General features: G+C 25.7%; 3 protein-coding genes and 1 long non-coding RNA gene across 5 annotated transcripts; 2 read left to right on the top strand and 2 right to left on the bottom strand.

Annotated features, from left to right (window-relative positions):
• Nucleotides 1–12,988: 12,988 nt before the first annotated feature.
• LOC145838438 (uncharacterized) lies at nt 12,989–34,510 on the top strand. Of its 2 annotated transcripts, XM_082946028.1 has the most exons (14): nt 12,989–13,082; nt 14,335–14,401; nt 16,257–16,330; nt 16,581–16,678; nt 16,936–17,047; nt 18,962–19,114; nt 19,768–19,919; nt 20,509–20,642; nt 23,557–23,678; nt 28,623–28,735; nt 31,371–31,525; nt 32,733–32,864; nt 33,130–33,543; nt 34,092–34,510. In XM_082946028.1, exons 1-14 carry the CDS (start codon nt 12,999–13,001, stop codon nt 34,226–34,228), a joined length of 1,947 nt encoding a protein of 648 aa, XP_082802154.1. In that variant the 5' UTR covers nt 12,989–12,998; the 3' UTR covers nt 34,229–34,510. The 2 variants fall into 2 exon arrangements, with proteins under 2 accessions (XP_082802154.1, XP_082802156.1); XM_082946030.1 differs by lacking the exon at nt 14,335–14,401 and having other exon boundaries at nt 13,000–13,082.
• A 2,673-nt stretch (nt 34,511–37,183) lies between these two features.
• Nucleotides 37,184–47,657, bottom strand: LOC145838755 (uncharacterized). The gene is made up of 5 exons (XM_082946377.1): nt 47,408–47,657; nt 46,723–46,897; nt 46,219–46,435; nt 43,730–44,326; nt 37,184–37,315 (listed from the first exon to the last, which is right to left on the bottom strand). The coding sequence occupies exons 1-5, from the start codon at nt 47,655–47,657 to the stop codon at nt 37,184–37,186; spliced, it is 1,371 nt and encodes a 456-aa protein (XP_082802503.1).
• Nucleotides 47,658–49,287: 1,630 nt separating this feature from the next.
• Nucleotides 49,288–52,442, top strand: LOC145838572 (uncharacterized). The gene is made up of 3 exons (XR_014370040.1): nt 49,288–49,472; nt 49,634–49,782; nt 52,352–52,442. It is a non-coding gene; the product is annotated as an uncharacterized LOC145838572 (long non-coding RNA).
• Nucleotides 52,443–64,293: 11,851 nt separating this feature from the next.
• LOC145838753 (tRNA (adenine(37)-N6)-methyltransferase-like) lies at nt 64,294–66,212 on the bottom strand. The gene is made up of 2 exons (XM_082946376.1): nt 65,969–66,212; nt 64,294–65,022 (listed from the first exon to the last, which is right to left on the bottom strand). Exons 1-2 carry the CDS (start codon nt 66,210–66,212, stop codon nt 64,463–64,465), a joined length of 804 nt encoding a protein of 267 aa, XP_082802502.1. The 3' UTR covers nt 64,294–64,462.
• Nucleotides 66,213–72,089: the final 5,877 nt, after the last annotated feature.

Here is a 72,089-nt window from a genome sequence, read left to right as displayed (position 1 = left end):
ATGGAAGATTAATACAACAATCGAAACAAATTTTATCTTTTATTTACATGAACTAAAAAAAGCTAAAGATACTTTATAACTACATCACCTTATACTAAAGCTACAGTTAAATGATCATGAAATGCTAATAAGTATCTTAGAACTTAAGCAGAAAACATTAGTTCTTAAATGTAAGTGTTTAAAGCACATTATTTCAGAACACCAATTATACTGCCGAATGCCCTGCTAAATTTTCATAACTTTCAAAATGTTGTTTATTTTTATATCAAAAGCAAAGAAAACTTTTTTTCTCACGTATTCATTAAAGATAAATTAACTCCTTCAAATAAAAAATGTTGTTTTGGGAAATTGAGAAAATTGTTTTAAGAAGGCTTATCATTGATTTTATTTTTACAAAATATTTAATATTTGTTCACACGCTTTAAAATTAAAACATAAAATGGTGATTTCGTTACAGCTTGATTTTTTTTTCAGCAAGACATTTGTTTTTTTGTTTGCTTTTGAAATAAGTTTTTCATAAATATTTGTTAATAAGTTAGAAATTTTGTTCAAACTTAATTTAATAAATAAATAATATTATAATAAGTACTTATTATTTATAAAACTATATTGTATTTACATTACAAGCAGCTTAAATCTTTAGGATTCCAATTATTAAAATATTCAGATTCGGCCGAGTCCAAATTTCAAAATTTAGATCCTGATCCGGATTCGGCCGAATCCTAATTTGAAAATAAGACTCGGATTCGGGCTCGGTCGAATCCAAAAATTTTGGACTTGGTAGATCACTACTTATAACCTATTAGAATAGTAGTATAAGTTCAGTTTACACTTTATAAACCTACTTTATTAATCAACGAGATTGATCTAAAAAGTAGCGCAGAGCTACATGAGAATACCATTATAGTAGCGCGTTATAGTCAGTAATCGCCAGGCCCGCGTTTTATAACCAAGCATAACCCTCGATTAGTTTAATTGTGTTTTTAGCTATTTAAATATATTATTAAATACATATACTTTTTATTACTTATTTAATTATTATTTAATATAATTTATTATTTATTAAAGTGCATTATGTAAAACTAAAATAAAATACTATATCTTGTATTAACAAAAAACTTTAAAAAATAGATCTAGTTACAATCAAAAACAATTTTACAAAGTATAACAATTTTTCATAGATTTGTCCTGTTATATATATTGAAATTTAAGATAAATAATTATGATGTTACAATAATATTTTACTGGTTTCATTTCAATGAATTGTAGTTTTAACCTATCTACTTTTGAAGACAATTAAATTGTTTTGTTATAACGAAAACTAGAAGTAGTATACAGTTTTATTACTTTTATTTTAGTAAAAATCAATTTAAATAAAACAGTTTAAGTTAATCAAACTTTTTATAATATTACCGATTCACTAAAACGTAACGTAAGTTTCATTTAAAAAGCAAATAGTCAATACTTTAGCTACATCACATGACAGATAGTCAAGATGTTAAAGTTTAGTTTTGAAAATAAAAGTAGCGGAAAACTTACAACTCTAATTTTTTTGTTGTACTTAATTTTACTTAATTACATCTGAAAAACTAAAACAAATTAGCTGTTCATAGAAATCTTACCTCAACATGACATGGATCTTGAGAAATCTTTTGAAGTTTTCTTTGTTAAATTTTGCTAAAAAGTGTAAACTTTTAAAACTAACATTACTTTAAGTAGTAATTAATCTTTAGTATTAAGTATAAGGTGAAAAAACTCACTCTAGTCAGAACATGCGCGACAAAAAAATAACACAAAAAGATTTTTTAAAATAATGCTTTATAAAAGTAATGCAGCATAATTAAATTTATATTTTGACTAACTAGGACTAGGTTTGATATTTGAAAAACTGATAATAACTTTGTATTAGTTATCAATGACTATGGTAGTAAAGAAAATACTTTAAAAGTAAAGCTGTATTTATAAAACTATAACTTTACTGTAATTAGTCTTAATAAGAAAAAAATCTAAGTTTACCTTTCGCATTTTCAGCCGCTCTTAATGCATCAGAAATCATAACTTCTGTAAAAAAAAAGTTTCATAAAATTTTACATTTAATTAAAACATACAATAAATGAATTGTAATCTTATAGATTAAAAAAAAAGTAACACAGTTTTTTATTCAACTTTATACTGTACATTACAGTGTACTGTACAAGTTTTTTGAACTGCTTTTTATTTAAAACATTAAGCAACTTTTTTACATTTGTACTTATTAACTTTTAAATTCTAATTTGTTTCAGTTGAAAGTAGGCCGTAAAACAATTATATAACATGAAGATAAGCTGTAATAAAAATATACAGCTCTCAAATACACAACTTGAAAGTTTAGAACCTAGGCCCGGCCGACATATGGTGACCGCAAGCCAAATTAAAGAATAATCACGGCTGCAGTTGTGGTTTCTTCTATAAGTTTAAAAATTTTACTTAAGACTTTTTCACTTATCACTTCAAACTCTAGAATAGAATGGTTTTTTAAAAGTTATTAAGGGTGAAAAATTTTTCAAAATGTTAAAACTAAAGCTTTAACTTATATTTTTAATAAACATGAAACATAAATTTTGCAAATTTTTATATTCGGTTTTTGACATACTATTTTTGATATATAATCCTGTTTATGGTTGAGTTTTAATCCTTTCAACTAAACTTGTTTTTTCTAATTATTCATTTTATTTAGTATTTTGGTTAGTTACTTATGATAACTTTTGTTTATATTCAACATCCTTTAAAATTTTGTCTTAAGCTTTTAAAATATGTAATCTGTTTAGTCTTAAAAACTAACTAATTTCAAAATCGAAACAGTTTGTTTGTACAAAACTATGATGCTATTTACGCTTAGAAAATGATATAAAATCACTTAATAAACATGCTTTAGTATACTAGAAATTTAAGAACTATGCTGGTTTGAAAATAAAGATTAAAACTATAAACAAAAGTTAAAATCTTTCAATAATTTATCGTTTACATACTAAGATATATTTATAAAAAATATTATATATTTACTATGATTCAAAAAAAAACGATTTATATATTTAAGTTTGAGATAATCTTCTATAATCAAAACAAAAATAGTAAACATACTTCGTACTTGTGATGTATTCTTTCCAAATTAAAGTTGTTATTCAGAATTAAAAATTTTTTGCTATAAATTAAAACAAACTTACTTTAAAATTAAGCCATTTACAATCTTACGTCATAATAAATAACATTTTAAAATATGAAATCTAAAGCTAATATAGGACTAAAAATAATAATCATGGCTTATTTTATCAGTTTATATGTAATTTATATAACACATAAAAAAAAAAAAATTTGAAACAAATATTAACTAAATACTGGACTGTAAACTGACTTGTTAGCAAGTACAAACTTTTTCACTAAAAGTAGTTGCTTTTTTTTAACATATTAAATTAACAGTTTATTATGAACAAAACATAGTTTCAATATAAGAGATTATCAGTTGTTACAAATAAATCTTATCAAATAGAATTTTGATTAGAGTATTATAACTGACGATCCCAATAGGAATCAACAAATATTGTATTGTAGGAAACTTCTGATTGATCGAATTTTCATTTCTCTCATTGACAAAAAATCATATTGTGAAATCCATTTTGACTTTTCAAGTATACAAAAAATCTATTTAAAAAAAGTAGTTATAGTTTCATTTTTAGCTTACAAACAAATTTATGAAATCAATTATAGCATAAATAACATAGTTGTTAAGTTTAATTTACTTATAATTTAAAATATATCAAACTTTTTTCTCCGTATTATAAGTACAATACTAAGATTAAACCTTGAAACAAATAAACATAAAATCATTGTATGTTACAAACGACCTAATAAAAACATAAATGAAAAATAAAGTTATAAAATTAGCCTGAGATTTATAAAATAAATTAAAAATATTAAGAGTTGACCTGAGTTATTCAAAAATTTAAAACTTGATCATAGTATCGAAAATAACTACAAAAATTAAGTAAGAAACATAAGAATTGCTTTGTATTTTGCCTTTATAAATTTAATATTTTCTATTCAAAAACCTTATTGGTAATAAACGAGTAAGCATAAGTTTTGCAGGTATTCAAAATCAGCTATTTGAGGTTTTGAACACTTATTCGCTTTAAACACGTTTTCGTACAAATTTAATGAATTAAATAATTCGTTTTTGAATTTAGACAAAAACATCATAAACGATTTCTTTTGCTTTGTTGATACGACATTTTAATTAAGACTAAACAAAAACATCAATTTTTTTGACCTAAAATTCATACTTTTTTTTTATATTTCTTTATAAAATTCTATATAAAACAAATAAGTTTTATAAAAATTTAATGAAGTTCACATTAAAGTTCTTATTCAACTTATAAAAAAATTGTTTCAATTAATTTATCTTGCTATAGGTAAATAAATTTTTTCCCTTACATTAAACAAAAACATAAAACTAATGTTTTTGCAAAATCTTTGAAAATATAGTTTTTATAAAAATACTCGATCATCTTTTTTTTAAATAACCTTATTTGACCTAAACAACTTGGTTTTCTCCCTTATCGAACATCCTGTTTTCAATTATTAGGTTGCTTACTTTCATGGTTGGTGTCATTTTTAAGCAATAAGTATACTAAAATAGTTTATAGGATATCCAAAAAGCTTTTGACTATATCTCTCATTCTAAACTATTTTAAACATTATCGCAATAGTAAACTCATAACAATCTAATTAGTTGGTTCAAAGAGTTTCTAAACGATAGAACTCAAAAAGTAGTAATTAATAATACATTTTCAGAATCTTTACCTACTTTTAGTTGAGTTCCTCAAGGAGGGGTTGTTGGCCTTTTATTATTTATTATTTACATGATATAGCTTCAGAAGTTGATGCAGTCAGCAAGATCAACCTAATCGCAGATGACACAAAAAATTCTAGCCATTTTAACACAACTTTACAGAATTCCTTTGGGTAATAAATACAATTGGTTAGTAGAAAGAAAATTAAGCTTAAACCCTAGTGAACTTTAAAGTATAAATGTTCAAAAAGAAGCTACTGACTCTATTTTTGACTTAAAAAAAAACAATATAACTTAGATTCAACTAAAGTGTTTATAGGTCTTGGAGTTTTTATTGCTGAAAGTTTAAAATAGAACCACCATATTAATGACCTTTACCGAATCACATCAACTACATATTTTCAAGTTTTAAAGAGCTTTGAATCTACGGATATAAATATCCTTTAAAAAATATTTCTCGTATACATTCGTCCTAAGTTGGAATACCACACACCAACCTGGTAACCATACTTTAAAAAAAATCAACCATATAAGTTCTATTGAAAGAAAATATACCAGATTAATCTCCAACCACTACAATATTTCTTATACGTCCTCAATAGACTAACAAAACTTAATCTTAATTTTTGAGAATACAGAAGACTTGAATTTGACCTCATTACTTTTTAAAACTAGCTAACGGTGAAACTACAGTTAATATACTATCAATTTTTCAATCTTATAAAAATATTTACTTACTGAGAGGAAAAAGTTAACATGCAAACATCATTTCAATAAATATGCTTGGTAAAATTCTTTTTTATCGGTCAATTGTAATATGGAACAAACTTTTAAATGAATTAGTTTCTTGCAAAAAAATTGAAGAATTTCGATTGAAGTTAAAAGTTTTTTACTTGAATAAAATTTTTGCTAGTAAAATTAATAACTAATATTTATCAACCGTTGATTTATCTTAATATTTAGTTTGATCCATAATTTGATTCTGTTAGCAGCGCCTTTGCTATGTTAATAATAAGCCATTATTCAATGTGTTCGATGTAAATTTATCTGGTTAGTTTATTGTTAATGTGCTTGGGGCTTTGGTTATTAAAGTTTTGTTGTTAGTCAATGCACTTAAATATTTGATGTTTTTTTTTACAATTTTTTGTACCTTAATTCTGAATTTGTACGTTTTCAATTGTATTGATTATGCCTTGGCATAGTAGTATAAATACCTGATGCCTGAGCTCGATATTGCACAATAAACAGTATGTTAATAAAACTGCACATACAATTTCACCTTTATCAAATGTAGATAGAAATACTTCAACAAATTTAACAAAGCCAAGGCGGTAGAATGGCCTTCTGTAAAACCGCATGGGGAGTTGTTAATTTTGTACTAGTAAAAAATGGTTTTCTATTACTTTTTCTATATATTTTTTTGAATTTGATAAACATGAGTTTTTTCTACTACTTCCTAGTAATGTTTTTCATCCTGATTTATTGGTATTACTTTTGATAGTATTAAGCTATTTTGATAATTACTTTAAATAATTCCTGATAACTAGTTTAATATTCACTGACCTTGTTTGGTCTAAAAGTGTTGTAACATTAAACATTTCAGTTTCTGTCACATCTAACAAGAAGAAACTGTTGCTGTTTTTTTACATTAATAGATATTTTTAGATTGCTTCATTATTTCTACATTTCCACATTTTAATATAGCGAAATGCATTTAAAGTTTATTTACTACACCAGTTGGGTTTGAAAAAGATTTCCAGTTTATTTGGGAACTAAAATACTTTCTTTTGATTGCTTATGTTTTCTTTATTTACTGACTAGAGTTTGTATGTGTTTTTATTAGAGTTTTAAAGCTTTTTTATTATAGTATGATTTTTTAGATGAGGTTCCAAGTTTGTTAGTTTGTTCCTTAATTAGACTTAAAAAAATGTTTTTAGAAATATTTTTGTAAAACTTACTTTTTAGTTTTATGTATGTTTTGTGCCTTTAGTTAGTTACCAAAGGTTTAAACTTAAGTTTAGTGTAATTTAAGAAAGTTTTTAATTAGGTACATTTCTGTCTGTTATATCTTTAATTTTTTTATTGTATAGTCAAACTTAGAATCTATACCATCATAAGATTTAATTAATTTTTCAGTTTTCGTTTTATTGAGAAACTGTTATCCATCAGTAATAAACTTTTTGGTATTAAGTTTTTTAATTTTTTTAGTTAAAAACTTATTTGCTTCGTTTTGAAATGTAAAACTTATATCTAAAGTGGAAAATGGTCTGATATATTATATAAGAAATTCAAGTACCAAAAACTTTTTATAGATTGAGTCTTAGAAGTGATTAATCAATGTTTCATCTATCAATTTTTTATCCCTGTTTGGAACATTAATTGTATCCGTGAGATATAGCCTATAATTTAAATAAGTAGTTCACAACATAAAAATTCCTTCTATTTAGATAGTTTGTACTAATAACACCAAGTAATAAAATATCCTTATAGTTATTTATATTTTGTAAGAAATTATCTGAACACTTTTTACTTGATTCAAGGATGCAGGCTTTAGGTCGGCGATAGATTAATCTCAACAGAATATTTCACTGTTTTTACTAGTGATGTACCGGACCCGGACTTTTTTTTCAAATTAGAATCCGGCCGGAACCGGATCCGGACTTTTTTTTCAAATTAGAATGCGGCCGGATCCGGATATCAGACAAAAATGGCAATATCCGGCCGGACCTGGACCCGGGTAGTGAGTCCGGTACATCACTAGTATAAACTAGCCTGAGTCAGAATGAGGTTTTTAAAAACTGGAAAAAAAATAACTTTAATCTAATAATAAGTAGAACAGCTAGCCACAAGGTTTACAAATTTAGGTGTTATTTACAATTAAAAATCTGAAATCAAGTTCTTGAACAAAATACACTAGAAAATTACAAAATATTGAAAACTGGATCAGCTCAAACTTATTCAAAATCTAAAAGAAAACTAGCCTGAGTTTTTATATAAAACTAAACTAGCCTGAGGCAGTCCAAGATTTTCTAAAATTGGTAAAAATTTTCAAACTAGCAGGGTTGCCACTGTTTAAGTCAATAAAACTAGCTAGAGTGAGTATAAACAAGTATAAACAAGCCTGAGTAAGAATGAGGTTTTAAAAAACTGAAAAAATTACTTTAATCTAATAATCAGTAGAACAGCTAGCAAAGGTTGACAATTTAGTAGTAAAATTGTGGACTGATTGTGGTACACTTAACTTATTAGTACTACTCATCATAATTAAATCCTACCTTATTTAATTAATATCTAACAAATACTAAATTCTAACTGAGACTACTTTCTATAACCAGATACGACTGTTTTTAGTGATGAATCTTTTATATAAAACACAACAAGAAATACTAGCATATACAAAATTATTAATTACTTTGGTAACACTTTAAAAACTGGAAGCTATTTAAATCTATATCAAAAGACTTAAAACAATAAACTAAAAATTAAATAAAACTTTTAGTAACCAAGAAACTGTAAAATTTTTAATAAACTATTTAACTATAAACCTGGCTTAAATATTTAAACAATTAAAAACCAGTTGATATATTCACTTTTAACACAAAACACTACTTACAATAAGCATTCACAAAAAAGTTCAAGATATTTTGTTGCTTCAAGCTGCACACCAAACTAACTAACTGCTTACATATAAACTGCCTGTCATGTTCTGATGTTTTGTTGCATCAGTATTTAGTTTGAATCATTTCGTCAAATGATTCTCATTGGCTCGTACATTCAACCGTATAAACTTTTAATATTCTCTGAGCTCAACTTTAAACAATAAATAAAGCAAGTATTCATTCCAAAGTTTTTAATTTTATAACATATGTAAAGAGTTGCATTTCATGAAATGTTTATTTTATAGTTTAAATGTAAACAAATGTAATTTAGTCACGTGTACAAAATGAGCCAATCACGGTAGGTGTTTAATTTTAACTAAAGAAAATGACTCTTATTAATTTACACAGGGTTTGTTTTTGAAAAATACTTTTTAGTATGCTCTTTTTTACTAACTAGATGCGGGTCCGACCGGATCCTAACAGAGATCCGGCCGGACCCGGATCCGGACTTTTTTTTAATTAGAATCCGGCCGGAACCAAATCCTGACTTTTTTTTCAAATATGAATCCGGCCGGATCCGGATATCAGACAAAAATGGCAATATCCGGCCGGACCCGGACCCGGATAGTGAGTCCGGTACATCACTACTCATGGCAGAAAAATCACGCTCAATCCTGGCGTTGCTAAAAGGAACTGTTTTCATCTTTAGCATCAACTCACAAAATTATTTGTACTTTTTTAAATCTCCTCTCCAAAATTTTACGGTTGTAAAACTTTCTATTAAAATATAGTATTTATTTTTGACAATTTGTTTTTAAATAATTAGTTTTAGTTATATCAAATAATCAAACTAGTTATAAAAAGTTTAAATATTAATATTTCGTTCACAACAAATTTTAAGTGTTAGGTTTACTTTAATTTTTATGCATTCTTTACCTAATCAAAATAAGTATTATAGAGTTTTATGAAACTTATATTTGAAAGTTCTATCAAAAAATTATATTTATTTAAATAGTATATAATTTATTAAAAGAAAAATTCATTTAAAATTGCTTTTAATCATGGAAAAATCACTTTAAAAAAAAAATTAGGTCATAAGCTTTAAAAAATGACTGAAGATAGGTTTGTAGTGATATCTTTATTCGACTTTTTAGTTTCTGTGGTATGATTAGAGATTATAAGATAAGTTTCAATAGCTCTCTTTAAGTTTAAGAGTCAATATCTCTATAACTTTGACAGATCTATTTCAGTGAACAAAACCTTTATCTAACATCAATAGAATATGTTTAACTCCTCTTTTTTAATGTTTTTGAATATTAATCTAACTACACTTTTGTTTAGTTTAGATATGTGGCAATTTCGAAACTATATGAAAAGGTATAACTTTATAAGTTATCTAACAAACTACTTGAATCATATTATATTCATTGAAAATGGATTAAAACCCTAACCCTTCCTTTAAATTGAATTACAAAAATACCAATTACCTAATTTAGTTAACCATAAATTAATAAAATATTAAAAAAAACTATTTGGTGTTATAAATATATTTAAAAATAGTTATAAACTAAGAGTAAAAAAATAAAAAAATAATTTAAAGAACTACAAAAATACTTTTGTTTTTAATAGCAATTATATATAATTATTTGTCTTAACTAAAAAAGATTGCTCAATTACTGAATTCTAAAGAGCAATAACATTTCTAGAAAATAAACATGATATTATGCAAAATACAATCAAATTTTCAAATTTTTAATTTGGACAGTAAACAAAACTGTAAATCAAAAGTTAAAACAGCAAACAAATTCTTAACATAATATAATTGCTAAAATAAAACCATCACTTTCCATTAAACTTAAACTACACCACATTATTTAGTTAAAATATTTTTTTTAATTTAAATGTCTTGTTCAATTCTTTAGTAAAGATAACTTTATTATTATTTTTTATTTAAAAACCTCATTTATGAAATACTTACATGGTTGTTTTGATTTATTATCTCCTTTCTATTTTATTGATTGCTTGATTTTGTATCCAAATAAATGTCATTTATAATATATTTAAAAGTAGGGTATTCCCCTACGAAAGATATTCATTAAGTGTAAAATAATATTCCTAAAAGAATCATTTGGCAAGTATTAAAACACCGCGTGCCACTAAGGTTTTTTTTAATTTGTTTAAAGTATATGTCATTTTTTTCGGTTGTCAAAAACTTAACTGTTTATGGGTCAAGTAAAGTTTTTAACACATTGTATAACACACTCGCTTTCCACAGAAAACGTTTATTGTTGCAAAAGGTAGCGTTTAAGACTTTAAGATTGATGTTTTTTTTTTACTTTAAAGTCTCAATTTTCAAGCAAAACCGCTAATGATTAAGTTTCAATAGCTCTAGCGGTTTTTTAGGTTGTACTATCAAAACTTTAAATTTTTTAAACCAATTTTTTTTTTACTAAAGTATATAAAGCGTTGACATCCCCTAGGCCTACGTAATATTCAAACTATGGAAATTTTTGCTCGACTCGGATACTGATAACAAATGTTTTTTTGATTAAAAAGTGCATGCTCATCAGGAAGTACGTTATTAAGCAAAATATGTCTGTATATTTTAATAATTGATTATTTTTCTCAATAGTTTCACTGACTTATTTAAAAACTTTGTTTTTGATATTCTCTTTAAACATTTACATTTTGGTAAACAGCATAACCATAAACATATTAGAAAAAAGTCCCTTAATCAAGTATACTTATTGTAAAAAAATTAAGTATTTTAAAAACAATGTTTTTAATTTAAACAAATAAGGAAAATTAAAGGATCTTAATTAAATAGATGGACCTTTCTATCTTGAGCTACACACTTCTCATCATTATAAAAATTTGAACTAGGATGTAAACAAATGTAACAATAAAAAAACGGTGATCACATGATTGGATTGTTGGTGTGATTTTTTTTGTTGTAGCACTAGTGAACACTTACTAGGGATTTGAGCTCATGATTTTCCCACACTTTTGTTGAGATATTAACGTTGTGAGTGTTCTCCATGTGCCGTTTCACCAAGTGTTTTTTTTTATTTGTTTAAAAGATAGTTTTTTTGTTTATTTTATTTTCAAATAGTTTAAGTTAAATATTAAAGGGGCAGGTGAAATTACATATCATGTAATACACTCATTTTTTCCCTGATAACGTTTATTGTTGCTGCTGAGACAGATGTTTTTTATGATTTTTACCATAAAAAAAACATTAAGTTTGCAACTTATAGAAAATTACTTAGTTTTTTACAAAACAAACAAAATACTACACGAAAACCAATAATATTTCAGGCTAATTTAGGCTAGTCACTCTCTGAATTAAATTTATTGCTCTTAAGAAAAAAATAAGACTAATGTTTTTCTATCAAAAAAAAAAATTCAAGGTCAAAAAACCAGTGGTCTACTCATATTCAAAAAAAAAAGTTTGAACTCTGGTTAGTTTGTATTTTTACCCAAGTTTAAACTTAAAACTGTAAGTTATTTTTGTTTTCTATAAATATGTTTATAAGTCCATATGTAATTATTTTAGTTGAATAAACTTAAAAGTGTTTATTTAGTTTTTGGCCGCTTATAACATTTGAATTTTCAAATTTCTCATCAACTCAGGCAAACTCAAGATAGCTGATCTAAGTCAGACTAGTTTTTGTACATTCTGTCTTGCTTGTTTGATCCAAAGTGTCAATCCATTTTAATTTGTTTCGAATGATTTTAGGCTTCATTTCAAGTAATTGCTACCTATTATTATGTTAAAAATATTAATCCTCAAACAAAAATTGCTTTTTTTTAATGGTAGGTTTTATTAGCTTATTCTTTCATGATCAACAAGTTAAAACATTAATGATTTAAATATATGAAAAGATTTATGTTTCTTCTAATAAAGAATAGAAATACTGCAACCCTCAAGCCAAAATATAAACCTCATTTAAAGTAGTATATTAGTTTTAGGCTTAAAAGTTTTAATCTGTTCTTAAAAAGCTTATATAATCATTTAATTGTTTTTGAAATAAAAAATTATAAAGAAAAAAATAGAAAATATTTTTTGAGTTTATTAAAACTCTTTCTTTTTAAACTTACCAAACTCTAGATAGTCTAGTATATTAATTGTAACACTAATCCTTGGTGTCCTTTTGATGTACATGTTTTATTAAAATTTTCTGAGCTTATTAGTAAAGTAACTAATAATTCTTATTAAGTAAAGCTTAGTATTGATGAAGTTGAGTGAGTTCTTTACACTTTTATGATAAAATTTGTAGAAAATATAGTTGGCTTTCTTGTTTAATATTTAACTCAAACTAACCAATATATTATATTAATAACTTTTAAAATTCTCAATTTATTTCACAATAGATCTGCATTCTAGTTGCTCTTATAACACATATTTAATTTTTAAAATATTATGTTAAATGTATAAAGTTAAAAAAACAAATGTGTTATCTCAACAACATTAGTTAGCATTTATTAATTGAAAACTTTTTAAAGCATTACAATGTGATAAATTTTTAAAGTTTTAATAAAATAACACGTTTTTTAGAATAAATATACTTGAAATGGATACTGAAAAGATTTATCCTGACCAATATTTGAACAAGTCATCTGTATTAGGAAGTAGGAGAAAACAAAAGTATTACTCAGTAAGTTTAAAAGCTTGAATCACTGATTTTATCTTCAAATCTTTCTTTGTTTATTACTAAAACTAATTAAAGTTTTAATTTTTATTAAGCTTTAATGCACTAGGTTTATAAAATTTTAGAAAAAAAAAATTATTTATTTATCATTAATGATCTATGGGATTGCAGGATCTGCATTAAAACTAGGATTTTATAAATAATGAGTTATAGGAATATAAATAATTTTGTTTAAAAAAACTTAACTATTCATTTATTTTTTTTTTCAAAAACAACTAGCTTCTAAACTTTTTGTTGTATCATCACAACACTTCATCACTAGATCATATTGTTTACAAACTAAACCTTTTGTTTGAAATAATGATCCAGTAGATTGATAATTTAAAATGTTTTTTTTTGTTATAATTAAATATATCTTTATAAATCTAATATATATAAGTAGTTTATATAGTTTTAGTCTACTTTTCTAAATCTAGTTTTTTATTTAAAATAGATTATATTTTTCAAGTTTATCTATGAGCATGTTTTCTGTAAGCTAAATTTTTAAAACTTTTAACTTAAAGCAGGGTTGCCACACATTCAGGATAATCTAGATAATTCAGAACATTTAAAAATTTGTGAAATTCTCAGGATGACTCAGAATAACTCAGGAAATTGTGTTTTTTGTAAACTCAGGATAACTTAGGATAGTATTAAGATTTTTTTCAAACCTCAGGAAATATTTTTTTCTAGATCTTGAATGAAATTTAATTGATTCAGTTTCAATTTTTTTAATTTTTTAAAACTATTTTTATTCACGAATTAAATTTTATTGGTTTTGAGACACTTATTTAAAAAGTTTTAAGCCTTGTGGTTAGCTCAACTACACTTAAAATACCATTACAGTTTTTAATTTTAACTTATTTTTTATTTTTAAGGATTTAAATTTATTGTTAATGTGATTTAGTTGAGATATATAACTTTTATATTTTTAATTTTTTAAAAAGTTAAGTAAAATAATATTTTTTTATGCATCCTTATACATAGATGGAGTTTTTTGTTATAACTTATAACTACTTGTTTATAGTAAACTAAACTAAAAATAACTAGATTAGCGTTTTTTAAGGAACAAAAAGAAGCTTGGGGTGACTCAGGAAATTTAAGGTTACTCTGGTCAGTTTTTGTTCACTCAAAAGTATTTTTTGACTCAAAGAGTGGAAACCCTGTCAAAGATAATATAATAAAAGGTACTGACTTAAATTTTCCAAAATGTTTTTAGCTTTTGCATAAAAGTAGTGGAATAAAATGTGAAACTGATGGGTCCAATCAAAAACAACTATCGTCAGGTAGAAAAAATTTGAAATTTTTTGATTTAGTTTTTAGCTGTAATAAAAATGTTATCTGAACTATATGTAAGTTTCTTATCATAAAACAAAACCGTTTTTAAAATTGACTTTTTGAAATTTTATTAGTTATTTGGATTTCTAAAAAATCTAAATACACTTTTTTTACAACTGTTTAAGAGCAAACTCTTTATTATTGGATTATTGGAATAAATTATTAGGTCTACTTCAGTATAAATACATTGATTAAAAAAATACATTGATTAAGGGTGTAGTCCAACATTTTTTACATAGTATAACATTATACTTTATATGATTGGTATAACTATATACTATAAGATACATTTTACAGAATAAAACAAATACTAATAGACTTTTGAGATATTGCCAGATGTATGAATGTATTCTAAACAAATTTTGAAAAATATACTAAAAATCTATTTTCTCCTTAATTTTTTAGTCAATCAGCACCAAACTTTTAGGAATTGTTCCTTGCATTGTTAGCAAAATCCTTTTGTAACAATTTAGAAAAAGTTAAATTTTAGTATTTAAATGACAAAATTTTATAATTTTTAAAAAAATTTATAATAACAATATTTTTTAATACTTTAAATTTCTAAAAATATAAAAAGTCCTACAATAAAAGTGTTTGCTATTTAGTTAAGATTAAACTGAAAAAGTTATAGAACAATTGCTTAAAAACTGTTGGAGAAGATAGATTTTTAATGAAATAGTTTTTTTTTGCAGTTTTTTTGGTCCTTTAAGGAACCTATCAAGCTTCCAGACTTTGCACCCTTATATCTAAAAACAAATTTAAGTTGTACAAAGCGGTAAAAGCAACTCTTACTTAAGTTTAAAATCTTTCAGATAAGATCAACACGAGAAATAAGTGCCTAATTCCCTGTAATAAAACTAATTTAAATTATCTTTGAATAAGAAAATAAGTTTTTTTACTTTTAATATTTTCATATTGTAAACCTGTTTTGACATTTTGTATAATTGATGATTTCTAGCCGGTTAAAATATATAAATTACTCAGTTTTCGTTGTTAAAGGCACTTATTAAAAATATTAGTTAGATTATTTATGAAAAACTAATTTAGATACAATATAAAAACTACTTATGTCTGATAACATTTTCGTTAATTAATTCTAACCTAATTTAAAGCTGATGTCCATGATGACTAAACAGTTTCACTAAATATCAATATAAATGGCGATACATTAAAATAGTTTTTTCAAAACTGTGTCTTAAATGTGTCTTGTATATGTTATATATAAATTTATTGTATGTTAATAACTCAATTTTTATTTTTATTTTTAAATGAATAAATACTAGTTTTTTATAACAAAATAGTACTTACAAAAATTACAGGTATTTACTACAAAATATTTTAAATCGTGAAGTATATTATTATCATTTAAACTGCCTTAATTTTGTGTTTACACTGGAATGGAAAAGAAAAAAAATCAGTTTAAAAATTCTTAGTTTAATTAAGATTTCCTTGATGTTTGAAATTGTGTTTGTATAATAATTTTTTATTTAAAAATTAAAAAAAAACATTTGTTGTAATAAATCTGTAAAAATAATGCACACAAATGATTTACTTTTTTTAACCTTATTATACTTTGAATAAAACAGTTTTTTCTTAAAAAATATCTGGTAGAAACATTTTATATAAATGTTTAAAAATTTTTTTCTTATTTAAATTATTTCTACTAATTAACAAAAAACTAAAAGTTATGTATTTATTAGTGGTTTTAAAGGATTTTTTTTTGTTTTACTAAAGTATTTTTCAGCAAAAATGTTTTCGAAAACAACAATATTTAAATTTTGATATACTACTTAAATTCTATAGATTCATCTAACCAGACTAACAATGTAAGCTCTATGTATAACATTGTTTCTATTGGTGAGCATTTTGAAGCATTAGTAAGTTTGAATTTATTTGAAGTTTTTTATATGTAAAATTTTTTGAAATTTTTTACTATCAGTCACAGTCATTATAGTTCAAAACATATTTTAAAATTACACAGCTGTATATAAAAAAAGATTGAGAAAGTATTGATAATTTTCATTAGATAATTTTTTTTTGAAAAAATTCATAGTTATTTCTTTTACAATAATCAAATACTATTTTTTACTGATTTTTTTAAATAGTTCAGTATTTTAAATATCACAGAAGCCAGAGATAACAAGTAATAGGCAAAACGAAGTCATGAATTCACCTGAAATATACATTGTGAAGCCAATAGAAACTGACTTAAATATTTCAAACATGTCAGTATTCAAAATACTTTAAAAATGACAATAAAAAAGACTAACTGTAATTAAATAGTTTATTGTTTAAGTTGTGTAGTATTTACAATTCTATATAATTTAAATGTTTAATAAAGTTTTGTAGAAATTGTCATACATAAGCTGTATTAAAAAAAAATAGTTTTGTAGTAACTTGCAAACTCAAAAACAGAATTGTTCTGTTTTTATTAAAATTCTTTTGTTTAAGATTTTTTAGTAGATATATTTTTTATTTTTAGGACTATGGAGCTTGTTAGCAACAAAAGCAAACTACCAGCGAATAATGTTCAAATGAATATTAGACCAACTCCTAAACAAACTATCATCATTGAAAGTGGAAAGTCAAGAGTTGTAAGTTTTTAGTTAATTCCAAAGTAATTTTTAAGAAAAATATATTATAAGTAGTTTATAGCTTAAACATAAAAATCTAAATTAAAAGTCAGTTTAGATTAGATAGTTATAAGTAAATATATTTTTGGTAATTGTTATCAGTACTATTTTTTGTAATATTGTTACCAAAGGTTTACAAAATAGTCTTACTTGTAGGTTTTGCTTTATCTCTAATTTGTTTTAATAATTTTTTTTTTTTCAAAATGATATAGTATAATTCTAAAAATAATTTAGAAAAAATCGTTTTTAGCTGTTTCAGAAAAAAGCTTGTATTTATAAAATCATTATTTTTTTCGAATAATCGAACATTTACGTTGTTCTATGTAATTTTTTTTCAATATATATGGTGCTAAAGATTTTCGAAAATACTTTTTTTCATAAAAATATTTAAATACTAGTAATTGACTTTCTGGAAAAATTTTAAGAAGAGAAGATAGACTTTTAGTGAAATAGTCTTTTTTATGAGTTTTTGTTTGCTCCTTCTATAAAAAAAAACCTATCAAGCTCGACGATTTTGATTGCTTATATCTTTAAAGTTACTGTAAATTTTGTTAAGCGGTTAAAATTGTCTGATAGCTCAATTAAAACTACAAAATAAGATAAACATGTAAAAATCAAGGTGGAGCCGCTATGGCCCTGATAAGACCTACAAGAGCTTTTTTATTTTATTCAAATATGTATTACTTTTTGAGTTTTGACCCGTTAAAATTTTTTTCAAGAACTTGAATTGTCTGAATTAAAAAAGTCAGTATCAATAGGTTCTAGGAAAAACTTTTTTTTTGATACTGCTGTAATTAGTTAGTAATTTAAATGAGTAGTTCAAATTTTAAATTGAAAGCCGTAGTTAAAAGTCATTCTCTACCTATTCATACTTTTTTGTAATGAATTATTTTTAAAAATTATTTACTAATTTTCTCTAAAAGTTGTACTGCATTTTTAATACCAAGAAAGAGAATATACGTATACAATACTGTTACTTCTTTACTCTTACCATTGCACCGTAAAACCATTTTTTATTCCTCAACATATTTTAAATATATCAATCACAACTCTAAATTGAATTTTTTTTCATTGTTTATAAATACGTGTTATAGCTATACAATAACATATAAAAAGAAAGATACAGTTTATGAAACTTTTTGATTTATACATGCTATAAAGTACTTTCAAATTTAAACGGTATCATTTTAACTTAGAAATACTAAGACAAATATGCTAAAACAAGTATATAAAGCAATATAAAAAAGATTCTTATTTATTAAAAATTTTTTCAATATTGTTAAAATATTCATCAATTAAGTTATTTTTATTCGATGTTATAATAGTTGTCAATAAACAACAAATTATGCTTTTAACAGATGATGAACACTAAAATATAGTGACAGAACTAAACTGATACAGTCTTTAAATTAAAAAAAAGAGTTTGAAGCCAGGGGTCCGTAGACTGTGGCCCACAAAGCAAAAATTGTGGTCTGCGATGTATTTTCTAGATATAAACATACTTTTTCAAATAAGAAAAAAAAACTACAAAGAAATTAATTTTTTACTCTTATTTTTGTAGTTAGTGTTGACTAGTGCTTTTTTACTGCATATTTTATCACATTTTTGATATTATTGTTTTTTTTATGAATCAATAAAATTTTAGACAACTGTGGTCTGCGAACAACTTTTTGTTAAAACTGCTTCCACCCCTGTTGTAACAATTTTTTTAATATAATTTAAAGAATTATTGTAAATTTTGACAATGAAAACCAACGAAGCATAATTTTCCGAAAGATAATTAAAAAAAAAACTTTTAACCAATGAGCTACTTTCACAGTTCACTTCAACAACTAATAATTTATATCTCAAGCGTAATTAATAAAAACAATGCAGAAGAAGACGAACGCGCACCCGGTGACAGGCCAGTGGGTGACGCTGCGCAAACAGAAGGAGGAGCTTTTGAGGGAGGGGCACACGTGGAAGAAGGGAAGTTGGAGCAAGGAGGAGATGTTGCTGTTGAGGAAGAATGTGGAAACGTACTGCAAGGTATTGGATTTTTAATTATTTAGAATGTTTTGCTAGTGCGTAGCTCTTTTCACACGATCAGCATTAACTGCATTATTTTTTAAACCTATAAGTATTTAAGTTTATATAAGTTGTGTTTAAATTTTGAGCAAAATAAATTTATGTGAATTTATCTAAATCAGGGTTTCTGGGGCCATGGCAGATACTCAGGGGGCCACGAGCAGCAAAGGGGTAAGAGGGAGGCCCATGAGCAGTAAAGGAGCCACAGGGGGGCCATGAGGTCATAAATTGGAACTTACACTAGATATTCTTGAGTTGCAGATGAAGAGCAAAAAAAAAAAATGTATTTGGTGTTATTTTTATCGTAGTTTATGAGTAATCTTGTTGAAGGGGTCCATTTGCAAAAAAAAGTTTGGGAAACCCTGATGTAAATATTAGTATTAATGTTTTTAGAGTGATTAAATACTATAATACTGAAGCATAAATTACTGTTAACATTGGTTTATATAAATGATATAGAAAATTTTAATGATAAAAAAAGTTTTAACATTTTATACATAAGAACAAACTGTAGTCGATAAGTTTAAACATGTAGTTTCGTATAATACTAAATTTTGTTTGAGTGTTTCTGTTAATCAGATTTTTTTTGTTTACTTATATGAATAATTTTCAAGGACAACCTCATATCTGACCCAGAGAAAATAATATTTCAAAACGATCGAAAAAAAGACTTTTATCCGACAATTTCCCAAGGTCTTGATAGGCAGCTTTTTCAAGTTTACCGCAAAGTTAAGCGAATGTACAACAAGAAAAACTACAAGGGAAAGTTAGTTTTGTTGTTATTATTAAAATTATTGGGTTTTAAAGTATAATTGATATATGTTTTCAAAATAAAAATAAAATCTTATATCGAATTTTTGATTGTAGCTGTTTGTAGGAACTTTTTTAATAACAAAACATATCAAAAAAATTTGAACCAATAATAAATTAGGTATATGTTTACGATTTAAAGTTAAATGGTTGGTTTTTCCTGAATTATACAGTTTGTACAACTGTTTTAAAGTTTATGAATGATAATATTAAAAGTAAAAAAAAAACGAATAGCAGTTAAGAAAAAATATTTCTAAACCTAAAAACTACTAAAAAAGCTCACATTTTTGTTTTTTTAAGTCTAAGTTTTTTTAGGATACTTAAAATTTCAAATTAGAAAACATCTAAAATAGGATGTTTTTAAGGATATGCCTATAATAACGAGTAATTGCTTAGTAAAAAAAGTTGTAAAAAATGGTTTTGATAAACGATCAAACTTCTGTATTGTGTGGTGTAATTTTAGAGAAATGTCTTCGTGCTTAAGTTAACATTGACTTTATACCAAAAGTTTGACAACATTTTCGCTAATTTGTGACGTTTTAAAGGTACAGCAGTGACGAGCTCGAGAAGTTGAGCGAACTCCACAAGAAGCACGGTAAGGAATGGACCACGATCGCGGACATGATGGGCAGAAGCGCCGACTCCGTCAAAGACCGCTGCAGGCTCATGAAAAATCAAAGTTGGTTGAATTGTACACTGTGAAGTGTGTTAGTTGTACAGGTTTAAGGTTTTTTTTATAACCTAAACATTTTTGGTTTTAAATTGTTTATTTTGTTCTAACTAATGTATGTTTTTAATTTAGAAAAGGTTTTAGCTATAAACAAGACCTTTATTAATCTAAAGTGTTGCAATACTTATTTCAAAATAAAACCAAAAATGTACGATTAATGTTTTAGCTATTAGTTGAAGATAAATTACTTAAGTACAACTTCTTAGCATTAAAACCTTTAAAGGATAATTGCTCGCCATTTTATTTTAAATTATTATAAAATTAAGTCGAATTTCTTAACTCTTTTTATGAGAGAAACATTTTTTTAGATTTTTTTGTTTTAAAATATAAGTGATTATTTTCCAGTAAAATAAATTTTTATATGTTTCTAACTTATTGAATACCTTGAAATTAAATTTTTTTCTATTTTAAACTTCTTAATTAAATGAAATTAGTGTTTACTTATATTTAATAACATATACATGAATACTAGTATAAATATATATTCTAAGTAAAAAAGTTACTAAAACCTTTAATATAATAGAGTTATTGATACAATTTTATTTTGAAAGACAACTGCAAAAATGTAATTAATTTTTACCTTGTTATTGAGCTATATATCGTAGACACCACTCTAGGCGACTTGAAAAAATGAGCTAAATATTGCAATTGAAATAGTAAAACCAGGATAAGTTTAGAAAAAAAACGATAAGTTTAACGTTTAAAATAAACAATAGTTATACTTACTCAATTGCGTATGTAAATAAAAATCGTTTTAAATACTTTTGGTCGTCCGAAACGTCAACAAAATATTTTCTTATATTATTAATGGCAAGTTGCTTTTTTTTAATTTAATTTTAGCCTAACTTTTAAGCTACTAATTTGTAACAGTAATAGTAGTGATAATAAAAATTACAATTATAAAGCCACAGTAATGAGTTGATAAATCATCAATAATAATTTTATTGAATGATATCAGGGTAAGAGAGAAAGTATATATTAGATTTGGTTAAGGAAAATACTTTTAACATTTATAAACTTGTTTATATTCTACTTTTGTTTTAATATTATTTTTTTAGTTACAGTTTTAATGTTTTTATTTACTGTAAACAAATGTACACTGCCTCAATTTAAAGTATACCTTGATATTTTACCAAGTTCATAATGAAAACTTTATACTAAAAAAACCTTAACAGCATAAAACAGCTTTAAAAAACTTGAAATACTTAATATAAAAAAGTATTTAAAGTATTTTCAAAACAACTTTTAAAAGTATGTAAAAAAAGTATAGAAAGAATTAAAAGATACATTGTTACAAAGTACTTTAAAAAACATTCTTTATGGTTAAAGTTTATTTTTATTTCAAATTATTATTTTTTATACTTTTGAAAAATAATATATATTTTAATGATTTTTATTTTGGACATTTTGAGTTTTTAAATGAAAAAAATATACACATTTAACTAACATTGCTTTTATTTTGTTTTTTATCAACATATTATTTTTGCTTGATCTTTTTTATTAGCTACTGATAGTTCTAAATCAAATAAAAATTGACTTAATGTTTACTAAAACATTTTTTTACAGATAAAATTATTTTTTTTGATAGTTTCCTTATTATTAGACACCTTGGTTTATACTAGAGTTCATTTTCATAATTGCTTACTTGGCAGAAGTTAAAATTTCTCATAAATTAGATATCGCCATTGTACTAGTAAATTACCAATTTATACTTTTACCTTTAACAAGGTAATGCCCCTCATAACAAAAACTGATTCATTTTGGGGAGGCTTATATGTTAGCCTAGTTAGAAGCTGCTTCATAAACAAAGTTTATTACCTTATACACTTGAGTGAGTTTATTTACTTATTTTTATTATCCAAACGTTTTATACCCTATATTTTAACCCTTACCAGAACGTGGTAACTCTTACCCTAAATCTGCATGTATATTAAGCAGTCTAATGTTTTGCCGCTAGTAGTGCTACACACGTAGCTACAACCTGTTTTCGTAAGCCCTGGTTTACACTAATCTCTTTATGTTAGTTTGAAAATTTTTTTAAAGTTTAGTTTCTTTATAATTAGCGTCAATTAATTTTTAAAGAAAATATAATATAAAACATTGTTTAGTATTACGTATACACAGATTTGTGTTTTCGATATAAGTCTAATTATTTTATGATGTTTTTAGAGTATTTCTATATTTTTTAGCAAGCTTTTTGTATTTAAGATAAAACAAAGACATGTTTATAAATTATAAAATTATTGATTATATTTTTTATGAAATTTAATACAATTTTGTTTACTTGGAATGATAGTGAGTTTTTTCTTAAGGCTATAAATACAGCAATCTGTGTTTATAGAGTAAAATAAAATTTAATATAGTGTGAAGTTTTGATTAGTTTAATGTTAAAAGTTACTGTAACACTTGAGATAACATGTAAAAATTTATTAGTCTATGTTGTTTGATTAAAATAAACATAATATTTAATTTTATTTGATGAAAAGTAAATGTTTTTTTCAAATGTTACAAAAATGTCTTAACTGTTTAGTAGTTTCAAAAATTGTCAATCTACTTTTTTTTAAATACAATGAATATTTCAAGTAATGTTTTTAAAAAAAAAATAAACAATAAACCTTTTTGGTCATTTATTTTTTGTTTAAATTAATTAAGAATTGTATTTCTATATTACCTATAACTCACTGTGAAGAGAGTACAATTTGTCTCATAACTATTAAGTTCGCATTTCACATAACATAAAATTCGCACTTTTGCCTTGGTTCAAAGTGCGAACTTCATTGATGTCCACACTGTAGATTTTTTACTGTGAGTTTAGATTTTACATTTACAAAAACTAATTTTCATAAAAGTAAAAAAATTGTAGCAAGAGGAAAATGGACAATGTTAGAGGAAGAAATGCTGACCAAAGCAGTTTGCAATACAACCAAAACTGAAAAAGGTCAAAATGTTTATGAGGGCATCCCGTGGGCAGAAATAGCCTCTCAAGTTTGTTTGTTTGAAAGTATTTTAAATAATTTAATTTAATCGTTAGCCAGTATGTGTATGTTTTCACTAAATGTAAACTTAGCATATTTATGAAAATGTGTGGAACAAAAATCTTTGTTTTTAAAGAAAATGAAAATATATTTTAATGTCTTCTAACAAATATCATATTCATATAGTTTCAAGCTGTAATACTTCAGAATACTAAAGTATGATATTTTACATAAAATCTAGATTTTAAAAGAACAATTCATTAGATTTTTTAGAGCTAGTCTAATATCTTCTTAAATCTAACAAATATCTTATAATTATGTTTATAAGTTGTCTTTTTATTTTTACAAAAGTTTTTCAAAGTTCAAGTTCAAAGAATTTTTCGTGATTTTATTATTTTTTTTACTTGACTTTGCTCTTTTTTTTGCTAATTTTGGTTAGTAACTGTTGTTTTTATTATGTTAATTATCATCAGTTGGTGATATTTAGACAATTATAGCACCTAATATAATAAAATGTACATATACTTATAGGATATACAATACGGTATAGTTAGGCCATTACTTTTATATACCACAAGTACAATCTAAATTTAAAAGTATTTGAAATATTGATCACAGGTTTTTTTGTTTACTGAAAATCTTGTCATTTTTTAAGTAACTTGTTGTAAATATACCAAATAAACTGAATCATAAGAACAACCAAGAGGATAAGACGTGCAACAGCCTCGACAAAGACTCCTGCCCCTTAAGTGGCAAATGTTTGCAGGGGAATGTTGTTTATAAGGCGACGATCAGTCAGATCGAAACAAAGGAATACATAGGATCCACGGGAGGCCAGTTAAAAAAGAGATGGTATGCACACATTAGTGACATTAAGAATGAAAATAACAAGGGAACAGAGCTTTCCAAGTACATTTGGAGATTAAAAAACAATAACACTTGCTACGATTTAAGGTGGAGCATAATGCATAAGATTAAAGAAATAAAGAATATTGAAATCTGTAGGACTTGCAATTTGGAAAAAATAGAAATAGCACTTGCTAATAAGAAACGAATTTTAAACAAAAGACAAGAGCTCTTCTACACCTGCCCGAACTTTAGGAAATTTTATTTTAAAACTTAGCGTATTTAATTCTTTTACACTTATTTCTATTTTTGTTATTACTTGTACCCTTATTTGTTAAGCGCCATTTTGTTTTGTGTTGTTATAAGCTAAATCCAAATCTGTATAGAACAAATCAGCTATTGTAAGTATAAATCATATTTAAAATTTAAAAAGTCTTTTTCATTATTATAGATTTGTAATTTTGTTAATTAATTATCTAGTAATAACACTATACATTTTTTAATTTTCTAATTTAATTTGAATTTAATTATAATTTCTTGCATTATTGTATGTTTTTAGTGGTTTACTATCATTTCTAACTCGCTATCATTTCTAACCTGATCATTTCTAACCCGATCACTTCTAACCCGATCATTTCTAACCCGATCACTTCTAACCCGATCACTTCTAACCCGATCACTTCTAACCCGATCATTTCTAACCCGATCACTTGTAACCCGATCACTTGTGACCCGATCACTTATAACCCGATCACTTCTAACCCGATCATTTCTAACCCGATCACTTTTAACCCGATCATTTATAACCCGATCATTTCTAACCTGATCATTTCTAACCCGATCACTTCTAACCCGATCACTTCTAACCCGATCAATTCTAACCCGATCATTTCTAACCCGATCATTTCTAACCCGATCATTTTTAACCCGATCACTTCTAACCCGATCATTTCTAACAAGATCATTTCTAACCCGATCACTTCTAACCCGATCATTTCTAACCCGATCATTTCTAACCCGATCATTTCTAACCCGATCGTTTCTAACCCGATCATATCTAACCCGATCATATCTAACCCGATCGTTTCTAACCCGATCATATCTAACCCGAAATTTATTTGTCCGATCTGTATTAATATATTAATTTATTATTTTTTAAAGATAAGGATTTGTTTTTAAAAATAATAATCTCAACAAAATTGTTTTTTTTTGAAGTATAATTTTTTTTGTTTAAAATAAAACCAAATGTTCAGATAGCTTTTGTTAAAAATTAACTGTTGATATTAATTGGTTCATTTATTGTTTTGACAATAAGGTTTAAAATTGGATTATTGATTAAGTGTAGTTAATTAGTTTTAAAAAGCTTTAGGAAAAGTATAAGTATTTTGTATTCTAAAGATTAAATATTAAGTTTTGATAGTCGTCAATGTAAGAAATATAATGAGTAACGCAGCGGTTAAAGTCTATTCTGTACTTTCTTTTGAAATGATTCTATATGGTTAATATATTTTTTAAGTGTAGAAACCAGATTACCAATTTGCCTCAAAATTCAGGGAGAATTTACATGAAATACAACTTTTTAAAATATTAATATCAGCGTTTATGGTACTTTAATTAATATAGTTAATAAAATTTAGTAATTTAAAACTAATATCATTAAATTCTAAGTTCTTTACACGAAAGTGTATACTGTTTAATACAAAGCCAAAAGTAGAGGTAGAAGGTTTTTAAATATTCAGAACTAGTTATTTACTCGAACTTAAATTTAATTTTTATTCTTAAATCAACTGGTAAACTGTATATAAAGATTAACTGTAATTAAGTTATATTTAGTTATAATAAACTTAACTATTGAAGTTTAGTGTCGAAAAATTATTATTACGCATTTTAACTTTTTCTTTTGAAATAAAATTTATGAAACAAAATAAATTTACATTTTTCATAAAAATTTAAAAGTTTTCAAAATTTAAACTTGCAAAAACACGATTATTCTCACGACTACTATTAGATTTTTCTAATATAATTTTCTTGATATCTTTTGAAAGTTATTGTTTTACATGTTTTCAAAAACACAAAAACTTTAGAATATTAAGCGATCATTATACTTGAAATGTAAGTATTAATTACTAGATTAAACTATATAACTTAAAAACTTATAACAAAATAATAAAACCAGTTTGTATTGTTAAACCTACTATATAGGTTTAAATTTTTAATTAAGAAAAAACTCATCATATTTATAGAAATTTAGAGGTGCAAAAAACCACCGAGAATAAAGTCAATAGACTGCAAGCTGGCTTTACTGTAATGAATAAAAAATAAATATATTTTGTGTAATAATCGTCTAGAATATTTGATTAAAACAGACAAAGAACTTAATGGAGTTTTTATAAAATTCTGCTTATAATTATACTTAATCCAACTATAATTAACTTATTATTCTATTTCAAAATGTTTTATTTTTAATACTTATATTGTTTTTACTTACGTTATTTCAACTGCTCATAATAAAGTAATTTTAAAGAAGTGTTTGTCAATTAAAGTACTAATTTAAGTCGCAATTAAAACATAAAAGAGATTTAATTACCCTCGAACTTGTTATACAAATAAACTTGTCTGTTTAACTGTTAGTGTTAAACTTTTTTTTTGCTCTAAAACTAAGTAGGAATTTATTAATGATGTGAAATCCAGACGGCAATCGACATAACAACTTTTGCGGTTTAGTTATATGACATAACTGTTTTAATAGCTAGTTTATATTAAAAACCATACTTTTCCACTTAATATAATAAAAGTATTTTTAGCTTCTCCGAATGTTTGTTTGAATTCCATTATCTTAATAGGCCTATGCAAGTTGCATAACAATTTGTATAAGTTATTAAGATGAAACTTAAAACTACCCTACTATAAAAGTTTAATACACTAGTAAGCAATAACAAAACATTTACGTAAGACTTTCAATGCAGTTTTTAAACCGTAATATAAAAGTTTTTGTATCTGAATATTACAATTGTAAGAGTTGACTTTTTAAAATTTGTATATATTAAAACTATTTTAGTCACGTTAATTACAATAAGATCCAACTAAGATATAACTATCACTGCTTATTTTAAAATCCTACAAAGAAGAGTTCAAAATACTTTAAGGTAAACAAAATTGTATATGATTAACGAAAAACGTCTCTTAAAATGTATCGAAAAAACAAAAAAAAAATAATTGAAAAAAACTAAAAATATGTGCATGATAATGAGGTAATAAAAATATATTAAGATTATGTTAAGTTAATACTAAAATTAAAACTTATTCTAAAAATATTTTTACGTAAAACAATAAAATCATTATGTTTAAAGTAATTATAAGTTTAATTCTTTTTTTATTATTTTAATAACTTCATTAAGACTAGTTTGTTTTTGCATGAAATTTAGATTAAAAAATAATTAAGTTAAATGGGTTAAAAACGATCGGGTTAGAAATGATCGGGTTAGAAGTGATCGGGTTAGAAATGATCGGGTTAGAAATGATCGGGTTTAATTGGGTTAGAAGTGATTGGGTTAGAAATGATCTTGTTAGAAAAGATCGGGTTAGAAGTGATCGGGTTAGAAATGATCGGGTTAGAAATGATCGGGTTAGAAGTGATCGGGTTAGAAGTGATCGGGTTAGAAGTGATCGGGTTAGAAGTGATCGGGTTAGAAATGATCGGGTTAGAAGTGATCGGGTTAGAAATGATCGGGTTAGAAGTGATCGGGTTAGAAATGATCGGGTTAGAAATGATCGGGTTAGAAGTGATTGGGTTAGAAGTGATCGGGTTAGAAATGATCGGGTTAGAAGTGATCGGGTCAGAAGTGATCGGGTTAGAAGTGATCGGGTTAGAAGTGATCGGGTTAGAAATGATCGGGTTAGAAGTGATCGGGTTAGAAGTGATCGGGGTAGAAGTGATCGGGTTAGAAATGATAGCGGGTTAGAAATGATCGGCTCCCGTTTTTAGTTATCCATCGTCTTATGTTTTTTTTATTTTGCAGGCCTGAAGATCCCTTAGGGGTGAAACATTGTTGCCTTTGTGAATAAATAAACTAAAAAATTAACTTTGTAAACAGTAAAAACTGTTCAGGTAAAAACGAGAAATGAAAAGCAATGCCGTGCAAAATGGCTCAATTGCCTCAATTGGAAAAACTCGAACGGATCTAAATGGACAAAAGCTGACGACAAGCAACTTGTGTCTAAGTTAGTACTTTTAACTGTTGCATCAAGTTTTATAAGTATAAATGATATTTATACTTACTAAATTTACAGTTGCAAAATAAAATTTTTAGCAGACTTAGTTAGGTTTGGTTTTAATATTTCCCATATATATATATATATATATTTATATAGTATTGAAAATGTTTTAAGTAAAACAAACGCTTAGGTAATTTGTTAAATTAATTTATTATGTAGATAAAAATTTATATTCAAAACTATATTTTATTTTATTATTGATATAAATTTGAACTCACAACTTAAAGTTTTATTAATAAAAGTATCATTTTTATACCCACCTATAAAACTTATATTAAACATATTTTAAAGGAACACAAATATAATTGAGAAATTATAAAATTGGTACAAAAAAGTTGTATAACTTTTTGATCTAAACACTGTTAACACTGTCTCTTCCACAATTTCTTTCCAGATGATTGCCATTTAATGGCGTACTTCACTACTCAATGAAGCAGTAAAAAGTTTATCAGTCAAATCATCATTGTGCTAGTTAATTTCATTTGTCAGTTTGGATAACGTGATGCAGCGTCCGCAGTTAAATTTGTTTTATCAGGTATATAGTGTACTTTAAAGTGCCATGGCAGTGTGCGCTGTTTCAGTCTAAATAAGCGTGTGTTTTGAATATAATTTAAGCCTGATCACCAAAATGTTTTACTAGTTGCCTATGATCCGTAACAACCACAAGATCTTAACAGTACTTGGTAGAATACTTTTTTCTGCCCTAACAATCAAGCAATGGCAAGCGGCTCTCCTTCAATAGCAGCATAATATTTTCTGCTCCATTTGAAATCTTGAGCCTGCAAGTGTCACCTTCCAACCAGTGGTGCAGCAGTCAGGTGACCGTCTATTGCAGTCGAGTGTTGCTTGCTTGGTTTGTCTGGGACTTTGCTCCTTGTTGGGCAGTTGCAGGTTACATCATGTGAGTTCAGCTTACTTTGATTTTTTCATTCAAATTTGCAACAAATTTAGAATGCTGATGAGGCAGATGAGAACCAGTAGTGGGAAAATCTCTTTTAATAATTAGGAGAAAAACATTGTTCATACGAAAGAAAAAAAAACAGTTACTGAGTCACTGACATAGATAAAACTAATTCAGCTGACTACATCATTCTTTGGATACGTTCCATTAAAAGTGGCTTTTAAATCTTCTAAGATGCTAACTGAAATTTTATTAGCAGCACGGATTGTGATTGATACAGGAAGAAAATCTTTCTTACCAAAACCAGCATCTTGGAAGTTCTTCCATCCCCAAAGTTTTGACTGTGCACCAGTATCAGCTAAGGCACTTACCTTAATAAGCTTATTTGTGCCGTATTTAGTAATTTTTTTTGATGCAAAGGGATGGTCTAAGGATTTAGATTTATGCAATTTTTTCTTGTTAAATATAACACTGATGGACATAATTCGCTCATTAGCTTGTAATGACATAATTTGGGTTTTAACATAATTCTTTTGCATGAAACAGGAACACTCATTTTGGGTTTGAACAGCATTAACCTTCTTTGACTGGTTGTGCCGACAAGATATACAATATTTATAAGGTTTTACATTATGAGTTTCTTTTTCTTTAAATTGATAAAATATCTTATTACAACGCTGGCAAGGGACATACTTGGACTTTTTTCCTACATTGAATCTTTGCTTTTTCTTACGTTTAAGGGAAATTGCCGCTGATCTGTATATGAGTTCTCCGTTGCATGCCTACCCATTTCCTTGCTTTCAATAAAGAAAATTATGTCAAATTATGACTTAAAAAAATATTTCCAGTGCTAAGAACTTCTCTTCTAATATCATCGTCACCTACACCTGCAAGCATCACATATTTTATTGCCTTATCCGTATATCTTGTGGCATTTTTTCCACACTCACTGACTGTTGTGAAACCACAATTTTCTGCTTTGCTACGAACACAGGTTGTAAATGTTTCATCGTGGTATTGATGCAAGCTCATAAGTTCTGCTCTTTTTATCCCAATTACAACTGCAATGACCGCAATTTAATCCATCAGTTTAGCAACGTATTCTTCTGACTCAGCCATTAGCCTAAGGTCATTTGCCAAAATAAGATCGCCAAGTTTCTCATGCGCGCATTAAAAAAACTGTGCGCTTGCATTTTGGCTACATATGTTTGACCCAGTCAAGAATGCCTCCCACCTGCGAATAAAGGCTAGCCATATTTGTTGGCTGATACCCCGGTCAACTCTTGGTTGAATCAGTGAGGTGCATTTGGCATTACAACAGCATTTGGTGACCCATAATTTTTTTCATCTTACTTTTTGTGCGGGTTAAGAAGTCTGCAAACTACATCACATGGTTGATCTGGCGTCTCGTAGTCGCATCCATGAGTTGGGTATTTTATTACAACCATTATAAGTTGAAAACATTTTCATGAAAAAAAACTCCTTGTGTTTAAATAAGTAACAATGGAAAATCTGAAACGATAAATAGTTTAAATATAAACACACATATATTATTCTAACACTGATATGTAGTAAGATGAGCTACAGTCCAGTTGTGCTACAACTTAGCACATTTTTTCTCAATAGAAAACTCCTGCTTCTCAAGAAAACTGTTATTTCAATTTTTTTCTATTTTTGCAGAGTGCACAAGTCCAAGGTGTCGAGCGAAAACGAAATAAATTGGTCCGTCATGTCCGAGAACTGGACGAGCGCCCGGTCGCCCCAGTGGTTGCACTTCAAGTGGTCGAGCATGAGGAAAGTCATCGAAACACACTGGAATGAGTGCACGTTTCAGGGTATGAACAGTTGTTCGACAAATGATAGTTGATGAATTTTGTATAAATTTTTAGATTATTTTTTTTTTTTTGCAAAAAGCAGTTTTTATGATTAAATGAAATTTAATATGATATTGTTTAATACAGTGTAACCTCTCGCTTATTTACGCGCATTGTGTCCACAGAAAAAATGCGTAAAGATACGAGAGGTACCAATTATACTTACTATAATGACTCTTTTTTGATATTCCTATTAGTTAAAAGCAGACTGAACTTTCCCACTTTTAACAATTTGTTTACTTTATTTATAAAAATGAAAACAAAAGATAAAACTATATATAAATTAAAAAAAAGGATTTATATTTATATAAAATAATAACACTTGTAGAAAAATTTTACTAATTTAAATAATAAGTAGATTTTATCTTTATCTATATGTGACTTATTTGACATTAACATTTATATTCTATTCCACTTAGCAAATTAAATTTATAATTGAACATTTCTTAACAATTAAAAAATGGTGTGGTGTCTATATTAAAGTTTGTTTCTATAGCCTTTTACAAAAATATGTATTTGGTGCTGTAATAGATTTCTTCTCTTGAACAAAAATATACAAAATATGAGAAAAATGTTATTTAAAATTGATTATGTTGCTACAATTTTTTTAATTTGACCTTTGCCAACATAAGGATAAACTTGTCTTGCATTGTATTAAAGATATATTAATGAACTTTTTAAGTAGGAATTAAGCTTCATGCCATAAGAATTTGAGGAATTGAAATTTTATATTTGTTTAAAGGTATAAAACGAGGAGTTTTAAGACACCTTAGCTATAAAGGTCAAAGCCAAGGAGTTAGCATTTAGAAAAATATTTTAAATTAAAAATATACAATAAACCTAATTTTTGCAATTTTAGAAAAATATTAAAAATTTTATTTTTGAACTTTTTAGAACTCTAAAATGCGTAACTAAGCCAGAGTGCGTAACGTCACGAGTGCGTAAAGATGCGAGAGGTTACTGTAATGTGTTTTGGAAGTACTTAAAATGTACGTTGGAAATGCATTTTTGAAAATTAATATAGCAGAGTTTGACTGTAGATAGTTATATTTAATACAAATGCTGCATTTGATGTCAATAATAGCCAGTATAACACCTCGATAAATTATTAAAAACTGTGGTAAATGTTCATAATTAGAATAATTGTAATTATATTTTTTAAATTAAGAATCTGTGGATATCTTGCACAAGCTGTATGACAGTGGTCTGATGAAGGAGTTTGATCAATTGAAACAATTTTTCAGATCTTTCTCGCAGAGATACAAAAGTTACAGAGAACAAACTACATTAAACCCTTCAGGTTTAATATTATAAACTATCTCAAAGTATTTACAGTTTATGAAAATTTAACGCTCTATTATTTTTACAATTTATAAGCTATATTTTCTTTTTAATTAAAGTTAAAACAAATTTGCAACACGACTGCCTTTTCAAATATTTTTCTTAATTTTCTTAACTTTTTTAATTCTTACCACTTTATTTTTATACTATTAAATCATATACAGCTATATCAATTTTGACCATTTATATTTTAATTCAACCACCTAACAAAGATTTTTTTACAGAAAGGTTTCAGATGGCGGCAAACATGGAGCTTGCCCACAACAACGACTACGACCAATCAGAAGTGGCCATTCCGTCGTCGTTGCCATCGCAACAATCCCACAACGACCACTCGTACATCTTCGACTCGGCGGCTCCACCTTGTGACCACAACCTAAACGAAATTTCCACTTCATCGCCTAATCATCATCACCATGACAACCTGGATGACAACCCGTTCGCTTCCGTGGTAGAACCGGACGATTATTACGTCACTGACTCAGAGTTTTACCGCGGGGAACACCATGGTAATCACCTTCTATCCCCGACAATGTTGGTCCAAACTTCTTCGAATTCAATTCCCATATCTTCTGTTTCCAGGGTTGTGCGGGTTTCGAACGGGGTCCAAGATGAAGGGGAAATCACCTTAAACCAAGGTGGGTTACTAAGCATTTTGTAAAAGTATTGCTTATTATTAATAAGAAAAACAAACTAATAGACAACTAATCATCAGTTTATGTATATAAAGTCGTGGAAGCAATTCATTAGCTGAAATAATTAGTTTAGTACGAACCTTAAATCTTAAAATTGAGTTCTTAGGACTGTAAAGTTTAATGTATTTACATAACCTTATTTTTAGATACTTACAATAATTTGTATAAATTTTAAGATTTTAATTTGGAGAGTTGTAAGAAGTCTAAATTTTAATTTTTAAGTCAATTAAAAAACTTGAACATGAAAACATAAATGCCCACACAAAATTGTAATAAACATGAATGTTTTCCTTATATATTTTATGTGTTCTTCTTACTTTATAAATAAAAGTACAAATTATTTTTTTTTATACGTTTTAATCAGTTTTATTTTAAGTTTGTTCTAATTGAAATAAACATTTATACTGTTATTTTAGTTGTTTTGAGGAACCACTGCTTCTTATTCACACAGTTAATTATGTCTGTAAATAAATATTCTAACAACTTTGCAGTTTATTTGCCGCAAGCCAACGATGAAAGTTTGAACGATAATTCAGTATTTCAGTCAGCTCCCAGTAGAGTCATTGAAGTCGTAAAAACTTCCCAAAACAATTCTGATGAGTCGTTAATTGATATGACGCTCTCTTAAATTTGCTCTTTTTTACTTAACAAATATTTTGTACTGAAACGATGATTTGATAATTTACTCAATTTTACTTTCTTCGAGTAATATTTCACATAAAAGCAAATACTTTTTTTTATTTTTCAGATAGTTCAGTGTGTGTTAAAGTTTAGCAAGTAATATGTTTTGTAAATACTCAAAAAACGTTAAAATAAGAATTTATTCCAGTAACTCTATAAAAAATACTTAAAGTTTTACAAGTTTAGTTATTATGTATCTTTGTTAAAACTGATCTATATTTTACATTATTCAAAGTATCCATCTAAGTTACTTTGAATAATATCTGACTTTTAAGATTTTAAAAACAATCAAGTTGTAAAGTTTTTTATACGCAGTTCAATTAACTATAAATGAAATTTTGCATGTTTATCATTTTGTTCTATACACTTTTGTTATATAACTACCTATTCAAATTTTCTGCACATTTACTTGTATACTGAATTCAGTAACATATAAATTGTTTAAATGCTACAGTACTTTGTACCTCACGTTTTGCAATCAAAGTATAAACGTTATATGTATATAATGGGAACGGGTCAAAATTGCGCGGAAGACAAAACTGCACGAAGACAGTTTTGAACCGAGGGTCAAATTTTTACAAATTACAACTTTGCACAGAGGGTCATTTTTGCAAGAGAGTAAAAAAAGAAAAAAAGTTACTGACCGAGGGTAAGGGTTGGGGGTAATAGCGATGGTAAAAATAAAAAATAACTAATAAAAATTGTTATATTAAAGAAAATGAATAAAGAAAAATTAACTGTTCAAAATATACATTTAATCGTTTGCTATTAAAAGATTTCAGTGAAACAAGTTCACTGGAATGTAAATAAAAACTAATTATACAGTAATCTTCCTTTATTGTACAGTTAAAACACAGAAACATATGTTGGTACAATTAAGGAAGATTACTGTATAATTTTTTTTATAAATAAAAATTAACTAGTTAAAAAAAAGCTACCGACCGAGAGTAAGGGTTAAGGGTAACAGTAATAGTAAAAAAAAAACTAAATAAAAAAGAAATAATAAATAAATTAAAATCAATTCAACCGTGCAAAATTGTCTGCTCGTGCAAAAGTATCTTCGTGCAATTTTGTACGCTCGTGCGAATTTGACAGCTACCCGTGTATAATATATGTTTTTTTATTTGAATAAACCTAAAAACTAGTTTATTAAGTCTTCGAAGCCTAGGTACGAAATACTATTTCAAATCTATATATAGATTTTTTTGTAAAAATAGAATTAGCATTTATATGAAATGAGCTTGGTCTAATTGTATTTTTATACACGCAATTTGTTTTAATCCTATTTTTCCTAATTGCTCTTGCCTATTTTAGTTCAATTTAGTAATAAGTAATACATATTTATTATTGATCGATAATCGGTTATTGTTTGATTCATATTTGGTATATCCGAATTCTCTTGTTGTACAAAATTTTAAATGGTCTAAGACAAGGTTTGCTAAACTTTTTTTTCAACAGGCGCCTCCAATAAGATTTTTCAAAAAACTTTAATTAAAAACGCTTAAGATCTTTTTTTTTTTGCTCTTCATCATCTACTCCAGAATATCTAGTGTAAGTTACAAATTATGCCCCCCATTGCTGCTCACGGCCTACTTTGAGAAACCCTGGCCTAAGACAGCTTTTGAAGTAGGTACAATCAGGTTTTTAGTATTTATTGTATAGTTATAATTCAATAACTGATGTAAAACAGACAAGTTGTTATAAATTTTTCGGTAACTTTACTCGTTTTTTGTTTTTCCATAGATGAAAAAATTTCCTGTATCTTTTAGTTTTAATAAGAAAAATTAAATATTTATAATTATCAAAATATATGTTTATAACAATGAAGCTTATAGATATAATATTAAAATCAAAAAATAAATGAAGTGTCAACATATTTCAAAGTTAAGTTTTTATCTTGTTCGTTCTGTATCACTTGGTGTAAACCCAGTTTTTTTTTGTTTTATTATGGATAAAGTTAAGTTAATACACCTTGTAGAAAACATTAATGTTTATCTCTTAAAAATTATCTAAAATTTTCGTACATGTTAAGTAGTGCTAAATATAAAGTTTTAGTAATGACAGAGCTATTTCTACTGATAATACTAAAAAATAGAACAAATAGATTTTATTAAACAAAGCTTTGAAATACCATTTTTCTATATATAAATAGAGCAATAAAATACATTTTATTTAATAATTTTTTGTTTAACTGTTGATTTTCGGTTTCTATAGATATCAAAGTTTGAATTACAGAAAAAAACCTTTTTAATTACCTTAAAACTATATTTTTTTCTCTTAGAAAACAGGTAAATAAATTATTTAATACAGAAAGTTATTTTAAAATACAGAAAAAAACCTTTAAAGTATTTAATTTTTCTTTTGTATTAAACAAGGGTACTTAAACACGATAAAATTTATTCAAAAAAAAAGTAAGATAAATAAATAAACACTTTATGAAAATGTGTTTCAATAGTTTATGTTAAATTTTTAGCTAGACACTTATCGTAATAATTTTTAGTTCTTCAAGTACTAACAAACAAAGTATTACAAAATGTGAAATTAGGTTAGTACAATGTTAGTTATTTATTGTTAAAATTAATATAAATTCTCAAATTAAAGTTTTAATAATGACAATTTTTTTGTTACTCATCTATATAATTTATCTTAAACTGTTCTAAATGAACACAAGTACAGTTGAGAAGTTATAAATTTACTACTAAAAATTGTATACCTTTTTTTAATCTAAACCAGGGTTTTCCCAAAACGTTTTTCAAAAGGCCCCCTTAAAGAAATTTAAAAAAATCTATGGGCCTCTACAACAAGATAACTCAAAAAAATACCATCAAAAATACGTAAGACCTTTTTTTTGCTCTTCGTCTGCAACTCCGAAATATCTACTTTTTAGTTTTAAATTATGACCTCATGGCTCTCCTGTGGCTCCTTTAATTCCCATAGTCCTCTTTTGGCCCTTTTGCTGCTCATGGTTTCCTAAATATCTTGCATGCCCCCAAATTGGGCTACTTGGCTGCTTTGGGAAACCCTGATCTAAACACTGTTAACAAGATGTTATGTTAACTTTACCGAAAGGTTTTTCACGACTATGCTTGCCTTATAAGTCCTATTCAGGAGGAAACTTGTCGTTGGTTTTCTCGAATACTGTAGTTGATGGTCGTTATGTAAAGTTTATTATTTACTAGTTTTTAAACAAATAGTAAAATTTAAACTTGTAAGTAAAGCTGCTATTTTACTTTTTACATAATTTTAAATATTTTTGATCAACTGTAAAAAATAATATATGATTAATTTATTGTTGTTTGAATGTTTTCAACTGAAGTAACTAAAATATAGTTTAATAACTTTTTTTTTTGTTTAAGCTTACTAATAGGTTACAAAGTTATAAAAAATATGCCTGCGAAGATTTTTATCAAGTTTAACTGCAAATTACTACTTAAATGGTTTTTACGTTTATATAAAAAATTTAATGTTAATATTTTTGACAATTTAAAAATAATTAAACCAAAAACTGGCAACTTAAGCACATTACGTTTTACCTTTAGTGAAGAAATAGATCTCAACATTGAATAAATATAAAATAATGTTTTCTAACATAGTTATATCCTCATCAGCTTTAGAAATCGTTTATAAGTCTTTTGTACCATTTTTTTTGTAGAATATCGAAGTTAAAAAATTTAAAACTGGTTTAGGTCCGGTTTGAAATTTTCACATTACTTTTAATTTAACCAATAATAGCTTCAAAATAAAGTAAAGTACAGTCACCTCTCGCGAATCTACGCACTCGTTTAGTTACGCAGTTAAAAATTAAAAAAAAAAAATTACTCAAAAAACCTCTACAAATCTTTAAAAACCTCTCGTTTAGTTACGTTATCTTGTTTAGTTACGCACTTTTTTTATAGACACTATGTGTGTAAATTTGCAAGAGGTGACTGTAATACCAGATTTATAGCTTTTTATTGAACAAGAATCTTTTATCAAAACCTTAATTAGTTCTTTATCCTAACTTAAATTAATAATCTAAACTAGTTTTTTCAAATATTTATTTAAACTAAGATGTATGCTGCACTAATGTATCTTTTATAGAAAGTTCTTAAAAGAATAATAAAACTACATATACTTTTAAAAGTTATGATTTTTTGCTGGAAAATTCCATTTAACTAGCGATACCAATATTTTAGTCTTAAATTCTAAAGATAACAAATAGTTTTGAAAAACTGTTTCATTCACAGCTTGAGTCCGCGGCAAAAATCATCTGAACAGGCGTGGTAACAATCAGTGTGATTTATGTTAAAAAATCATACTGTCTTTTTTAAAGTCTGCCTTAGCGATATACACACTTTTTTTAACTCATTCTAAAACTCATATGAAAACTAGCGTCTGAATAAAATTTTTAAGTAAGGTCGGTAGCCTTATTAAAACGTGGGCCAATTTTCCAAGAAAAATTTTCTTGCAGGCCGCATTGTATAAAATATTTCTTTTGCGGGTCTCAGTTAAGACATACTTATTGAAAACATTTGAAGTAGTCAACATATAGATATAATTTAAAACCAGAATTTTATAAAATAGAAAAGCACTAGTAATTAGTAATTACTAATGTAATAGCCTTATTAAAAGCTTTTATTACAAACATTTTTCCTATAAATGTTTTAAAAAAGTATGATTTGAGCCAAATAGTAATTAACTTGCCACATATTTTGGCTTTAAAGGCCGTTTTTGGCATGCAAGCCGCAGTTTGCAAACTGTTTTAACCGTTTTCATTAGCAACTACTAGCTAGTAAACAGTTTACAGAGGTAAATAAAACTGTAAGAGCTATTTAAACTACTCTTTGCTTGTAGTTTAATTTGATACTTTTAAATTAAACTTTTATTTTGTTTTTTAAATATTAAAAAAATGTTGAGTAAGATTAAATGTTAAACTAAGTATTTCAAAGTTTTAATGTCAATAGTATTTTTACAATACTTCTAAAATAAAATAGCCGAATACTCTAATAAATTTTTGAAATAGAACTTGGTAATTGATAACTGGCTATTAATTTTAGTACCTTATACTTATTTAAACTGTTAATTTACTTCGTTAGTTTTGCTTTACATAGACACTATATGACTGAAAATTACTTCTAGTATACTTAAAACGATATTTTTAATAAAATTTTTGTTTACAAATTTAATTATTATCGTTGATTGAACGATATTTTTTATATTAGGTTGGTAGTAGGATAATTTTTTAACTTATTTGTTTTTCGTGTGTATAAACTACCCTAACCGGGAACGGGTCATTTTTGCACGAGCGTCACTTTTGCATCGTGTCACTTTTGCACGAGCGTCACTTTTGCACGAGCGTCACTTTAGCACGAGGAGTCACTTTTTTGCACGCAGGGTCACTTTTGCACGAGCGTCACTTTTGCATCGCGTCACTTTTGCACGAGCGTCACTTTAGCACGAGGAGTCACTTTTTTGCACGCAGGGTCACTTTTGCACGAGGGGACGCTTTTGCACGGCGTCACTTTAGCACGTAGGATTCTTTTTGCACGGCGACTCTTTTTCACAGAAAGTCACTTTTGCACGAGGAGACACTTTTGCACGGTCGTAACTTTTGCACGCAGGGTCATCTTTGCACGGCTACAATTTTTCATAATAACAATTTTTTATGGCATCATTGTTGCACAACGCTCCTTTTGCACAACGTCACATTTTTACAATGATATTTTCGCACAGCGACATTTTGGCACGATGACTTTTTTGCATGCAGGACGATTAAAAGTTTTTTAGCAACTACCAAATCTGTAACATTAAAAGAAACTGAAAACTTAAACTTTATAACATACTTATATTAAAGACAAAAATTTAAAGATTTAAAATCTTAAACAGTAAAAGTTAATGTTAGAAACCAACTAATGAAAAGAAAAAATAAAATAATTTCTAAAAGTTTCATACCAGGGACAAAAAAAATAATTTATTTAGAAACTATGATAAAAAAATTATTTAAGTGTAAATAAATAGTTCTAGTCTATTTTGAATTTTAATATATTAATTAACAACTATGCCTTTTATATATTTTAAAATACGATTACAAGTTTATTGTCCATATGATAGACCTAGCCATCAAAACCTATATACCACTAAAACTGAAAAACACATACTTAAAAAAAAATTATCACAAAAAGTTTATTTATTAAAACAAAGATAAAAACATAACTTGATACAAAATTTATAGCTTATCATAAAAAGAAAAATTTTAACCAAAAACTTATACTTATTTACGCTTTGATGTAGAACGATCAACATCAAATATCTAAATGCATTGACTAAAGACAAAAATAAAAACCTAACGCTCCAAGGACATTAACAATAGACTGGCCAGATGAATAATCATTAAACACATTGAAAAAGGACTCATTAATGATGAGTCATCATTAATAATGTCAAGGTGCTGCTAATAAAATAGAACTATAAAATAAGCTAAATCTTAAAATTAAATCAACGGTTAATAAAAATTATTTATTAGTTTTACTACAAAAAATTAATTCAAATATAGATTTTTTACTTTAATCGAAATTCTTTAAATTTTTTCTAAGATACTAATTCATTTGGAAGTTTGTTCCATATTTCAACTGCCCGATAAAAAAAAGTTATGCGAAGCCTCATTATTGAAGTAATGTTTGTACGTAATTTTTTTGCTATTTTCTCTTAGTAAGTAGTAGTTCTATAAAGTTCAAAAATTGATTGTATACTAATTGTAGTTTCACCGTTAAATATTAAAAAAAAGTAGTGAGGTCAAATTCAAGTTTCCTGTATTCTAATGATTTAATATTAAGTTTAGTTAGTCTATCAAGACATATCAGAAATATTGCAGCGGTTAAAGAATAATATGATATGTTTTCTTTGAACAGATTCTATATGATTAACAAGTTTTTTAAATTATTACGATAACGTAAACAAGCGATGTTTAGTTTAAAAAATGATACAAAAAACAAAGTTCAAATAACTTAGAATATGTGTTACTAGATTGTTCATAGTGATTCTGATAAAAAATATTTCATGTAATTTTATTAGCTACCAAGTACCGAAGTAGCTTTATGTTTATCAAGAAGCTTAAAGTTAGCTTTATTATTTAAAAAATGTTTTTCGTTGAAGGGGAATATTAATTCAAAATAGTATTTGTATATATTTTAATATTGAAGGATGATTTTAATTAGTAAAACAGAAAAAAGGTGTTTAAGATTGTCCAATAAAACCTGATTTGTGATTAAGTTTATCTAATCATATTATTTTCTATATGTATAAATAACATACTCCGATTATTAAAATGCAGAATTTAAGTTTTTTCAACATTTAATTGTAATTTTTTAAAGACCCAAGAAGACTTTTTTAAACAATTATAGACAGCAAAAGATTTTTTGTGGTAATTCTGGTTAGCCAATTAAAAATCATGCTGACCCCCAGTTTAATGCCTTATTACATTATATCTATTGCATAAAAGCTTAAAGGCATAGGGGGGTCCAACATTTTTTTTTTTACTAAAAATAACATTGGATCTTATATGAAAGCTTGAAGTACAAACTACAAGCTAGTTTTTAAAGAATTAAAAAGTCTTATTTAACTTTTGAGATATTGTAATTTTTATAAAAAGTTTCTGATACAAACGTATGGACCGCAAGAATTTTGGGGTCAATTTTCTCAGAAATTTGAAAATCACTAAAAATCTATCTTCTCCTTCATTTTTTGAGCTAGAGACCTCAAACTTTCAGAAAATGTTCCTTTTATAGTTTCTAAGACTTTAAATGTTGGAATTTTAAAATATTAAAAAATGAAAACTTTAGATTAAAAAACCAGAAAAAATAGGTGGTTTTTTTAATAAAAACTTTATTTTTCAAAATCCAAAAAATTCCTGCATTCAATCTTTTTTAAATTTAATAATACACTTTCTGTAAACATTTGAAGAAGATTGCTTAAAAAACAAAGGAGGAGATAGATTTTTAGTGAAATGGTTTTTTTTGCATTTTTAGTTTTTGCCTTCCATTAGGAACCTACTGAGGTCACTGACTTTGATCGCTTATATCTCAAAAATTACTTTGAATTTTTTTAAGCGGTTAAAAATGTCTGATAGCTCAGATAAAACTCTTCAAAATAAGATCAAGTTGTAAAAATCAAGGTGGACCCCCCCACCCTATGCCCTTAATCTATTTTGTTCTAAACAAACTGTTTCAAATTAAAAATTATATTGTTAGCTAAGATATCAGTTATGCAGGCTTTAGTTTCCTACCCTATCTTAAACATTCATTTATCTGTGATTTTGTCTTTAAAAAAGAATCAAGTAAAACATTTACAAAGTTGTAATCAACACTTTAATAAATGGTTTGCAATAACTAAAAGTTGTGATAAATTTTACCACTTACTTATATAAAGTTCCTAAATAAGCCACCTTAAGTTTTAGCAAAAATTTTTTTAGCTAACATCAAAATGATTAATTAATTAAACTAGGTTTTCAAATTTATAAATTGAATGCTTTATTACTAATAATTTGAAAAACAACAGAGAAATATTAAACTAGCAAAAGTTTTCCAGCTTAAAACAAATAGTTTAAAAACACAGGGTTGCCACTTTGACTGGAAACCTGGAATTTTACAATTTAAGGAAAAAAAAACCTGGAATTTGAGAAACTTTGAAAAAAAACTGGAAAAAAACTGTAGTTTTGAACAAAAACCTTTTAAAAACCTTGAAAAACATAATGTTTTAAACAATTGTTACATGTTAAGTAAAAAAAATTGATTTGACTCAAAAAATCTATCATATAAATATTTTTTTTTGTCATTATCAAATTTTTTTATTCAAAAACACTTATGAAGTACCTCTACAGTATCTTTTCAATGTATTTATCAACCTAAAACTTAATTTTAAACTAAAAATAAACTGAAAAATGTGTATTTTTAAAAACCTGAACAAAATTTTGAAAACCTGTAAAAGTTTTTGAAAAACGAGTGGCAACCCTGAAAACACCAAAATTTGTAGGTTAAAGGATGTAACCATAATAAATTTAAAAAACTAAAAAGTATGTATGAAATTTTAAATAAAAACAGTCTTTAGGAAACATGTTTAAAGTAGTTTAAGTGTTGTTTTAATTTAATTAATCTTTTGCTAGATTTTTAGTTTGAAATTTGCTTTTATGAAAATAAAATACACTTAACTTGTATTATAGTTATGTAATTTTAATTTATTTTAAAAGAAACAGTATAAGTTCTCAACTTGCATCCAAAAAGAAAATTACAAATTTATTGGTTCACTAACTTAAATATAAAACAATGTTTCACTCAATTAATAACATTAATGAGATCCCCAGTTATACAATGTTCTATAAATAAATTTTTAAACCAATAAACTTGGAATATTACTTAAACTAGTCACTTGGTTCTTTATGCTTAATACTAATAATTTTTCCAACTGCAACAACTACTTGGTTCTGATCTTTGATAACAACAGAACCAAGTTTTTTATAACAATCGAAAGTTTCCACACACATTGGCTCAATTGGCTTCAAAACAACTTTAGCACCACATACAGGCTCAAAGGAAGTAGAATCTTCAATAGGCTTGTGTGTCCTTGCATTAATCTTTTCTATTTTCACAAGCTCACATGGCATGTGAGATGAGTGACAATGCACTTTTGGTTTGCTCCCTAATTTAATTTCATCAAAGTCGTTCACAATTGCAATTATTGCATCAAAAGTATCTGCTTCTTTTGGTGGTTGGTTTGTAGTAAGTCCAACCACCATGCCTCTTTTTATGCGTTCTAATGACTGGCCAGACACGCTAAATTGAATATACTCACCAGCTAGTACCTGTCTCTTTAAAGGGTTGTTGTCTATTAAATCAAGTTTGGCTTTGATATTACCTGGAGAAATTGTAAACTCTGTTTCCTGGTAGTCTGCAGATTTGTAACTTTTATTGAAGTTACTTCCAATTTTAAATCTTCCTGATTGAATGAGGCCTGAAATATAGTTTGTTCCATCTTGGTTTCTTACTTCGTTGATAACCATTCTGAGAGGTTTATCCTGCATCAAAAAATGTTACTGCTGCAATACTACCATATTGTTATCAAAGTATATTTTTTAGATATACTAAGAAAATTAGCACTTAAATATAAATATTTATTTTTAGTTTTAACAACTAAATAAATACATATATATATTGTCCTGATAATATGCTTAAAGCATAGAAACTGCAGTAAACAAATCAAAAATGAGCTGTTTTTTGTATTATGAAATACAAATATATATATATATATATATATATATATATATTTTTAATTATATAAAAACTATAATTCAAACAGCTGTTTCACACATTGAAATGTAAAATTTCATGTGACGATCACATGAAATTTTACATTTCAATGTGTGAAACAGCTGTTTGAATTATAGTTTTTATATAATTAAATAAATATTAAGCTCCAATTTGATTTGTCGAGCACTATCGATCAAAACTTTGTATAAAACCTTTAATATATATATATATATATATATATGTTTTTAGTATATAAAACTACAGTTAAGTGACCATAAAATACGTAAAATTTATTTTATTTTTAAAGAAGCTTAAAATTTTATAGTATTTTATACTTATTTAAAGGTAGTTTTTGTGAATTTTAGTTATTTGTTCAGATGGAAGATCAATTTTTGCACCTAATATTTGTAATGTACAATATTCAATTCTTACGCCATATTATTTTTTGTTTTTTTGTACAACTTTTGCATATTTGTTTACCAAAGTCCTATTTATTTTGAATTGAACCAGCTGATCATTAAAAATAATCTTTTTTGTCTTTATGAAACATATGTTCTATGAATTTTTAAAATTACATTTTCCTAATACGTAAATAATATAAAAAACAACTAATTTTTGAATTGTTTACTTAGTTTCAATGTTTAGCACATATCTTCAGAACGAAATAAAGTACAAAGCAAAATTTTTAAAGAATCACACAAAAAACACATTGTGACCTTTCAAATAAAATTGAATAATTTTATTTAGCCTTTTCTAAAAACAATTTATGTACAAGTCAACTTATTTTTTGTTTTGTTTGTTCTTGTTTTTGGTTTATATTATTGTTATTTTTTTGTTATTAATTAGTGGTTTTTGTTCTTTTAAAATACATGTTTTGATTATGGAGGCAGGGTTGCTGCCTTATTTTCTTTTCCATATATATATATATATATATATATGTATATTTATAACACAAAAAAACAACTGATTTTGGTATTGTTTGCTAAAGTTTCAACGTTTTTAACGTTTTATCAGAAAAAAATAAAGCACATAGCAAAATTTTCTGCTATTATATATATATATATATATATATATTATGTTTACATTGCAATTTAAATGTATTTTTGTTACATTTAGTATTGAGTTCAAAATTTTTCAATTTTGATTTTTTTACTTCTGTTTTTCAGAGGAATTTTTGATATATATTTAATTTTTTTGTATTTTAATTATAGACATTTACTTTGACATAAATAAAAGACTTCTAATTTTTTCAGACATTCAGATTTGGCTGGATCTTTGTTTTGAAATCAAGGTTGTGCCAGATTTAGATTAAAAAGTACTGTATTTGCCAAATAGTCTTAGTATAGAAAAGGATTCCACTAGTCTTAATTATTATAACTATGGATAGTTCTTAAGTTAGTATTTTTACCTACAATAAGAATAAATTGTTAGAAAAATCATTATTTAAATGTTCATGAGCTTAAAATTATCATAACAAAGTATTAAAACAAAGTTAGATTTGGGCCAAAGCATACTTTAAAGTACTTAATCACCATTTTTTTAAAACAAACAACTTGAAGTTTTTGTATAAACAATGTTTAAAAAAGTTATTGAAAATTTAGCCAGTTTTTTAGCAAATAAAACGCGTGATAGTTGTTTTTTATTAATATTTAGAACTAACAAGATCTGGCATTGGTAGTTGAGTAAAATTGATTGCATCTATAAATGTTTTACCAGAATGCCTAGAAGTTTTCCAACCTTGGAACCATGGCATATTATAAGTGTCATATACTATGTTGTCACCCTTTAACCCTGATACTGGAATAAAAGGAGTTGTTTCAGGGCTTATTGCATGCATCTTCATTTTTTTAGAAACTCCTCTTTTTATTATGTCAAACCTTGAATAGTTGTTAAATTTATTGATTACATGTTTCTTTTTTTGTAAAACATCATTACTTTCAACTAGCTTTATGTAAGTACCGTAAAGTTAGTGTTATTTAGGATATAGTATAATTTTTAACACAATTATAAAGTTTATTAATTTTATAAAAAATCTTTAAAATGTATAGTTTAAGTCATCTAAAATGTTATTTATAATAGTACTATTTAGGCCATAAAGTAAAATTCAAATTTAAAATTACAATAATTAAAACCCTACAGTATACTAATAATTTCTTAGTTAAACCTTTCCATGCTAAAGTTGTGGGTGGCATCCATTTTGTTTACCAAACAAATGAACGATCTTACACCCATCGTACGTGCCAACATTATTTGGTTCACAATCGACTCCTTCATCGCTTCCTCAAATTCTTCTTCTTTTGCTGACACAACAAGAACTGCACAGTCTGCTTGACATAGTCCTGCAGCATGTTTTAACTATTTTAGTTATATCATAACTTAATATTAATAAAAAGTTTTTGATATTGTGCTTTGTAAAACTAGTTTGTTATGTTTTTAAAGTTATGAATAGTATATTAGTTTGCAACAGAAGAAATTTAATGTGTTGTAGTAAATTTAAGCTTTAAATGTTTATGTTTTAAGCAAGATTTTTCACACTTTATCTTTTGTTATATAGTTGTATTGCTACTTTTTTATTGTGTGTAAAAAGTTTTTATTTTAAACTTTTTTTATGGTTATAACATAATTCTTAAGCTAAATATTTTTATTTTAACTTCGAACTTAAAAAGGTTGTCAGTTTATTAAGTAATGTTTAAACATTTCACAAATTTATTTACTATTAATTGAATTTTTTCTGCTTTAATTTTTAAATGTCTTATTTACTAACCTTATAATTAAAAAAATGTTCTACATTCATTACTAGTAAAGACTAATTGACTATTGAGTAAAAAAATTGTTTCGAAGTTATTAACCTGTTATCATGTTTTCTGCATAGTTCTTGTTTCCTGGAGTATCAATGAATGTTAGCCGATATCTACTTGTGAGGCTTATATCTTTATAGGTTTCTAGTTTTGTAGTGTTTGTTACTTGTTGAAGTTTTTTGTTAATATCTACTGTGTTGTGTATGTCAGTTAGTGCTTTGAAGTTCTCAAATGCTGTTGTTTTACCTGAGTTTATATCTCCAATTAGCACAACACTGAGTTTTTCCTTTTGGTCTACCATTTTAATTTTTTATGATAGCTGTTTTAAAAAGAGTTTTTATTAAATTCACTGAGTAAAGATTTGTTATACTTAGACCTTCTCTAAGTCTAACCGAAAAATAAAACTTTTTTCTAGTAAACAATATTTACCACTTTGTTAATGGATATTTTTTGTGGACGGCAATTTTTTTATTACTAATTTTCTTGAAATTTAAAATTAACTAAAAATCTACCTTCTCTTCCTTTTTCGAGCTATAGACCTCAAATTTAGCAAACATTAAGCAAATAATTTAAAAGACTTTGAATGTTGGTTTTTCTAGAATATTAAAAAAATGTTGCATAAAATACATGTTTTTTTAGATAATTTATTTATTTATTATTTAAAGTAAACATTCTACATTAAATCAATTTAAAACTTAGTAATGGACTTACTGTGAAAACTTAAAGAAGATTGGATTAAAAATGAAGAATAATCTAGAGTTTTAGTGAAATAGTATTTTTTTGTGTTTTTATGGTTTACACCTTCTATAAGCAACCTATTGAGGTCACTGGCTTGATCGCTCATATCTTAATAGTTACTTTAAATTTTGTTAAGCAGTTAAAAATGTCTGATAGCTCAGATTAAACTCTAGAAAATAAGATCAAGTTGTAAAAACAAGGTGGACTCTCCTATGGCCTTTTTAGTTTTAGCATTACTTACAGTATGAAATAGATTAAACCTAACAACTATTTTTGTAGCAAAACTACATCTCATGTTTTTAAAGCAGTTCTTTAAAATATCTGCACCTGTTTCTATTAATTTTCATGATTAATTTTACAAAGCATAGATCCTATTTTTATTATAAACTAAATAGGTCTTTCTTATGTTCTAAACCAGGGGTTGGAAAACTGCCACCCTAAGGCAAAATTCAGCCCTTACAACAAAATCTTCGGCCTGCAAAGTACCTTTTAGCTAAAAATTTACATTTAAAAAAATAGAAAGAATAGTTTTTCTGGTAAAAACTCACAATTAGGGTCTTATTTTAATGATTACTCTTTACTAGTGTTCTTTTATTGCTTATTTTATCACATTTTGGCTTATAACAGTGTTTTTATATTACTCACTACTAAGGTTATAAAAAAACTGCCAAGAAAAACTTTTTTTTTATAAAGTGCTGGCCCAGCTAAAACGGCTGCTAACACCAGTTCTAAACTATAAATTTCTTTAAAATTCTTTTTTAAATATGTATAAAATGTATTCTATCTCAACAAAGATAATAACCATAGTTTTTTAAATAGAGTATTGTAGTAAGCACATAATTTTTATTTAGTAATTATTCTTTTAGATTTTTAATGAGCTTTGGGAAAACTCTACAAAGTTACTTAAAACAAAAGCACTGATTGTGCTAGTGTACAATTTCAACAGAAACTTAAGTAGTAACGTATATAAGTAAAAATCTAGTAAAGTAAATAAAATAACGGTTTCTTAATGTTTTGTTTTTCTTAGTAAAAGTTATATCTAAACTGTATCTAAAGTTTTTTTAATTAAACTTTATTATATTTGTACTTATGTTATTCTTTATGTATTTTTACAGACTTAGATTATAAAATAGTATAAATATTTCTTAAAATTTGTATTACAAGCTAAACTATCTTAAAACAAGTGTGTAAAATATGACATGAAGATATCAGCGTGAAAAAGAGTAATTGTTTAAGTAAAACAAAGTCATCATCGAAAATACAGAATAATGTTGCAAAAGAAAAAGCCTGAAGTTTAAAATTTACACAATGATGTCTTTTATATAACAGCTTTCACAGGTTCCACGACTGGTTTATACAATGTCTGATATTTTATAAGGTTTGAAAAAATCTTAATACATGTTTGCTTTAAATATCTTCTTACAGTTTTTCCAACTAAATAATTCCAATGGAAAGATTATAAATATAGGCAATATGCATGTTGTTTAGTAAATACAAGTGAGTTGTTTAGATACAAATATTTTTACTGATAATTAACAGTGGGCTGCAAACGGATCTAGTGGCAATTGACTACAGACAAATAACTTTGTAAAGCAGCAAATAAAACAAGGTGCTGTACATTTATGGATATAACTTAATTTCTTGTTTGCAAAATTGATCTTGTTTCTTGTTTGCTTCAAGTTTGAAAGGTTATGTAACTCCAAATGGAAATATTTTATGTTTTTTATTTTTAAAGTTACTAATAATTTATTGAAATTTTTGTCAAAACTTTCAAAAACTACACAAAAATGCCTCAAATATATTATTTTTTTTATATGTTATTTATTTTTTTTATTAATTTTCTTTAGTATAGTTTCTATAGATAAATGAAATAATTTGTTTCAAACTTAAAGTTTAAGTATTTTAATTTTTTTAATTTTTTTTTCCAAAAAAAAAGTAAACATTCTCATGATTTTATCTTTCAATCTTATCAAGATTCATAGAAGTTTACATAACATTTTTTCATGTAGAGTAATGAAATTTTTACATTTTAAGTAATGAAATTTAGATTTGACACAAAAAATCTATCATGTATAGATATATTTTTTGTTATTATACATTTTTATTAAAAACCACATTTAAAGCAGCTTTACAATATATTTCTAATGTTGTTTACTATTTAAGACAATTTTTTATGTTAAACTTAATTTTATACTAAAAATAGACCAAAAAACTGGAGCTTTCGAAAACTTGGAAAAAATTTATAAAACCTGAAAGAAGTTCAGGGTTGCTACTTTACCTGGAAACCTGGAATAACCTGGAATTCGACATTTTAGACAATAATAACCTGGAAAAACCTGGAATTTGATAAGTTTTGAAAAAAACCTGGAATTTTGATCAAAAATCCTGGAAAAACCTGGAATTTTAATTAATTTTAACATACCCAGTGGTAAAACTTTGATTCGACACAAAAAATCTATCATATAAATAAGATTTTTTTGTCATCATCAAAAATTATTTGTATTAAAAAAACACATTTAAAGTAACTTTACAGTATCTTTTTAATGTTTTTATACTGTTTAACACTGTTTCTTATATATAAATTAACTAAAAACTAAAAATAGACTTGAAAATGTGTACTTTTAAAAACCTGGAAGAAATTTGGAAAACCTGGAAAAAGTTTTGAAAAAACGAGTGGCAACCCTGGAAGTTGCTCAAAATCCTTTTGCATAGGAATTTGTATTCTTCAAAGTTTTGCTCACAAAAACCATGTAAAAAATTAGGTCTTAAGAATCAAATATTCTCTTAATTTGTTTTGTACTTTATTATTCATGCTCTTTGCTTGTCTCTCTTTAGGTTTATGACCTTCAATCCTCCCTGAAATTTCTCTAAAAACCTCCTGAGTTTACAAAAAAAAATAGCAATTTTAAAAACCAAATATAACATCAAACTATTTTAAGTTTTTAACAAACTTATTTTATTTTTCTATTAGTACTATACTATTTGAGATGAAAAAGATAAAGTTATATATATATAAGTATTTCAGATGTGTTTTTGTAGTTGTTGCAAGCTTTGTTTTTGATAAAATTAAGAAATATTTCATGTAAGTTAAGAACTTAAAAAAGTGGCCGCATTTAAACTTGCTTAGTTTCTAAAATAATCTAAGCAGAAAAAAAACTTGTTTTGAAACGAAGAAACTAAGTTTTATTATCAATGCGTAACTCTAAGTTAAATTGTTTAGTAACCATAAAAGTGAATTTCCGTTTGCCTGCTCACTGTGAATTGTACTTTTTAATACTAATGCAACTTTGTTAATTTAATACTTTTAAGATTCGTCTTTTAGAAAAGTGTTAAATATCATAACTTAAATAAATTCCAAGATTTTAGTAGTAAAAATTTGTTAGTGTGCAAGTACAATTTAATGATTAATAAAAAATTGAATAATAATGATTAATGATTTAGCTTGATAGAATGTTTATCTAAAGAATATAGAAATTTTATCTAAAATATTAATACAGACCTAATTGGTCCTAAATAACAAATTTTTCTAAACTTATAAAATAGGATTATTTCTATACTAACAGGGTTGCCACTTTACCTAGAATCCTGGAAAAACCTGGAAGTTTAACAATTTTCACATGTTCAGTAGTAAAATTTCGAATTGACTCAAAAATTCTATCATATAAATAAAAATTTTTGTCATCATCAAAAATTTTTTTATAAAAAAACATATTTAAGATAGCTTTACAGTATATTTTTAATGTTTTAATACTGTGTAACACAGTTTATTACCTTAAACTTAATTTAAAACTAAAAATAAAACCAAAAATATGTACTTTTAAAAACCTAAATGAAATTTGGAAAACCTGGAAAAAATATTGAAAAAGCTTTATTTATTCTCTAAGTACGTTTGTTTTTTACATTATTCTATTAAGCGATAACGAAGACATATTATAATATATGATATATGTGTCGGGATGTGTGATGGCATCAAAGGGTGTTGTCGAGCAATTTGATTTATCTCCAACGTTAAAGTGTTTTATATTAAAACTACACTTAAATTAAAATTACAATGAATATTTAAAAACAACCGTAAAATATTTGAGATAACTGTTTTTAAGTTAGCAAACCCATATGACGTCATAATGCATCACCCTTGGTGCAATGTTAGATGCTAATTTATATAATTGAGATATTAAACAATTGATTTCTTAAATCATGTTTTTTTTTAACTAATGATCTTTTTATCAATGTTTTAATTTAATTATTTTATTTCAGTTGCTATGTTCAACAACTATCAACTATTATGTTCTTTCATCAGCTGAAAAATTAAAATAAGTTTTTGTATTTGTTTGATACATGATCTGCCTAAAAATTCCAATGAATTTTTTATACTGAATATGTTATTTATTGATGTTGAAGATAAAAATGATTAGTATCAAAAAAAATGTTTTCAATTTATTTTGTTATTGTCAAAATTTTTAATTTGAAATACTTATGATTTTTTTTAAATTTAAAACTATAGCATTATGGATTATGGTTATTTTGTTTATAATTAAAAATCGCTATAATTTTTCACAAAGTATTTTTTTTTGATACTAGCTTCAATATATATATTTTTTATATAAATCTAAATAAAATTTGGTTAAAAACCATTGAAATTAACTGTATCAATTCTTTGAAATAAAAGGGATCTTTTTTTATTAAAAAATATTTTCAATTATTAATCAAATAAAATTCTTAATCATTCTTTTGTAATAATTAATTATTTCTATTTCGTTTGTTATACAAAGTGTTTTTTTTTTCGACTAAAAATTAATAACTTTTAAACTTTAGAATTGTTGAATAAAAATTTAAGTTAAAACTTAACATGTTGTAAAACTACTGTATTTTTATTTTAATTTATAAATTTAATTCTCTTTTTTTGAGATATTACTAACAATTAAAGATCAGTTACTTATAAAATGTTTGTACTCAACTGTGAAATTACAATGTAAACCAACACCATTTTGTAAAGCACGACCATTTTGTAAAATTAAGTTACTACACCCAATGACAATTATAAAATCAGTGTTTTCTAAAATACAGTTAAGTTGTTTGAGCTGCGAAATATGTTTTAGGGCTAATAAACAATAATTTTCAAAGTGCTTGTATTTAGAATAAAACAAAAAATTGTAATATTTTATTTTCACAGTTGGTTATAAACAAAACAAATTTTATATTCAATAAAAATTGTAAGTAAAATGTTCGTGAGCAACATATAAAGAATAAAAATATTTTAAAACAAGTACTTGTTTTAATTTTTGTACACATAACAAATTAATATCCATGGTTTCCTGAAGTTAAAGAATGAAGCAAACAACCAAAAGTTCTTGAATTGTTATGTTTCCTTAAGTAGCAAATGAAAGAATTAAACGGCCTTGCTTTAAAATATTTATTTTTTATGATATGATCGTTTTAAGATGATTTCTTTTAAATAACTTAAACATTTCTAATAAGTTGAAAACTAAGAAATAAATAACTTCATGTGCTTTAACTGAAATATAGTTTAAATTTATCTTAGCTGTCGTAATCTCTTTACAGGTATGTAATAAAATGGTGAACTAAGCACCTATCTAGTAACAAATATCTGTTTTGACAAAGTATTTTAATAACAAATTTCTTTAAAAACAAAAAAAAGATTAGTTACAGTTTGTTGTTAATGCGTGTAAGAATCATAAGAAGAATTTAAAAAACTGGAAATAGTTTGTCTAAAAAGAATAAACTGATTAAAAATATACTTAACAAATTTATAACAAAAAAATATTTATCTTTGCGTTGAATATACTTAAAAAAAAACAAATACTTTAAACCCTGTTACAATTTTTGTTTAAAATTTTATGTAGCACTGTTAAAACAAATTAAACTATTAAATAAACAAAGTTAAAATCCAAACAAAAATTTGTAGCTTAGTTATTTAAGATTATTCATTTTTGTGCTTTTTCAACCTTTTAAAACTGTATATGTATTTTATGACACATAGTTACAATTAATACTAATATTGTTAGTTGTACTGACTATTTGTGAGTAAGACAGCAAGTCAAGTAAAAATATTAAAACACTAATTGTTTCATAAGATAAGTAATGCTGTTATCCCATAATTTAAGTATGTATTTAGTTCTATAAACTTTTAAACGTTTATTTAAAAGTATGAAATTTACTATATGTTTTTCATTTATTTTGTTAATATATAACTACGTGACTAAAAAACAATTAAAACTATCGATTTTTCTTGTTAAGTCAATTATTAGATTTTATGATCATCCTTATTTTAAAGACGTAAAATATGTATCTGATTAAATTTAAACAAATTAAAAAGATTGCCAAAGATACTACGTAGTAAGCAATTTGTAAGTATTTTATTTATAAAGCCTACAAACTTTTATTTTTGTAGACGCAAAATCTATTTATTGTAGTTTTTTATGGCTTCACGTAAGTATTGTGATGTTTTTTAATCAAAAGTCTATATAAAGCTTCATTTATAATGTTTGTCATATACCCAAACTACAGCTTTTCATATTTAGTTGCTATTTTAACCTAACAACAAACTATTAAATTTTCATTTGTTTTAACTCCAAAAAGTATACGTTGTAAACTTTTAAGTAACTTGTAAAATACTTACATTTTTGTTTATGAGTTACTTTTTTTAGTAAACCTGTAACAATACTAAGCATATTTCGTAAAGCCAGTTATTAAGCACCGGAATAAATAAATAAAACCTGTTTACTGAAAATATAAAGTTCAACTAAAACTAGTTTTGATCTCTTGGTTTGAAACTTTTTGAAATAATGTAAATCATTAAATAAAGTTTTGCAAAGCTTTAATTCTTTTATTATGTTTTATTCAATTAAATTAAACTATTCAAATTTTAACTGTACAGAGCAATAATTAGATTAAACAAAACAATAGGTTTGATCTAAAAAAAGCCTAGAATATTATAAAGCAAAAAAAAGGAGCTTTTTAGTCTTTAATAATGGACAAAAGTAAAAATAAATAATAACTTTGGTAAGCAAAAATTTTGTTGTCCATTTTTTTCTAGTATTATACTAACTTAAAATGTCATTTTCTATATCATCTAATTGTTTATACAACTGTTGTTTATCAATAATACAGCCATAACCGGAAATACGTGGCGTGTTCATAAACAAACTGTATATATAGTAAATTTAGCAACATAAATACTTATGTTAACTAATGAACTTTTTTCAGAATGATCATCTTTATTGTTTACTATAAGAAAGAAACATTGTATTGTTTGTAGTAACATAATTCGTCTCTCTATAACTACATGAATTAAGAACTTTATATTATTTAAGTTAAAATAAATTACAATAGAAATACTAAAAACTAATTACATCTAGAAAGAGTACAGATAAAACTTATTTAAATAAAAATAATTTATTTAATTTTTTTCTGATTCCTTAGGCATCTTGGGTGTGCTGAAGATTCTATAACTTAGTTTGTGGTGATGAGTAGTCCTCCGTTTACAAATTCAAGGTGCTTAAGACGAGTTTGCAAACGATTTTGCGTCGTAGTCTTGGACGACTAATACTAGGTTTAACTTGCGCTTGTTACTTATCTTTAAAAATGAAAAGAATAATTTAACACAACCTCAATTGGCTTAGGTTAGTGTAAATATTTTCGAGACTATATATTTTCAGCATTTTTCAATCGCTTATTCTATGTTGCCGTTTAATTTGTTATGAAGAACTATTGTTTTAGTTTATGTCTTCATTATGTTAAAAAATAACAAGGTTCACTTTTTGCTATCGTACAGCAGAGTACTTCTGATAAAGACACAACACAAAGCCGACTTAGTGCAAAAACACAGTTTGCTAATTTTCCAAATTCTTGCAGACTGTTAAGCAAATGTGTCTGAAGCTTGTGTTGAGACAAAAGTTATTTTTAGTGTCTGCTGATGGGTTAGATGCTTAAGCCAATGTATAAAAATTATATATACTTTTAATGCACTTGTTATCAATTTTAGTTGCTCATAAAACATCTTTTTCATAGCTTAGCATTAAAAATTTGTGATTATTAAAACGTCTATAACATGAGTATGCACAGGAGATAAGCATTTATATTTGCAGATTTTTTTGAGAGCCAACAAAGCAGCATCATCAGTAAAACGTAGATCTTGTACGGTGAACCTATTCACCTTTTGCTTTCGACGTAAAAACTAAATTTTGAAAGAAAAATCACACATTCAACTTTTTAGATAAAAAGTGGTCATAAAGTATTTAACAAAATTTTATTATTTAAACTAAAAATTAATGAAACTAAATATATATTCATGCACTAAAAACTTTGGTTTAGCCGACATAAAGGCTCAGTCTCCTTTTATTTTGCTTTATTATACCGTTGAATTAATACTTTTGTTTAAAAAAAAGTGTTCTATTCCTAGAAAAATTTATTAGTTTATTTTATCAAAGAAGATAAAATAAATAAATAAATTTTCGGCTGGCTTGCTATATTAATAAATAAATAAAAAAATTAAACTCTTTTAAAAATATTAAATTAATATCAATTAATGTGTCTGAGCTTTATTTTCAAATTACTTTGTCACATAAGATTTAGGTAATCACAGTATTTAAGCTTTGTTTTAATTTTTAATTATAACTAAGAATAATTTAGTCCTGGACAAGACGTTAAAAAGGTTTTAAGTGATAAGCGACTTGATAGCCGAAAGGTTTTTTGCGAAAACAAGTCCTAGGACTAAATGTTTTAACGCTTTTTTGTCATTTAATAAAGGTAATATTCAAGGTGGTCTTTAGAATTAATTTAAATGAATGAAAAAAAAAGTTATTAGGCCTTTATTAATAAAAACCATTAACTTAGGAATAGTGTTTTTGTTCAAAGCGGCTCCCACAGTCACCATCAGCACTAAATTAAACTACACGATCATCAACAACAATTCATGTGATATTCTGCGACCTGGTTCTGTTTTCGTTATGACATGTTAGGCATAACTAGTCACAATAAGTTCGACTCAAACCAAGCTTGTTTAATTGAACATTAGTACTGAAGCGTTCGCTTAAAAAGACGAGTGTTAACTCTAATCTCACATTAGGAATGTCAAATATAACGTTGAGTTGTTATAATTTAGCTGCATCATACTTTCCTGGTTGAAACGTGTAAAAGGACGCTTTAATTTAAAAAAAGGAAGCAAATTTAGTTAAACAACTCGTCGAGACTATGTCTGATTATGAGAGCAAAACCAGGTTGTACAATGTCACATAGATTGTTGTTTACGGTCGTATAGGTCAATTTAACGGTTATTTAAATCAGAAAATAAAAACTATCTTTTGTTACACAAACACTGACACTTTTATGGTGTGATGATCTTAAGTTATAAAAGTTTATGACAGTATAGTAGGCAACGTGATAAGTTTTGTTAAAACGTCAATTAGGTTATTAGTAGATGTTGACAACTAATTCAGCCAGCTACCTTTAAATAACCTTTAACTAAATAGTTTTAGTTATAAACTGGCTGTAGATTGATTTGTTTCGAACTATAAGTTTGTGTATTGGATTACAAATACTCCTGTCCTGGATATGACATTAAGTTTTTCTGGTGTACGAATCGATAACTAAAATGTTTATGTTTTTTAGTACACCAGGTCCTTGGACCAAACTTTTTAAGCTTATTTTTTGTCGTTCAATAAATATTACTATTCCCAAAGTTCCGACAAGAGCTTTTATAATACTTAAACTCATAACAAAGAGAGAAAATGGTTGCTGTTTAACAGAGGGTTATGATCCTAATATTGACAAATCTTAAAATCAGATTATTAAAGATAACCTTAGTATACAGTAGTGTACTATATAAAAAAATTCCAGGGTACTGTAATTATAACAGTTTTTATAAATAACCTTCCTGCTTAATAAAACAAAAAACTTTCAGTGTGTATTTTCTAACTAAATTTTTTAGCTATCTATGAGTAATTTTTTTCAAAGCAAGTGTTAACATATATTATAAGTGATTAAATAGAGGTGAAAAAATATCTTAAAAAACTTGAAACTAAAATTTTTTTACTATAGTCTTTTTTTTAAATATACAACACAAATACCGTTTAAAGTTTATTAAACTACTTTAATTTATTTTCAGCTGTCTTACTATTTAAAAAAAAGAGTTTCAATAGTTTATTTAAAAACCAAAAAGCTCAATATATGAATCAGCATGAAAACAGTATATAAAGTTTCAATTTTTAAGTAACAAATTAAAAGAATAGTTTTATTACTTAAATTGAGCTCTTATTTACTAATAAAAAATCTAGGGTACATGAGTAGTGAGTACTACTATATAAGTTGTTTAAAGCTTTGGTTTGACCCCTTATATATTTATTTGCTCAAAAAGTGAGTTTTATTTTTTAAAGCTTTGCTTAAGTGTTTTTTTATAGTTTTAACTTCTGTTAAATGATTTAAATTGTTAAACTTTCAAGGCAAATATTGTTGAATAATTATATAAAATAGTTTTGCTATTTTTTTTTTTTGTTTTTTATGACACTTTACTTAAGAAATAATAAAATCTACTATTTTATACTTCATAAAACTCATGAAGTAGAGCAGCATTAAAGTTTTATTTATAAAATATTAAAATTTTCTAAATTTCTGTTTGCGTATCTTTTGTTAGACTTTTATCATATTTTTTTAAAATTGTTTTATAATCTGCTTAACTTTTCGCGCTAATAAAACTTTGCTTTTACCTAATGCGGGTTGTTTAATACTAATTCAACAAAGTTTTTCAACAGAATTTAATCTTTTTTTTCTTCATATAAATTTTGCAGTTTTGCTTTTTGATATAGTTTTTTTAATAAAACATTAAGGTACCAGTTTATAGGTTTTTAAAGATCAAGACAAATACTGACAGTTATCCTTTTCAGGCATCATAACATCTAAAAATATTGTAAAAATTATGTACTCAACAGGCTCTTTATTTATTGCTTGTCCTGTAGCTTTCAATAAAAGTAGAAACTGAATTTTTGCAATAAAAATTAAGCATGTTTAAGTCTTTATTTAAAAGAAGTTATTTCTATACTACAGAATCAAGTGAAATAAGTATTTCTAAATTTTATGTTCCGAGTTATTAGGCTGACTAACATCAGTCTATAATCTGCAGTTTTATGCAATTGACCGTCAGTTAAAAAAACAGTGGACTCTACCTTTAATAATTTTTATTTTGTTCTGTTGTTTTTTTTCACAGCGCTCACCTTTAATACAGTCAAGCCAAAAAAAAGGTCGTATAAATTTATTTAGTTATACCAGTAAAACTATGAAAATTAAGATTGCTTTTACCTATACTTTTTTAACTTCTAAACTTAAGTTATATTTTCACAATATTTAAAACTAGATTACTACGAGTATATAGCATTTTATGTCATAGTTTTTAGTTAATTATCAATTTGACTCTGAGGTCTGTACAGTGCTAATTAGTTTACTTAAGTCGAAATAAATTAAATCCCTTCATGTGTAATTGATGTTTTTTTTCTAATTCGAGCTTTACTGTCAAGCGTTTATATAAACAAATCTGTTTTCGGAAATTTACAAACTTTAAAACTTCTTAGTTTTTGAATTCCTGCGTATTTCTATACGGCTTTTTAGATAAAACTAAGAAACCTACTTACAAATAGTTGAAGAAAATACTAATTAGTACAACCCTAATTTATTTGAATACCAAAATTTTGAACGTTCTGTATAGATGCAACCGGTTTGGGTAAATAGTATATGCAGTCTGTGTTAGTAGACACTAAGCTTATTTTAAATTAGCAACCTGTTAAAAATAAATTCACATCAATCTTAAGTTTCTAGCTGGTGTCTTTAAAATGAAGTTCTTTAGGCAGTTTTCTACTAGAGATATTTTAATTTTCTACTATAAATCAAAAGTAATTTACTTATCGTCCAGTATTATTTTTATTAAAGTGTTATTAAGTGGTAACTGATTGTTAGCTATAAAGAGCTAAGCTTCTCTTTGAATAATAAAAAAAAGTATTTTAGACATCAAATATTTTAGTAAGTTTTCAAGACATTAGTAGGAAGCAAGAAAATTATTTAGACCATAGTATTAGAATTCGCTTAAACTTTCTGATGTAATATTTTTCAACTAATGAACTGCTTCTTTTAACTTAAGATAACAAAAGCTTTAAAAACATTTTACACTTTTCGTTATTATAAAATGTATGTAAGTACAACTACATTACTCTTAATCTCTGGTGTTGAAATACAGTACAACTGTTTAGGAAAATCTATATGAGTAAACATGTTTTATTAGTTGAATAATTATTTGTTACATAGTAATGACCGTACGGAGTTCTACGGACAAACATGAAAATTAAAATACCAAGCACATTTAAGAAATTTTATAAATTTTTGTTAAGTAAATAATATTAAAAATCAAACAAAATTTTAGCAAAAATAATGCTTTTGTCATTTTATTACAGCGATGTATATTATAAATGCACTAAAACTATTTAAGTATATCAATCTTTTAACAATTTAAATATAATTTTGGATTTTTTTTTGACTTAAAAATTAACTAAAGATAAAACTTACTAGAAAAAAGTTAACGATGTACTGGGAAGTTTAACTTTTAAAAGACCTGTATTGCATTGTTTAGTATTTGATTTAGAAAAAATAGCTACACTTTACATTATTAATGTATATATTTTAAATTTTTGTATAAAATGTTATTCCTGCAATTAAAGTAAATTTATATATTTTGCAGAATATTTAAAAGAATTAACTAAAATTTGATTACAATTTTCAAAACCGAAAATTGTAAAAAAAATTAAAATAGCCAAATTTATTTAAACACCTTTAAGTAAATAAAAGATTAAGGTTTAGTGTAAGATAGACATTTTTTTTTACATATTTTTGTTATTTAAAGCAATGTTTTCATTTACATAGGACATTTATAATTACTTAAAATAAACATGACAATGTATCTTAGGATCTTTAAACTAGTGGTATTCACGAAAAATTAAAACTAAACATACTAAACTATAGTAAGACATTTCTGTGCCACCCAGGCTAAAAATTTCCAAAAACTTTTTTTTCTACTCTATACATAAACTTCAAGATATAAAGTGTAAGTTTCAAAATGATTTTCATTCACCCCAAAGTAAATTTTATGCACACTGCTTAAGATAATGTGAAAGTAGTGTTTCCCGTAAAAAATTATCATACACATAAACGATAGTTGTCAATTTTTGTGTACATTATAATCAAAATAATGTTCTAATGCTTGCTAGCCAGTATTTATTTCGGCCATCATCAGCAAAGTTGAGATGTTTATCCCATCGATACAATGAACTTCACCGCACGACCAACAACATCCGAGACAATACGACCGGTTTTGTCATTTTTAGGACTCATCAGGTAGGCTTAGTCGCGAGAAACCGCTGTTGTGATAAAACGAGCGTGGAGAGTAGAATCTCACATTAAGCTGTGAACAATTTGCCTGCGTCAATTTTTCGAACTTTATCCATAAACCGTCGCTTCAGTGCATTCCATTTAAGCCCGCTTGGTTTAGATCACGACAACGGTTTCTCGCGACTAAGCCTGCCTGATGAGTTCTAAAAAGGACAAAAAAGTCGTAGGTTGTCTCAGATGCCGTTGTTGTTGGTCGTGCGGTTAATTTTATTGTTTACTAACGCTTGCTAGAAATAGGGTATCTAAAAAACATAATTACTAGTAGTAGTATCAAGAATAAAACTTGAGCATTTGTCAAAACACATTCTATCTTTTCTTCTCAGAGCATAGGAAAACACAATATTAGTTTTCTGAACACAATTTTTAAAATAATAAGTTTTAGAAACATTCAACATTTAAATAATACAAGTAGATTCTTTTGTATTAAATAAAAGCGTGATAATCCTGAATGAGAAAAATTACATGTTACATCAATTACTGTTCTACTTTATTTATTTTTTAACATCACTAATGTCATATACTTTGTTATCAAATCGTAAGAAATTTTAACTAATTTTTAATTATAAAAAAATAACAATAACTGTTTCTTATAGGTATAAACTAATAATATATTATTATAATAACATATTGTTACAGTACTCTTTCTTTTGGAAACTTGCATATGTTTCTATGTGTTAACAAATTAAAACACTTAAACAGAGCTCTGTAGAAAAATAAATACTGTAAGGTAAGAATAGAAGCTAAAGTAGGTTTATGTATAAAAGCTAAGAGAAGTATATATGTGTTCACTAAAAATAAGCATAATTACTATAGTTTTATGCTTAGTAATAGATACAATGTATGTTGTTAAATCCAGCTGTTACAAAACTATAAAATGTTTATACTTTCTTACAATTTATTTTTTAAGGATTTAAAAAACTAAATACTTTTATAAAAGTCAGATTAAACAACATGTATGGTATCGATTATTATCCATATAACTACAGTAATTATGCTTCTTTTAGTAAACACGTATATACTTCTCATAGCTTTAAACACATCAACCCACTTTAGCTTCTACTAGTATATTATATTAAAAAAAGTTAATTGCTAAACAAATATATACTTTTACTTTAGCTTCCTCACAATATTTACTTTTTTACGGAGCTTCGTTGAAGTGTGTTAACTTGTTAACACATAAATCATATGTTAGTTTAATAAAGAAACAGTGGTGTGAAATTTTGTAATTGTGTATTTCAGTAAACTTGCTTTGCTAGGATCTCTATAAGCAAATGTTTAACTTTAAAACTAGATAATTAATCGATTATTATAAATATTAACACTAGGTTTATTATCAAACTAAGAATAGTCACTAAAATCGAGAAGTTGATGTCATAAAAAGAATTTAAGACTTACTTATGATATATCGGCACAACAAATATAAATTAAAACAATCAATTATGACTATAAAAGCCAATTTGTAACTAGTGTAGTCATAACGATAGTAAGGGTTCAAATTGACTTCTTAGTAAGCTTTTTAAATACTGTTTTATATTGTTTAAAATATGTTTTGATAATATACCAATATGTACCAAAGGAAAACTTTTAAAATTATATTAAAACTATTCAACTAGATAAAAATTAAAAAATAATAAATTATAAAATTTTAATTTATAAAAAATCCATATTAAAATGTAAAGAACTTGCATCTAAACCCAGTTCTGTTTTAGTTTTGCTAGGTCTATTCATAAAATAATAATAAATAAAATAATCTTTGCACTTAAAGCAACTTTCTTTTACAAAATTTTGAAAATATGTTGCATTCCTATTGATATTGAAAGGTATACAAAACTAGAAACTTTTGAAAATAAAATAATTTATACTAAAAAACTGTTAAAAATATTAAAAAAGCTTAAAAGATAGTTACAAGAAAATAAGTAAGTAAAGAGCGATTAAAAACGTATTTATGAGCTAGTTTGTTTTAAAGTTTATAATGAAAAAATCTTATCAATTTTTAGTTTAAATAACTAAAATTATGCCAAGTATATTTTTAATTTATAATATAAGGACAATTAATACTATAATTTCAGAAAAGTACAAAAGTTATTCTTTTACAAACTTTAATTTTTTCTACTAAAATTTTGAACTTTTTTATAAACAAATATTATCGAACAGCAAAAACAACTTTTTTTAAATTATTTAGTGCGCTTAGTTTTCGTTGTGCATTCTTCTATTAAGAAGATTAAACAAACTAATAATATTGCATAAATATTTAAATCTTTTCTTTTGTTTATAAAACAATTTTAAAATGTTATCTGACTTATTTTCAAGATTGTCTCTCTTTGAGGCAAAAAGTCAGTTCAAAAGGAATAAGTTTATCATAAAATAGAAAAAAATGAGTTAAAACTGAAAAAATTATCGTTAATCGAGCTTAAATGTTTAAAAAACTATAATTATAACAAAATAACTTTATATCTAGTCTAAAAAACCATAAGTTTTAAGAAACAAGATTTAAGATTATAGTTATTTGTACTCAAGTTTTTAGAGGTAAAGATTACTTTATAAAAGAACTTTGAGTAAATTTCTCTATATTTTTCAAAATTTCAGTATCTAAGCTAAAAAGGTAGTATATTTACTTTAAATTAATTTTATAAAATCAAAGTAGTTAAAAAGTTAAAACAATTTTTTTATTTAAATATAAACTAAATTTCTTGAAGCAATCTTTTGTATATTTATACAAAACATCTTTGTGAAAAATTTATTCTCATTATGGTTGTAATTAGCTTCGTTACTGCTAAACTAAAACTCTTTTATTCCAAAAAGTTTTCTTCCATTTACAATTAGTGTTTAAATTTATAAGTAATTCTTTCACAAACTTACCTAATTAAAATATAAAACAAATAATGATTGTTTACATTCAAGTTGTTTTCCTAAAAATTTTGGTTAAACATGCACAACTCGAAGTACTTCAGCAGTCGTAGGAGATGTCTGCTCGTCAAACCACACAGTTGCTTTAAAATCATCTACTGGCAGGTAGTAAAGTCGATCTTCGCACTTCTGTCTTCTATAGTTTGACCTAGGATCTTCAACTAGAATTGAGGTGATGGACTTGACCAAGTTTGTTGTAAAATTTTTATCAGCTTCTATATTTTCAATATCATTTAGAGCTCTAGGAGTGAAATTTACTTGGATTGATGTATTTTTACCAATCCAATCAGCAATCTTTATTTCTTCTTTAACAATTGTAACGTTATTACTGTTATTGACTTCTGTGGATAGCTTCCTTTCGCTAGGGCTGTCATAAGTGGGAATATAAGGTTTGATATCTATGATTGGTGTGCCTTCGATAATATCAATTCCTGATACATTAACTACGTCATGGTCCACTGACTCCAAAGTAGCCAAAGTGAGTCCAATAGGGTTAGGTCTGTGTGGACTTCTAGTGGAAAATACCCCTGTTTTTTTGCCATTCATTCTAGGTGGTTTTACCTTTGCTTTAATGCCTGTTTAAAGTTTTTATGGCAGTTTTAGTAATTTTAATCAATGGATAATAGTAGAAAAAAAATGTGTATTTTATTCAAAAATATAAGGCTAAAATAAAAAAAATCTATACACTTTTGATATTAAAGCAAACGAAGTTACCTATTACAGAAGTTTACATTACAAATCAATGTAAAAGTCAAAATATATCAAAAAATGATAACAACCATGGTTCAAAATAATCTTAATAAACCTTTTGTCACTTATTATGTAAACAGCAATTTAACAAAAGTTTAAATAAAAATGTCTTTAAAAGGAAAACAGTTATGAGTTATTAGTATAACTAATAATAAATACATATTAATATTTTTTTTTGCTTAATTATCAATTACATTAAAAGAACTTTGCAAAAAAATTTACTATGTGATACATATAAATATCATAATAGTTCTTAATAAACCATTAAAACATTTAAACTATTTACAATATTTAAAAAAAGATTCATGTTGAACACAAATGAATTTTTATAAAAGCTAAGCATTATACAAATATGTGGTACAAAGTTACATAACAAAGGGTTGCAAAAGGTTTTTTGCAATTTCTTCAACGTTAAAAAAAAATAAGTTTTTGGTTAGTTTTTAAACTAAAATTACACTTATTATAAAAAAATGTCTTAAATAGTAAAAAAATAATTAAAAGATATTATAAATGTGTTTTTTAATAAAAAAATAAATGTTACAAGAAATGTTTTGTCTTAGGATAGCCTTTTGTACCTAATTAAAATTTGGTTATTTGCATGTAAAATTTGTTTAAAATTCCAGGTTTTTCTAGGTTTTATTTTAAATCTCTCAAATTTCAGGTTTTTATTGGCTTTAATTGTCAAATGCTAGGTTTTTTCAATACTTCAGGTTTTTTGGCAACCCTGATTCTATGTAACTGTACAGACTTCAGTTAATTAAATATTTTAACCTGTGTTTTCATTTAGATGAAAATGAAACAAGATCCAAATGTGTGAGAAATCCTTTAGACCTTCAAGGCTATGATTTGCATTGTTAAATGTGGATTTTAGAATTTTTATTTTGCCTTTTGAAGAGGGACACACTGTAGGTTGGCGAGGAGTTCCATTTTTGGTTTTAAAACAGCTCTCCATATAGCCAACAGCATTCAATTGTAACTTGGAAAAATCTTGTTTGTCTTCATGTACTCTCTTCATTGTTTTAATTTATATTTTTCTGTTGGTGTGTGATAAAATTTTAGAAATTTAGTAAAATAAAAACAAAGGAGAAATAAAAAATGTTCTATTAAAACAACTAAATAACTGTTTATATATCTCTATAGTTTCAATCTCATTAGTTAAATTAAAACAAAATATTTTGTATTATGCTAGTTTTTTAATATTATATCCAGATTTAATCAACAATTATAAAACTTTAGATAACATAAAATACAAATACTTTTAGTAAGTTATATCTCAAAAAAAAAAAACAGAATTTAGATGTATAAACACTATAACAATGGTCTATAAGTAAAAATTACAAACAAAAACCTTTTTTTTATTTACTGTTGTATATTTATCAAGATTAAAGCATCAAAAATTATACTAAAATGAATTTATAGTTGTAATTTTTTTTTGAATATTTAGGAGAGCTTGTTTATATCCAGAGTTGCCACTCATTTTTCTAAAATTTTTCCATGTTTTTATAAGTACATATTTTAGGGTCTATTTTTAGTATTAAGATAAGTTTGAGGTAAGAAACTGCATTAAATAGCATAAAAACATTAAAAAGATACTGTAAAACTACTTTAGTAATGTTTAAAAAAAAAATTTGGTGATGACAGAACTTTTTTATTTATATGAAAGATTTTTTGAGTCAAATCAAAAATTTACTACCTAACATTTGAAAATTTTTAAAATTCCAGGTTTTTCTCATGAGAGTTGGAATTAATTTGAAGTGGAAAAACCCACCTAAACGTGAATTGCTGAACTTGCATATAGATTCTATTCTTGATTGTAAAATTGAAGGGGAATGGAATGCTTATAATGAAAAGTCTTTTTCATTGACAAACCATAACCAAATAGATTTTTTAGTAAATCAGATGTCTTTAACAGAAAGTTAAATGGTAGTTTTTTAAATCTTTAAGAGTATTATGTTTACCTAATTATTTCAAACAGATAGCCCATAATATTTAATTATGTGACATTTTTTTTATACTAAAACTTTTAAACGTATAAGTTATTTCGCAATAATGTTAAGTGTTAAAACTAAATGATACTGTACAATGTTTGTCTTATTTTGAAATGTTCTTTATTTCTTTCTAAAAGTCTTTATTCTGCAATCATTAACTTAATGTTCAATGCCATACACCATTATCTTGCCTATAATAAATCATAACTTTTTATATTTTGTTACCTTGTTGTAATGCTAATTGAATAATTATTTAAGGGTTTTCAAAAAATAAAGCTAAATGAACTATGACATCAAATATCCCTCCAATATAACCACATCATATACCACATCAAATATCCCACATCATCTAAATTTTTAAAGGTAAGTAAAAATATTTTTTTTTATTAACATCACTAACAAGCTATGCTTTTTAATTTCCAAAAAGCACAATTTTGCAGACAAAATTTGCACATTTAGGGTTATTATGACGTCATAACAAATCAAAAGCAGTTAATTTGTCTTTAAATCTAGTCAATAAACATATGCTATTATTTAAGATATAAATTATAAGTCTACTACACGTATAAGTAACTTTATTAGTGTTTAAGTCAAAAAATCGAAAAATATATGATTTTTGGGGTTGAAATTAGTTTTTTCGGAGGCATACTTTTTTATGTAGTTTTTATTTTTTTAGATTCTTCTTAATCAAGCAAAAACACATCCAAATCATATGGACTCATAAGTCCAGCAAACATCACCCAAGTACCCCCACCCCTAAAACAGGTCCCAAAGTATAAAATATTTGTTTGTTTCTAAACTTGAGGCAAACTTGAGAAAAATAACTACAAAGTAGAGCAGGAAAAGACTAGAACAAGTGTTTAATAATGTGATTTAATACATAACTTACTGAGAAAAGGAAAGTTTTGTTTGTCAAAGTTACTGCATAAATACCTATAAAAATTTGCATATGTACAGCTGTTGATGCGCAGAATTAGGGTGCAAATTAATTTCATTAAGAGCTAACAAGTTACAATTAAAGTTAAGAACTTCCCTTAAATAAAATTGTGACATAACATTATATAGCTAACAGTAAAAACAAAAAATATATATCTTATAATTTAAATACTGTTACCAGACAAAAAGTTAAAAAATTTTAAAAAAAATTACACTTTTTTTATGGTAAAAAATACCAGCCCCTGTTTTTACCTTTTGTAAGATAAATTTTATCTTGGTAAAAGCAAAAGTGTTATATTATGTGCAATTATCTGCCCAATTAATACTTAATTTTAAAAAAATTCTAGTTGACACAACTTTTTTAAAACATGTATAAAGCTAAAATCTCAACAATAATAACCATTGGCATTACAACAAATAGTCTCAACAACAACAATCCAATTATGTGACAATTGCCACAAAATTGAACCAACAATCAGTAGTTGACTAAGCACCCACACTAAATTAATTTCATTATAAATGCCTCAATTTTTAAATAATATCTTAATAAAGAATGTTATACAACAACTATTTTACTGTAGTAATACTAATAAACTTTCAAAACTATTTAACAAAATTGAAAATTCTGAATTGTAAATGTATAATTTAAAACATTAAAATTTTTATTATTTAAATAAACACTCTTTTACTGCAAAGCAGATTTTCGATTTATTCAAATAGAATTAATTCAATTTCCTTTTTGGATAGAGTACCCTGTCAAGTTAGTTTTTATCTCAATATTTAATTTAATACATTATCTAAAACAGGCAAAAAAAAAACTTTAGTATGAATTTTAAATAAGTTCTGCAAAAAAAAATTAGAAAACAGTAAAACTATACTTATGCATACTAATAAACCCTAACAAGTTAGTTTTTTTTTTTCTTATCAATAAACTAATATTAGCCTAACATAAATATAAATACAATTAACTAGACATATACTAAACAAACATGACAAATACTAAACAGATTTAGGCTCTACAAGTCACAAATTAATAGCATTCTTAATTAACTTTTCATCGAGAGTTTTTTTCTAGCTGTAACTAAACTCATCCTTTCTAAAGTACTTAAAACATTCTGGAACACTAGTCTACCTCTTAGGACCCCAATACAGTAAGCTGCCACCTACTTACACTTTTTGAACACAGTGCAAAGTTTGCAACCAACCTTTTGAACCTAGAAAATTTTGGTCATTTTTTACCTACATTAAATCGAATTGAACATGGTAAAAGCCATCAACGTTTATAAAAACTATTGGAGCAAAATGCCCAATAACAAAAACTTTAACAATAAAAACTAAGCATATTTGGTGAAAGTGTATTAAAAGTCTTGAAGAGTATTTATTAAATGTATGTATTTATATGAAAGTATTTATTTATGTATGTATACTTATATTCAATCAAATTTTTCTAAACATTTATTGTACCTTTAAAACTTATAAAGTTAATACAACTATTTACTAATTTCAAATAAATAATGATTTGTGAAAATGTTTATCACATTTTATCAAATTGAGTGTTTAATTTTTATCATATTGTAGGATCATTAAATGAAAAAGAAAATATTACATTATATGAGGATGAGTCAATGGATGTTTGTACAAATAGCTAAGGTTTACAGGCTACTAATATTCTTGATAACATTTGCACAAAGTATGTCATTCTAGAGGGAGGGCTGTCTTCAGCAGAAACGCAGGTAGCTGTTAATAATAACTATGGAAAGTTACAACCAGCTTTAAATTACTTTAAAAATATATTTAGAAACTAAAAGAAGTGTTTGCTAAACCAAAACGACAAGCTGCACTTACAGACATGATTTCAAATGCATCAGTTCTCAATTGCAATGTTCTTCATTTACATTTTAATCAGTTTTATAAATTTATGTTGCAATCATGGGCTGTGTAAATGTCAATTGGGTTGTTCATTATGTACTTTTGTTTATCTAATATATTTATAACTTTTGAAGTATTTTTTATTTCTTTGTTTTAGTATGTGCTATGCAAATTCAAATTGCACTATTTGTTATTTTTGTTGTAGAAATCAATTTTATATGTTTGTTTCAAATATTAAATTTGATTCAAAATTTGTATGTTAATACCTTGTCATCTAGTCTAAGTTATATTTTTTTAATTTAATACAGCATTGTTTATTTTATAGTATAAAACTTTTGTATTACCAATTTTAGTTTTTCTCCTATTTCAATGTAATAAACATGCATTTATAACACAGCGTTTTTCAGCTTTGTACCTTGTGGAGAATACTGTACAAGAAGAAGTTTAAATCCAAGCCCTGTTGTAGTCTTTCAAATAAAAACTAATACTTTTGAATATCTGGTAGTGAGTATATGAACCATAATAACTGGAGTAAAGCAACTGTGGCCATCCTTGAATCTTCTCGAAATAATCAGTATCAACTTACAAACTTTTAAATTAAACACCTCATTTAGTCTGATAATACCAGTTTTCACAAACAAGGAATCTGCTGAAGTCAGTGCAGGTACATGACAAACATATCTTAGAATACTCTTTTGCATATTAACAATTGGCTTCAAATTTACAGCACCACCACACACATATATATAATACTGAATAATTAGGTAAAGAAATAAAAACAAATTGCTGGTCTTTAGAAGCAATAATCTTTGCTTTTGCTTCTACAAGTTACCATCTTCAGAAAATAACCTTCCAGAATAAAAGAAGATGGAGGTGTTGAAACGTAATCCCATGCAAACATGGATTATAACCTGGATAGATTTAGGTGTCTTTTCTTCTTTGACTTCCTACAAGGTATAACTTCATTCTTAAACTTTTTTTAGTAAACTTTTGTCAGCTAAAATAATCCATTAATTTCTGTCTCAGTCTCTTGATAAACTGAAGTTGTTGCTTGATTTTGTGAGTGGCTGTACTTGTTTCTGTTTCTAATGAGGAGTAAACAATAAAAAATAATTAGAAACATTATTTATAAATAGTAGAGTTTTAAGATTGCTAGGCAGTGCTTGAGGAAAGTGACAACTTTGACCAGTCTCAGGACAAATATTTTTTATACTTCTAATTTTTACAGCCCTACAATTTCCTGTTTGAGATTAGGAGGGAAAAACTAAAGTCAATACTGTGAATTTATAGCTGTTGTGATTAACAACAAGCTTTAATCATGAAAGTTTAGGTGTGAGCTGTTATTTTTAGTAAACAAACTTCTTACTTTTGTTCTTATCAAAAAATAAATAAAACAATAAGTTGGAAGCACTGGGTGACCTTTTAAAATAGTTTAGTATGGAAAAACTAGATATTTGAAATTTCCAAGGAAAACCACACCAAACTGTCAATGTATATTTGGAAATTAAAAAACAATAATATTGATTACAACATTAACTGGAACATTTTACATCGCATCGGGGAAATAAGCAGTCCGCAGAGAATCTGCATGACCTGTGCCTATGAAAACATGTAAATAGTTAAGACTGACTGGGGAACTTCATAAAAAAAGGAAAAACTTAATATTTTCATTGTTCATGCGTTAATTTTATAAAAAAAAAATATTTTAAAACTTAAGGAAGTTTGATAATTAGATTACTATTTTAATTGTACAAGTTAAAACCAATTTCAATTTCAAAGTTTTAAATTTATACTACTATTAAATTTTTTTAAGCAAAACTTATAATTATGACACAATAGATAGTTGAATTTTTCTAAACAGCAAAAGCAGTAATTAATTCTAGATTTTAGTTACAAGATTTTTTTTTGTTCCTACATTTTACAAGCATGCTAATTAAAAGCATGTTTGTTTTATATCTTTCAAGTTTTTAACTTTAATATATTATTTAGTAGCTTATATTTTTATAACTTTAGCATAAAATTACCTGTTAACTTAATGTTATGGTTTTCCTAAATTGATAGTTTTCCTAAACTATAAATTCTATTTTGTATATTTTTTA

This window comes from Thalia democratica, chromosome 6 (genome assembly GCF_965202585.1).
Source record: "Thalia democratica chromosome 6, ktThaDemo2.hap1.1, whole genome shotgun sequence".
NCBI lineage: Eukaryota > Metazoa > Chordata > Thaliacea > Salpida > Salpidae > Thalia > Thalia democratica.
Note: the sequence above shows the minus strand (reverse complement) of the source record. Positions and strands in the feature narration are given on the sequence as shown.

Bases quoted from the DNA above. Each gene is read 5' to 3' on its own strand.
- LOC145838438 (XM_082946028.1), top strand. From the start codon at position 12,999: ATGGATACTGAAAAGATTTATCCTGACCAATATTTGAACAAGTCATCT. The intron at 14,402-16,256 runs GTAGAAAAAATT...TAAATTCTATAG, and splicing joins TCAAAAACAACTATCGTCAG to ATTCATCTAACCAGACTAAC. The intron at 19,920-20,508 runs GTTAGTTTTGTT...GACGTTTTAAAG, and splicing joins AAGAAAAACTACAAGGGAAA to GTACAGCAGTGACGAGCTCG.
- LOC145838753 (XM_082946376.1), bottom strand. From the start codon at position 66,212: ATGAAGAGAGTACATGAAGACAAACAAGATTTTTCCAAGTTACAATTG. The intron at 65,023-65,968 runs GTTAAAATATTT...AACTTTAAACAG, and splicing joins TCATCTAAATGAAAACACAG to GCATTAAAGCAAAGGTAAAA.
- LOC145838755 (XM_082946377.1), bottom strand. From the start codon at position 47,657: ATGGTAGACCAAAAGGAAAAACTCAGTGTTGTGCTAATTGGAGATATA. The intron at 44,327-46,218 runs GTTAGTTCTAAA...TTTTTGATGCAG, and splicing joins AACTACCAATGCCAGATCTT to GATAAACCTCTCAGAATGGT. The intron at 37,316-43,729 runs GTAGTTGTTGCA...TCTTGTTAACAG, and splicing joins TTATCAAAGATCAGAACCAA to TGTTTAGATCAGGGTTTCCC.